General features: G+C 36.4%; 1 non-coding gene across 1 annotated transcript; it reads right to left on the reverse strand.

Annotated features, from left to right (window-relative positions):
* Nucleotides 1–41,387: 41,387 nt before the first annotated feature.
* Nucleotides 41,388–41,460, reverse strand: TRNAV-UAC (transfer RNA valine (anticodon UAC)). Its single transcript has one exon. It is a non-coding gene; the product is annotated as a tRNA-Val (tRNA).
* Nucleotides 41,461–72,089: the final 30,629 nt, after the last annotated feature.

Genomic DNA, 72,089 nt, shown 5'->3' on the forward strand with positions numbered 1-72,089 from the left:
AACATTACTGTACGTATTGACATTTCTTTCTTCCATTCATTCTCTCTTTCTTGGTTGAATAAGTGAGGAAACACCAAAATTAACTTTACTCAGTAGAATTCCAGCTGGAAAACTACTCAGAAATACCAGCTAACTGCTCTAATGACATTGCACTGAAACCTTTTACATTAAAATGATGAACAACTCCTTTAAGCAGGGATGAAACAGGAAATGCAAGATTTAAATCCTTAACTTTCTTGGTATCTTTGTCATCTGTATTTCACAGGTATGCCTATATATTCAGTCTTCCTGCAGTTACTCGGAGACTGGAGCTGCTGGTCCTGTTTAGCTATACTATGCCGCGTATTGAAAAACATATTTTTCAATAAGTTTCAGACACCAAATCTATCCTGCACAGCAAGGATCTACAAATACTTCATGTCTGTATACAGCTCTGAAGTTACCTATGCTTTTACTTAGTAAGAAAAGACAGTCTCCATGAAAATAAGTGGTTAAGTTCCCATCATTTTTCTTCCCATTGTCTCTCTCTCACTGGGGCTCCCTCGTGGCTGTCCCATATGTTTTGTAATCAAAATTCCCTGACAATAAACATGAGATATGTGCTCTTGTTGGATTCGACAGTGCTCCACATGACTGTACCAGCATGTAAAGAGCGGGATTAGTGTAATGTTTAAAGACAAAATGTGACCCAGTGGGAGATGACAACAGCAGAAAATGCAGAGGATGAAAAAAGGCAGAGATTGCAGTGAAGACACAGCTCCACAGCAGTGCCCCTCTTACCACCAAGTCATCTGCTTGTTTAGAGCCTTGCATGGTATTTGGTCAAAAGGAAACAGATTGGTGTTTGGAAAATGGTAGGTGCTGGGGAATGCTTTGAAATTGCTCTTGACTTAGGGAAGCAATTTAGGATTAAGCACTTCTGGGGGATCACATTCTGATACCCTTGCACACAATTTTCACTGCAAGAGGGAAATCGGTCTCACTAATTTATTTGAGTAGAAGAAATAACTATTTAGCATGAATAGAACTAAGTGAACCCCCTGGGTATTACTGAATTAAAGAAATGGAGTGGATAGCTGATTCTTTACAAATGCTCTAAATTCAGGAGAAGGATACAAAGGTTCATAGAAGGCAGTGGGGAGTTTCAAATACAGACTCTGGTGATTTTTTTTTTTTTTTTTTAAATAAATCCCTTCTCCATAGTATTAATTTTGCAGCAATTCTTTTTAACAGTTTTGATTGCCCTCAAGAGGTCTGGCTTGAAGCAAAGGAAGCTAATTCTAATCACAGGAAATTTATGTTGTTTAATTTTGACCTTGCTCAGATAGCAGAGGATTATATGCCTGGGCTTGTGACCCATGTAGGCAAGGCTCTGAAAATGGAAACTGAGAAAGGACAAAGAAAGACAACATTATTCTGGGACACAGCAAAAAATATGGAGAAAAAAAGAAGTTAAAACAGAGACAAAATGGTATGGAATAAGTACAGCAAAGAGCAGGTAAATAAGAATGTAATATTTTGAGCGCATGTTGTCTAATAAATGTAGGAGTGAATATTCTCAGCAATATATTATACAAACCACTGTTATAAAATATTTTCTACATCACTTTGGAATCATTGCAAGCAACTCAATATTTCTATTCTTACATTCTTATTTATTTACTTATTTATTTATTTATTACAAACATCATGATGTTTATTACAAACAACAAAGAGCAATGTAGGTCAGCGTAACCTGTAGTAGGGACAGTCAACCTCCATACAAATAAGGAAGTAAATTCTTCTCAGCTACTTGAAGGGAGACTAGAAGAATATCGTGTTATCTTTGCATTACCTGTAGAAATGGGGAGCTAAGCTATTCACTGAAATGGGGAAAAATGAGCAGTGCAGATACTTTATGATCCAACAAAAAAACGATGCAGATATGCTGGACAAAGTTGATGAAACTCTGCAATAAGGTGTTCTCCGTGGTTTACCTTGACCTTTTGGTCCACCAGGCATACAGATTACATACTTTCATTCTCTGAAACCATGCCTGGGCACAGTTTAGGAGATAGCTTGTGGGTCAGGTGATGCCAGGAGGGGGGTGAAGCTTTTCTGGGGAAAACAGGGTTTATCTAGTGTTTGAAATATGCTATGTAATTGGCTCTCAGGGCCAAGACTTGATCTTGATTCTGTTCTGTACATTGAGAGATGATATCCCGCAGTTCTGTCCAGACATCTTTGCCATAAGTGTGTAGCCTCTTGGAGTCCTTATACTGCAATCTTTAGTTCATTCCATGAATTTAACATTTCATGTATGTCATATTGTCCCTGGGCAATTGCAGAGACCATAACACAGATTAATAGGTGGTTCTCTTCTGCCAGGATCTGTCCTATCTGTCCTGCCATGGATTCCTATCATGTCTCCTAGGTGCCACAGAAATATTGCCCTCAAAGCTAAAACCATACCATCTTTCTCTTCTGCAAATACCTGTTCCCACCACAGATCCCTCTCTGAGGACATGGCCACCTTGACTCAACAAGTGCCCTCCCCTCACTTTCTGTTCCTTTATCAAAGGGTTTTATCACATTTGAATCTACATTTTCTTCAGATTAAAAAATATATAAAAAGTAGAATTAAAATTATCCTGAAAAGTCATGTTTAAAAAGGATTTGCTACAAAATACTGTTTGAATCCAAAGCATATCATGTGTTTCACAATGTGTTATAGAAATGATCATGTAGCATATACTGTATTACAAAATTTTATAGTACCACACATTGTGACAAAATGCTTCTTAAAATATTCTGTTATCCTTCTGATGACTATGAAGCCATTATGTGGAGAAGTAGCTGTGAACAGTTATTGAAATGCCTTTTAAGTTCATTTTCAAGTCATCCCCTCTTGCTTTACTAAAATAAAATACTTGGACATCTTTGATGTTTTCTGCAAGAAAATAAGTACTAAATGTACCTGTTACTGAACTACCTCTTTTAAGACCAAAACTGCCTAAATTCCAAGCATCCTGAATGAAATGATGTATGTTTTTTAGCAATATGTAAAGTTTTAAATGGAAACTGAATGTATCTTTTCTTTCCTTCTTTTTCTTTCTTTCTTTCTTTTTCTTTCTTTCTTTCTTTCTTTCTTTCCTTCCTTCCTTCTTTCTTTCCTTCTTTCCTTCTTTCCTTCTTTCCTTCTTTCTTTCTTTTTCTTTCTTCTCAGGAAGTTCACTTACTTATTTTCAAGTAGTTCCAGTTTTTATCCCAAATATATCCTTTTCTGCTTGACATTTTTCTGCTGGAAAATTGTGGTTTCAAGAACACTTTATTCTTCAGAGATCTCTTTATTAAACTCATCAGTCTGTATCCTTTGTTTCTTTGATATTCAGCTGGGACATCACAGCTGGGATACCCATGCATCTGAGTTAAGTCACTTGTATGTGACTCTGTATTTTTCCAAGTATATCAGTATAAGTGAGGTCAGACTGCACAACCTAAATGTCTCTGAAAAAGTGTTGCCTTGAGCAGCAAATGCTGTTTGTGTGTCAATGTGGGCACTTTATGGCACAGGCTGTTCACATTGCTGTAAGTAACTTAAAGTTGATACTTCTGGAACATTTCCCCCTGTTGTAGTGAAACTGGAGATCAGACAGATCGATACACCGGCTGACCCATTCTATTCAGTTAGATCTCACTCACGAATTTGGAACATATCACATTATATTATTTCTTTTTTCTCTTTTTTTCTCTTTTTTTCTCCTTTTCTTTTCTTTTCTTTTCTTTTCTTTTCTTTTCTTTTCTTTTCTTTTCTTTTCTTTTCTTTTCTTTTCTTTTCTTTTCTTTTCTCTCTTCTTTTCTCTTCTTTTCTTTTCTCTTCTTTTCTCTTCTTTTCTCTTCTTTTCTCTTCTTTTCTTTTCTTTTCTTTTCTTTTCTTTTCTTTTCTTTTCTTTTCTTTTCTTTTCTTTTCTTTTCTTTTTTCTTCTTCTCTTCTCTTCTCTTCTCTTCTCTTCTCTTCTCTTCTCTTCTCTTCTCTTCTCTTCTTCTCTTTTCCTTTCTTCTCCTTTCTTCTCCTTTCTTCTCTTTTCTCTTCCAGCAACCAAAAGACAAGAAAACCTTGTAGACTTAAGTGTTTTTTTTTCACTTACAATGAAATAACAGTAATAGTATTATTAATAATGCATGATTGAGATGTAATTTCAATTGCAGAACAGAAAAGTGGAGGGTGAACTTTGATATCTTACAAACTGAAACCCACAGTGTGACACCCTTTCATTCAACAGCCCCAAATCAAGGTATATTAGAGGACTCATCCTCAGTGTAGCATTTTCAATCTACCAGTTTCCTTCCCTAATAAAAGTTTTTAACCACATTTCATGACCAGAATCACCAATCATTGATGAATAGGGTAGTGCTGTGGTGGCATGAAGGCACCACTCCAACTTTTGTGCAGCACAAAATATTCAAAAGGACAACAAAAATAGTATTTAATCTTAGTGGTCAGATCAGAATATTTATGTTGCTGCTTCAGTATATATTTGAGCATTAAAATAAACATGCAGCTCTCCCACCAGAAAGGTGCTCTGTACTTCACACCAAATGCTTCAGAATGTGGTTGGATGATGAGAAATAGTGTTCATATCTCTTTTAATTTCATAGTTAGAAACAATTTTCTTGGTAACTAAGGTTTCAATCAGTAGCAAGAAAGTGTGTGCTTAGATTAGGGAGCTGGGGGCGCAGCTTTCTACAATATTTTGAACCAGGAATCTGAGCTATCAAAACTAAGCTTAAATTAGAATTCTAAGGGGAAAAAGCCTGAGAGCTTTTTTTTTTTTTTTTTCTCTTTAGAAGAACTCCATAATTGGTTCAGAAGTGTATTATCCATTCCATGTACCTCGGAGTGAATCTAATGAAAACGCATGGTACAGAAAGCTGTTTACAGGTATGCCATCCACTTGTAATGAGAGACTGAAATGGTGTGGAGAGTGACATTCACATCTTTATGACAAGAAGCAACAACAAGTAATTTCAAAGTGAAAAGTCATGGTTCAAACTGTCAAGCACTCACAGCAAATAACCATTTTTAGGGATTCTGATGTCTGCTACACAGTGGCTTTATGGGATGGAGCCCAGGCAACATAGATATGTAATGATCTGGTTTTAGTCTTCAGTTTCCTTTTTTTTTTTTTTTGTGTGTGTGTGTGTGTGAAAAAGCACTTAATGGATTTGGTCTTAGAACTTAGAATAGGCACCATGTTACAGAACAGACTAGAATAAAAAGCTGCTTACAGATAAAAGTCTATCAAGTACATAAGGCTCTCTTTCTCTCTTCAGTTAAGAAAATGATTTACCAAAATCTATGTTCTCTCTCTGTTTTATGCTAAATATAAACATTAATACTTGAAAATGAAAGAAAGATTTCTTGTAGAGAAAATAATTTTAAAATTAATTCATAAATCTCTTTACAGCCCGCAAAGCCCTTTGAGCATTGGCTGTCATCTACATAGCCCATGAATAAGGCAACTAGACTGCTATGTACAGTGGACAAGTAGAGAAAACAGAGCAACAATATTAAACACTTCATACAGAATGCATTCCTCTAACCTCACGGTGCACAGACCAAGTCCAATACTGTCCTTATGCCTAAGACAAAATGGCATTTTATTGTTTCTTGTTCTAACCAAAAATCTTTGATAAAATGCCATACTTCTCCCTAAAGCAAAGAGAATTGTCTTCAATGTCTTCATTGCCTTCTTTTGACTCTCCCATCATTTTATTTTGGATATAAGTCAGAGAATTTATATCCTCTGTATCACTGACCTAAAGGATAATATAATAACATAAAAATATAAAAATAAAAAAGCCAGAACATCCATTTTCTTTCTTTAACAGTCACAATTACTGCTTCTTACCACCTTCACTTTCAGCGTGAGTGACAGTATTACAGATTACTTTAGGGAGCCTTTTATCTGAAAAGAGTAATGTCTCCCAGAATCTTGAGAAAAAGAGCTGCAGAACAGACCTGTGCAGAGTCAACATTCTTAAGCAGTGTGGAAGATAGTGTGCCAGACAGAGGATATGTAAACTCATAACTTCCAATCTCTCTGTTTATAACAGAAGCAGCATGGCAACACTCAATGTGGCTGACAAAGCATCGTATCAAGCTTAATCTCTCAGCCTTGATGTTATACCATTTTTGGTTGTATTGCTTAGTTCTTTGGACCAGCTATAAACCACTCAGAGGGTCTCATAAACCAATGTCTATCCCTTGGGTTATTGCTTTAGAAACCAGAGAAGAGACTCAAGTCAATTTTTCTATTATATTATTTCCCGGGTCATCATTTTGTCTGATCAGCTTATTGATCTATGTGACTTCCACTTTCAGCATGAACATCAGCCATCAAACCTTTACATTGTGACTTAGCAGTTTAATCAGTAAGCTATTTGTATTCTTCACACTGTTACTTAGTTAGAATGATTGCCTAAAATCATTGGTTTTACACTGCTTGAAACTCTAAAAGTTGACTTAGACTAAAATTTTGGCTAACTTCTATAATTAAAGTTTTAACTGATAGTTACTAATTAGTTAATTTAGTTCATTTTCTGAAGTTAGATTTGTCTGTGAAAAAGAAACAAGAGAAAATCTTTGCTTTAAAAATAGAATGGCTAAGTAATACCTTTATTCTCTAATGCAAGTACTGTACAATAAGGAAATGGTAAGCCTCCTCCCTTTATGGGTACAGTTTGCGATGAGGCTTATACTCACAAAAGAAACTTTCGATTACTATTGTGCTGCTAATGCCACTTCTATAGCAAGCAAAAAAAAACAAAACAAACAAACAAACAAAAAAAAAACTGTTTATATAGAATATAGGTGCAGTGGACATTACAAAGTTACTCTTCCTTCAAAAGACAGAGTAAGTGCCTGTTCCCCCAGAAAGGTCTCTCCATGCTCTTTGTTCCAGGTAAACACAGACAGCTTTCATCTGATGAAGTCTATAGTTGCCCACATCCTTCTTCTAGATGTAACAGTTGCATGATCTGAATAGTAGTTTCCACAATGCAGACAAGTACTTCATTCATAATCTGTGGATATTTTCTTCCTGCTGCAAGTACTTTACATGAAATCCTTTAAAAAAGCTGTCTGGAGAACACAGGAACCTATAGGATAGACATGACCTCAAGAAGTTTCTTGTCCAAATTCCTGCTCTATGATCTATGGGATTAGAATTTAGTTGCTCAGTGATTTATCCAGATAGCAAATGTGTAAATTGGGAATCCAACTAGGTTTCTGTTGACAAATGTTTGGTGTCATGCAGATCTGAGGAGTTACAAAAGGTTATTAGTCAATTTGGAAAGGATGCAACTGAACCACGAGTGTAGATCAAAGAGGTCCAAATCTTTAGGCTGCAGAGATGGAGGAAGTTTAAGAAAAGCAATGGCAACTAGCAGAACAGCAAAAAGGATTTATTTTAAAAACAGAAATTTGATCACTAAGAGAAGGCTAATAGCTCAGTTAAACAGCAAATGAATGGAGACCTACAACACCTTACATTTGTCAGTTTGATGATCCCAACATTTTCAGAAAACATTTCATTTCCATCATCATCAACTTCTTATATGGTTCTGCACAGACTACATCAACTACAGTTACAGGATACACACACTCAGAGAAAATTTCCTCTTCAACTTTTCTTATTCCATTCCATTCTGAGAAGAAATATATATATATATATTTCCATAACTAAATGTTGTGGTTTAACCTGGCTGGCAGTTAAGCACCACACAGCCGTTCGCTCACCCTCCCCCTTCCCTCTCCGGGATGGGGGAGAGAAATGGGAAAATGAATCCTGTGGGTTGAGATAGGGACAGTTTATTAAGACAGAAAAAAAAATAATAATGATGATAATAGTACTACTACTACTAATGTGTACAAAACAAGTGATGCGCAATGCAATTGCTCACCACCCGTTGACCGATGCCCAGACTATCCCCGAGCAGCCAGCCCCCCCATCCCGGCTAGCCACCCCTATATATTGTTTAGCATGACGTCAGATGGTATGGAATACCCCTTTGGCCAGTTTGGGTCAGCTGTCCTGGGTCTGTCCCCTCCCAGCTCCTGCTGCACCCCCAGCCTGCTTGCTGGCAGGACAGAGCAAGAAGCCAGAAAGTCCTTGGCTTAGTGTAAGCACTGCTCTGCAACAATTAAAACAACAGCATGTTATCAACACCCTTCTCATCCTAATCCAAAACATAGCACCCTGCCAGCTACTGGGAGGAAAATTAACTCTATCATAGCCGAAACCAAGACAGGATCTTCTGTTTTTACTAGGTATATATTTGAGCTTTCCCTTGTTTGTTTACTTTTGTTTTGTGTGTTTGTGTGTGTGTGTTTGCAGTATAAGCTGAGTATTATTCTTACACCTTAAGAACATAATCCTTTTGCTTTCTCCTCCCAGATCAGTGATGCACCTGAAAGACACTGAAATCCTTACTCCCTTTGAGCAAAATGACCTATTGAAAGATGTCCATACCCATGGCAGGGGTGTTGGACTTGATGATCTTTAAAGGTCTCTTCCAACCCAAATCATTCCATGATTCTGTGATTCTATTCATTCTACCCAGAGAAGTGAGGTTGTGATAGAATGAAATTCCACTCCCTAAAACCTGGTGAGTCGCAACTAGGACAGCTACTCACTATGAAATGCAGCACTAAGAAATCTATAAAGCATGACAAAGTTCTGTGATGCTAACTACATGAAACATTTCACAACCTGTTATCATTTCCCAATCCTTTTACCAAAGACGACAACGTAGGAAGACTCTCATTAGAACTTGAAAACAACAACCTTCAAAAACCATTCCCAATCTATAATATCAATTTGAAATGATCTGTTACCATTTTATAGACAGAATTAGCAAACAAATTATTATTAAAATGAGTATTGGGGTGGTGTGGTGTGTTTTGTTTGTTTGTTTTGTTGTGACTGCTGTTTTTGCTGCTTGTTGGTTTGTTCTTGTATAGAGAATAAAAAGAGATACCCAGGACCTGGGATCTTGGACATCATGGTGTTATAGAAAATTCTATTCAACATACAGCTGACTCGCAAATGATGATCACAGTTGGTCTCCCTGACCAACTCCACCCAGTTATATTTTCAACATGATTTCATACGGTACGGGATATCCATTTGGCCAGTTGGCATCAACTGTTGTGGTTCTGTCTCTTCCCAGCTTCTTGTGCACCCCCTGCCTCCTCACTGGCAGGGCAATGTGAAAAGGTGAAAAGTCCTTTATTGAGTGTACTGCTAAGCAACAACTAAAACATCACATTTTAGTAAACAACATGTTATCAGCATTATTCTCATCCTCAGTCCAAAACACAGCACCGGACCAGCTACTAAGAAGAAAATTAACTCTATCCCAGCCGAAACCAAGACAGCAGCCAAGAATCAAAGATCCCCGAACTATGCACCTAAACCTTTTTTTCACACATTGCTGCTTCAACATGGAGACTTCTACAGTGCTTATGAAGGAGCACCTCCATTTCCCTACTGTAAAAATAGCAAAATCCAACACATCAATTATTTTCTTTACTGCAGCAAGTGTAATTTGCAGTGATTCAGTCTCCTGTTGTGGAACAGGTGTGAGCCCTCTGTAAGCAATCCTGCCTGTAAATCATAGTCAGTCCTCAGATACATGGTCACAGCATAAAAATCTGGATCAAGTATGTAGTCTACAGTTTTCAAAGCTTCTGACCAGTGGATATTTCAAATTACAGGAAATTTGCATGCTTTTTTAAAGTGATGGTTTGGGGAAGTGAGCTGGTCATTTTAAAATGGTCTTTTAAAATTTTAAAAGTGATTGGCCTATTTTTATGCACTGAAATCTTCCTGTATGCTCAGTGAGTACTCAGCATAATCACATGGATTTGTACCCACAGATAAATGAGCCAAGTAGACATTGATAATCAGGATATTGATGCCAATAATACACACACCAGAGAACTCTAAATACCCGGCTAGAGCTGGAATGATCCTGATTCATAATAGCATGCTTTCAGAAGTTTCATTCTTTTAGCAGCTGAGGCATTTTTCTGCTAGTTAAATGCAAGATCCTTCTAATTGATGCTAAGTCCTTCCAGTGAACAGCAAACAGCCTTGAGCCAAACACCAATAATGCTACCAAGTGACTGTATTAGTCCAGACCTGAGTGTTGCTGAGATCAGCTTGTGCCTTTGAACTGTGCCTTTTGGATCATGTCAGTGCATGCACCAGGGCATTTAATTTTGCAGCAAGCTGCCATCACCACATTCTATTACTCTGAATTCCTGTTGCCATCTTCCAAGCTCTGCCAGCCTCCATTACTAACTGAATTTGTGTTGTTGGGTTGTGTAAACATCTAACTGTGCACAGCAGCTTCTCCAGTTATGAACTGCACCTTATGTTTCTGTTGAGCTATGTCAAAGGCTTTGGCTTATCATTTAATGCTACACTTAGATAAATTCTCCATCAGATGATTTGTTACCATATCAGCTTGTTAGAAAACAAAAAGTGAAATGGGGCAGGCTTTTAACAACTATTGTTTTGAAGCTAAATAACAGCTATAAAACAACAGCAAGAGTAGACACAAGAACTTCCAAACTAGTAAAGTTCATTTTCTTACAGGTATTTTGCCATTTGTAGTATACAAGGCTTTAGGGCAGCATTCATCAGTAATACATTACAGGCAAGATTTACTTTAATTCTCACCTTATTACTGGGAGAATTGAACTTCTGGGGAGGAAGTTTTTTGATTACTAATCCAAATCTGTTACTCATTTAACAGCCCACAAATCCATTCATAAAATGGATGATGTGATATATAGTATGCAGGGATCAAAATTCTTGAATGGACATCATCAAAGAACACATATATAACATTCAGGAAATATTTTTGGTCCTGCAGATGAGGTCTGGATTCACAAACTTATTCTAGAACCGGATAAATGAATAAACTCTTCCTTGTGCCTGCTGCTCCCAGCTTACCTATGGCCGAGAGAAAAGCAGACCAGAGGAAACTTATTTGTACTTTACAGTTTTCACATCCCACCAAAAGTGACATAAGTATTAAGCTACAGTCTGATACTAAGTTTTCTAATAACCACTTGCATGCATGGGTAACACAGAGCAGGTATGTAGAACCCTGCTCCCTGTTATCCTGCCTTATCTTTGTGGTATACTACCTCTTGCCTGTCGTAAACATCTGTGGAGATTGTTGTTTATTTCTCTGCTATAATTAAATCTTCACATCACATTTGTTCACATCTCAAAAATGCATCTCAAAGAGAGTGGGACCACAAGAGTTAAGAAAAAATTATGATAATTTAAATTCCCTGGTGTAATGCCTTATAACGTACAGAAACACAATAACCTGCTGTGATGCAACAACCAATGGACATTCTCAGTTAAGTAAAGGACACTCAGCTGTTCTCTTCTCCTTGTTTCATCCTTGTAAGATGATGGTGGTACAGATATATGCAGGTGTTTTGGGAACAAATCCAAATTGTACAGGAAATCCTGACCTGGGCTTGAAATAAACCTGAAATCAGCAGATACTAGTACATGCATTCTGAAACTACTAGCATTTCCAGACAGATATTTTCTGAAAGGTCCATCACTAATTATACCTGAAGAGTACATTATGTATTTTTCCTTCTTGAACATAAGATTGTATGGACAGGGTCATATTGTTATGCCTTATAAATACTGTGCATTTTCACACCTGTAAGTGCAAACTTACATTGTTCTTGGATTCTCATGTTTCCTGTCTATTTTTGAAATACTCCCTAGTTCTGATGTATTCCTAAAATGAAAAAAAAGCCAGCAGCCAACCTATTTGCAAAATGAAAACACTTAAATATAGCAGTTTCTTTCACGTTTCACCCCAAGAATCATTCAATCTAGGAAAAAGGAAATATGCTGAATTATATTGCAGTAACGAATACAGAATTACTGGACATGTCTTCACTTCTTTGATCTAAGTGATCAACATATATATAGATATTTAAATAGTGAATACTGAAATGCTGAAACTGTAAGAAAAACAGTGTCTAAACCAAGCAAACTATAATTTAATTCAGTGCTGTTGGGAATCACAGAATTCCCACACTGGCTTGAAAGAGAAGATCATCTGCAATTCCTGGTAACTATGCATATTGAAAATAAAGTTTAAATGGAATCTCTGTCCTGTTTGAATGATTGTAATCTGTATAGTTTTCTATAAAAATATACTAAAAAAAATATGCAATGATTACAACAATGAACTTGGATTTAAGATTCGCATTACAAATATATCACTCAGATAGAGATTCCTGTTGTTACCTTAAAAAATTAATTTGGAACAAAGTTTTCTGAATGAACTAGACTAAAGGACTTACATTCAAAAGCATGAAATTCATATTTTCTGTATTACTATGTGACCTAATTTCATCATGCATTAGTACTACTCTGTCTTCTATATTCCTGTTGGGAAGTGCTACCCAACATCAAAAGCTGGGTAGGATGGGACTTTGAGCAACCCAGTCCAATGGGAGGTGTCCCTGCCCATGGCAGGAGGGTTGGAATCAGATGATCTTTAAGGTCTCATCCAACCCAACCCATTCTATGATTCTATGATCAATTAGACAGATAAACAACTTGCTCCTGGGCCTGATACCTTTCTTCAGTGCTACTAACTTCCATCAACCTTAGGAACCAGTGTTCTTCTCTGTCAAAATCAGGGAGTGTAGAACAATGAAAGCAAAAATTCAGGATGAATAGTCCAGAATATGATGCCATTTTGCAGCTAACAGTTGGAACACTTAAAACTGTAGTTTCCTTGCAACTGGTCTGTTCCTTTAAGCTAATGTTATGCATAATTTGAAAAGGAAATGTAACTTCCTCACTATTTCTTCCACTTTATTCTTTTTCCCCTACCTAGATTTATAGTTTTTTTTTTTCCTTTTTCTAATTTTGATATTTTCCCATTATCTGGGAGTATATTTTTCCTGCATATCTGAACTTAGCTGGAGAAGATTTTAACTGTTTATCTACAAATCTTAAGCATTTATTTGGAGACATCAGGAATCACTTCTTTACTGTGTGGGAAACAGAGCACTGGTTGCCCAGAGAGGTTGTGGAATCACCCTCCTAGGAGATCTTCAAAACCTGCCTGGACATGGTCCTGGGCAGTCTGCTCTAGGTATCCCAGACTGAGCTGGGGGAGGAGTGTTGGACCAGATGACCTCCAGAGGTCCCTTCCAACCCAAACCATTCTGTATTCCTGTGGTTTACAAGGCCAATGCTATGGAGCTCTTGGTTAATTTTATATTCGATGGAAGAAATAAGCCCTTTAGGTTGATACAGATTTATATAGATGAGATAATCCCTTCTTGAAATCTGTTTATCTACTCTGATTATTTGAAGCTTAAAATGACCTACTCAGGCAGACACATAGATATCATGGATATCACATCCAGATTTGATAAACTCCACTGTAGCTACCTAAAATTTTGACCCAAATTATAATGAGCCATTTTTAGACAAGTGTGTTGTGCAGTGTTCCCAGCTCTTGGCTCAGGGATGCATCCAGCCAAACATCATTCTACCACTGTTTTTTGCTACAGAAAACGTGGTGGTTTTACCCTGCTGGGCAGCTAGACTCCACCAAAACAGCTCTCTCACTCTCTCTTCTCCTCAGAAGGAGAGGGATGGAAGAGAGTACACTGGAAAGAAAAAAAAAAAAAGAAAAAAGCTAACAGGTTGAGATAAGGATAATTAGAGAAAGGAGGGAGGGGGGCAACAGAATAGTATGAAATAAATATTTGGGCAGAATTTAGAGAACACTGAGTAAATATCATTCTAGCAATGTATCTTTATTATAGAAAGCTGCAAATTTATTTCCTTACACTAATGTGTGCTACAGAGATAACGTCATTTAGAGACAAAATGTTTTTGTTAAATAACTCCTCAGAGAGACCTGGGCTGCTATGCTTTAAGTTTTCAAAAGGGCTGGAAATGCAGTGGAGTTGGGCTATCTGTTGGAAGATGGAAGAAATTAGTATCCTCATCAGTGATTACAGTGGGTTGGGACTGCCTGGAAATCAGAATAGTGAGGCTTTCTTGCTATTAGAACAGGTTTAACAAAACAGAATAAGAGAACATTCAGAAAAGGACTTAGAGACTACAAATGATATGTTATGAATGCTAGGTTTCTGTCTTTAAAAGGAGGATGCAGAAAGCTTGTTCATCTCAATCCATCTTGTCCTAAAATTGTGTTTTTATGTTACACGGAGAAGCCCATGCTGTGGTGGGTGATCCTTCCTGTATTCATCTGAAATCCAGCAATTAAATACAGTCTTGTGTGAATCTCCAAAAGGATTTACTCGTGTTCAGGTATCTACAGGTTTATAATATTTCAATAACAAAACAGAACCTCAAAAGAAGAACCAAAAGCATCTAAGTAAAATAGCCTGCCCATCTTCATAAAGGCAGGCACATTTAGGTCTTATTCCCATGAACTCATCAAAAATGAACCAAATGGCTAATGCCTCTCATCCCCCAAATAAAAAATAACTCATTTTTAAGAGGCAGATATCACTATATTGATGGAACTACTCAGATCAGGGAAGATCTGAGTCCCCCTCAGTTTGGCTAATATGCAAAAGCTAAGCATCAGCCATGCTTCCTTCTCTGTTTGCATTTTCAGGAGTTGACTTGGTTCATTTCTTCCAGGGAACACTTGTAGACACCTACTTTGAAGACTGAATTCAAAGGTTTGAACATAGTTACCTCTCTTGAAGTCAACCATCCCAAAAGGGTTAGGACTTCAGACACATCACGTGTTTCCCATTACAGCTCTCACTCACAGTCTAGGTTTTATTCCTCATCCTATTGATCTATTCTTCTGTTAACATTCAGGGGTCCTAGATGCCTGTTTCTGGGGTTACATTGGAAATCACATAAATGTTTAATTTAAATACAGGAGATGCAAATCTCATTAGTAACTTTATTAATCTCTAATTGGAGAGAAGATCATGTAAATCAGGCAGTATTTGCATAAACATGACACTGATTATTACAAAATCATATCATGAATACAAAAATATCTCGTTTGATTGGATCCTGCACTACAGAAAATTAAAGAACAAATTCTAATTACTTCTAGCAGTTGAATTTGTAAACTGTTTTCCAGTTTCCAATTTAATCTAACTATGCTTACTTTAGCTAATCTCAAATTCACTTTCAATTTAGGCTTTCATATTGTACCTGCTGTCATAGTATCAGTTCCTTATCTCTTCAACAAAAGGTCATATTCTCTCCAGACTTGTTTGTAGAGATGATCTCTTAGGGAAGACTAATTTTATGAGACCTGTAAATGCTGAGGTGGTCGTATTGCTTTATTAACACCAATAAATACAGCTGTCCATAGTTACAGAGGGCAACTGGGAATTTTGAAATAATTATTTTTCAAGAGTTTTTTTTTTCAGAAATAAATTATTTGCATGTAATATCATTGTTATTCTTCTGTTCTACAGAAAATCAAAGTTTGTTTTATTTTCTTGTTGCCTTTTTCACCTTTTCTAGTGGAAGTATTTTTGAAAATGATAACGCTTGGGTTGGAAAGGATAGAAGAGACAGAAGAGTAAAAAAATCCTATTTGGGTTTCATTGACAAACATTTTTGGGGGTGAAGGAGAAGAAAAAAGTAAAAAACAATAATAATCTGTTTCATAGATGATTCTATAAAGACACCAGCATGCCAAAAAAACCTTCTAATAACAACAATTAGTTGCATTGCTATTGAGATGGACTCAGGGAATCCCCACTACTGAAAACAGATACCACTCTGTCTTGAATAAAAAACACAATCAATCACCTTGATTCAAAATGAGTGAGAATTTTTTGTCTTCCATGGTCCAAAAACATTGCTGACATCAGCTCATACTGAAAAAAAACTGCACATACTGAATGGATAATATAGACAAGAGGACACATTTCAAATACATCTTTTACTTTCAGTAAATTGCCATATATTTTTCAGCCTAGACTCAATGTCTTTTTTTTTTTTTTTCAAGTACAGAAAACTAAGTAGCTGAGTGAATTACTCTAGGTTTTTGTTTATGACAATTATATACGTTTGCTATTAAACTAATCAGAAATATAACTTCAGTATAATTAATAAGTAATAAGTATATTGTTTGAGGATGCTAAATATTTAAGTTTATGTTTTGCATATCTCACTTGTTTTTCAGTAACTTAACGTATCTGTCTAGAAATTAACTGGGCAAAACCCTCTTGGCTTTATTGTTATTACCATGTTCTCCTTTGCCTAATCCATTAACATAATTCACAAAATTGATGCAGATACTTGCAGCTGTGGAACAGACATATATAATCCCCAAATGAATTTGGCCAGTGAAGTTATTGCTTTGTTTTTCTACACCTCTCTAAGGAGAAACAGAAATTTGGTGCTTAAAAATAAGTACATTGAAGATATCAAGAACAATCATTTCCAAAAGCTTCTTCTTACACATTTCAGTTAACATTTTTCCTTATATCTGCCTGTTTGTGTACCTACATATGAATTCTGCCTTCATATGAGCAAGAAAAATCCTGTGAGCTTCACTGAAGGCAGGCGGAGGTTTATGCTAACAGCATCTGACCATAAAACTGTAAGATTGTGATTCTGTTATATGCCATAGGCTTTGTGATTATGGGAAACTACTTTAGAATAAAATTCATTAGAAGCACCGAGGGCCCCTATTTCCTTAGTGGAAGATCAGAACCTCTGAAAATTAAATCCTTATTCAATTTCTTTCTACAGCAACTTCTGCAGTTACTCAGATGTCTGTGAGGTATCTACAACTAATATTCTCCCTCCATTCAAAAAGCATTCTTTATGACCTTCGCAGATACTGCAGAAATTGAAGGTGCTATTTGAAAGATACTGCAGAAGTGGAGTAGTATCCTTTTGTTTTCAACCCTTCATGCAGATCTTACAGAGTTTTAGTGCAAATCTTCAGGAGAAATTGGTAACTCAAAGCTATGGTAGAGAAACTGGGGGTACTACTGCCTCTTCCAAGATCTCACAGCATTATTCTTTACTGGGAAGAATTCAGTAAAGTTTCAGATCTTCTTTGGACCACACAGTGGCTGTTTCCTGTATGGAAAGGCAAAGATCAAAACATAGCAAAGAGCCTTCCTTCATCCTCCTCCCAGTGTTCACAAGACCCTAGTGCTGAGGGCTAGATACTATAGAGGATTTAGGCACATAAAACCAAACCCTACTTCCCATCTCACCGTTGCTGGGTTCAGGTAGCAGTGGCTGCTTTGCAGCCTATGTTGTATGTTACTAACGAACTTCCTTGTTGAACAATGGTTTTAAGACCTCCCATTGAGCTTCTGTGCATGCCCGGATCATTCTGTTTCTGCAAGCAATTTCCTGCAGGGCCTTTCAGAATCTCTGATGTTATGGATTCTCCTGTCCACCCTCTACTAAGGAAACATCCAAGTACGTGTCTCAGCTGTTCTAATGCACTGAGAGGATGTGACTCCTCACATCAGGTAGTTATAGCACCATTTCCTCGGACAGGAAATATGCCTGGCAATTGCCCTTACCAATGTGATTCCTTGCTAAAAATGAGAGTCCTGTTAAATGCTTTGATTCCAGCTGTCCATGTTAAGATTCTCAACACTTATTCTCAGGTGGACAGTATCACACCCCTGTGTTAGATGTCTGAGTTTAAAGGAGGACCGGGGATATTCCAGGCTTCAGTGCTCTTTATGTCATCTACATAATTGCATACAAAAAAAAAAAAAAAAAAAAAAAAAGCTGTGCTTAAAGCAGCATATTGAAAGATGCACAATTAGAAGTGAAGCATGACAAAACTGAGGTACTCTATCAGGTCTAGCTCACATAGCACCCATGATCTTTAGATATTATTACTTCTTTTTCATTTAATGTCTCTCTTCTCTTCATGGGGCGCATAAACGAAGAAAAGCCATGCCCTTGATTGCTCCTCTTTGACCAGTGACAAAGAAATTGTCTTAATCTGTAGTAGTTTTCTACAGACTTTATGAGGCTTTGCACCCTACCCTCCCTCAGAATTTTCATCTAATTTACTTCAGCACAATCCTATCAAAATAAGCCAGTTTAGCAGATAGGACCCTTTGACTTAGGCAATTCAGAAAGATGCAGTTTCCATTGGAAGCTGTTTTAGTTACAGTTTCAGGACTGGCTTTGGTTTGGTAGAAATAAACATTATTGATGGTCTATAGGCAAGATACGCAGGTATTGTAAATTAATATGGCTGCGACATTAAGTAGACCTACAGCGATTTAGACCATCTGAGCACCTGACCACTACAACTTATGTTGTAATTCCCTACAGATATCCCTTGGAAAGTGAATCTACTGGAAACTGTCAGTTGTTTGTTCAGTATTCTGATGAATTTTGCTCTGGGGTTGAGACAGAGAACTGATACAGAAGTTCTGTAATGGCCCAAGAAGGAATACACACGCAGGTTATGTAGTATATAAACATGATGAAGTAGAAATGCAAGAAGAAATTGTGCAGCAAATCAATAGTCATTTCCCACTGCTGTTTTCAACTGTAAAAACGTAACACAGGCAATGAGGGAGGTATATGATTTCTCATTGAATAACAATTTGAAGCAGACACAAATATTTGCTTTTAACAGAAGCAGTATTTCTACCACATATTCCCACAGCATGAAAAAAAAAAGAAAAAAAAAAAGTCACTCAAGAGATCTGTAGAGAAAAATCAAAAGTGATCTCATCTTTTCATCACACTAGGTGGTCCTTTCTAGCTTATATGTCTTCACCCTCTTACTTTTCTTCCTAAAAGAAAAAATCTGTGAACATAGCACACAAGCATTTTCTCTAAAGAATTTGTGTAAAAGAGCCCTATTTTATAACAGCAACACTAACAGATCAGGATTTTTTTTTAATGGTATGAATTAACTAATGTTGATTCAACATTTGATCAAACATGTGAAGGTTCAGATAACCAAATGGAAAGCAAAATTCTCTCAGTTATCTCATCTGAGGATCCCTGTCTGGCAATGGCAAAGTAACACTTTCTTAAAAAATAAAAGACCATGAGTGCATGAAAACTTTCAAGATACTCCACATATCAATTTCATGCCTACTTTTAGATCCCTCTTCCTATTATCTTATTCCACCAGTAGAGTGGAAAAAGTAGAATAAAATTAGGCATCAAATTTAACTCTGACTTAATCCTTTTTCCTCTGCAGTGAATCAGACAGCTTTGCTTATATGACTGCTTTTGAGAGTGGAGTCTTGGAAGCCACAGCAAAGCAACATGAAGCAAAAAGACTTCACAGAATGGAAAGAAACAACAACAACAACAAAACCTTATATGACTTATATGTCATAAAACTCCTTCCCACACTCCACCCTGGCCTCAGTCTGCAAGAAAAGCAGTTTGCACTGCTCTTGGTTTACTGGTAAAATAGTTTGCATAACATGAATCATCACCATCTGATTCTCATCCCTCAGTTTCTTGGGGTCAGGGACTTTCATCTCATACATTGTGAACAAATAGCTTTCTCTCCCACATATGTTCTGGTCAAGCCAGATTCAGGCATTCGTATATATGAACCATCATCCATTGCTTCACTCACTATAGTGTTTTCTTCAGTGCAATATAATGTTGTTAAGAGTAGAAAAGCACCTTGAATCAGATTCCATTCCAATTTGGGAGTAATTCGGTCAGTGCTGATATCAGTTGTTGAAAGTAAACATATCATTACCCAAAATTCTTCTTTTTAAGTCTGAAATTAATTAAAGCCTTAAAATATGTACATTAAACTCAAGAGAAACAGAAAAAAAAAAGCTATGTTCGATTTTAAATTGCAGAGTAGTACTTAAGCCAGAAAATAAAATTAGTTACACAGGTAAAAAAAAAAATGAATTGAAACTTCTTTACTAATGTGTGAATTAGGATTCAGGGTCAAAGTGCAAACATGTTGGTGACATTGTGAATTATTAAATTACATTAATGTAAAAAAAAACCAAAACATTATTAAATATTAAGTGTTGTGAATATTACATTTTATACATTTCATAAGGACTTCCATGTAGAATTCAACTGTATTTATTGTTAATTAAAATAGATTTGAATAGTGAGAAAGAAAGACAAACACTGAAACAACACCTTTCCCCTCAACCCCTTCCCCATGCCCAACATCCCACCTTCATTTCTACTGCTGTCCCCCAGTGGCAGAGGGATGGGATGGGATGGGATGGGATGGGATGGGATGGGATGGGATGGGATGGGATGTGGGCTGCAGTCAGCCCCCCAAGCCCCTCTCAACTGCCCCTTCCTCCTCACCCAGGGCCCTGCTCCAGCGGGGGCCCTGCCCCAGGCTGCAGCCCTTCAGGAACACCCTGCGCCCGCGGGGGCTCCCCACGGCCACAGCTCCCTCAGGAAATGTCCCCCTGCTGCGGCGTGGGCCCTCCCCGGGCTGCAGGGTGGAGATCTGCTCCAGCGGGGGCTCTGCAGGGCTGCCGGGGAATCCCTGCTGCCTGTGGGCCTGGAGCCCCTCCTGACCTCCTCCTCCTGGGGCCTGGGCCCTCTGCTGCTTCTCCCTTGCCCTGGGCCTCCTCCTCGGCCTGTGCCCGCTCTGCCCTTTCGGAAATCTGTTTTCTTCAAGGTGCCGCCAGCTTGGTGCTGGGCTCAGCCCTGCCCTCCCATGGGGCTGTTGGAGCTGGCTGGAATCATCTGGGTCCAGCATGGGGCAGCGCCCGTCCTCTGCCTATAGGAGACCTTGCTCTCTTGCAACACATGGGCACTGACATGCAATACAATAATTAAGAAAATAAACTGGCTGGATCTGAGGACATGGAGCTTTTGTGACCTCACCTCCATCATGGTAATAGAAACACACAGTAGTTGTTTCTAACTGCAGTATTTGTTTATACTGCAGTTGTGAAAATAGTCTTGACTTTGGTGGTGCTAAAACTGTCTTCCTGGTTGTGTAAGCTTACTTCTGCCAGTAAATTTTGGTCAGATGCTGCCTATAATATTATCTTACTTATGTACATCTAAATGTGGTGCCTGGTCAGAGCAATTACATTTATTCTGATAGGTTTAAGGCAGAATTTGTCCTTACCCCATGCCACCCCTTAATCTGTTTCTCATTTCAGCTCAGATCAGCATCCAGTGGTTGTGAAACCTTGTGGTTTCACTGTGCACTCTTCAATTTTCTAATCCTAATCCCACAGGTCAGAATTCCCTTCCATGGTCTGGCATTCCCTATCTGTGCCTGTTACATCTATGCGGCCATGAAAGCCTTTTCTCCTCTCCATAAACACATAAACTTAGATTTTGTTACACGATGTGCTTTATTCTTACAATTGGCACTTCTTTGTTTTGATCGTGGCCAAGTCACTAAAACCTATTAGAGTCACAAGAGAAACAGCACCTCTGTGGGCCTTCATTCTCTTCTGTAGCATTACTCCAGGCCTTCGACCACCTAGGCACCAAAATTTATGTTTTTACTATTGTCAGGGAGATTACAGTGTATTTCAGACATGGCTTTAAGGCAACTGCCTTATTCGCTAGTAGCAGTGTAGCCATGGCAGTACAGAGATAACAGTACAGCTATAAACAGTCATCTAAAACTAACAAGGAAGTGGAGTGCCCAAACAGTTATCTGTGCCATTAATGTGTCATAAAGGGTCTCTACAGAAACTCACGTCATAATTCTAATGTTGAGACTGTAAAATGTGCTGCATAATTATTATTATTACTATTATTATTGTTGTTGTTGTCAAATATGACAGTGTTAAGTTGTTATAAAGCTGTGAAAAGGCTTCTGTTGTTGGCTATGATGTCTGGGTAGAATAAAATAAAAACCAATTACAAAGCATGCATGATGCCAAAAAGGTCTTCTGGTATGTACTTTTCTAAATGTTACAATGGAATTTTGAGGCTGCAATTCAGGTTAACTCCTGAGGGAAGAAACAACAGCAACAACAAAAAAGGTAGGAGAAGAGGTAGTTTAGGGTCCAGTTTTATTCAGCTAAGAACTATAATCTTGAAAAAGGTTAGTGTTCTATCAACTATTTCAAGCACAAAGAACACCTAAAAGCAAGGGAAGTACATAAAGAGGTCATCTTGTTTACCAAAGACATAAAAGTAGCCATAAAAGCTTCTGATAGAAATAAAAAAGGAAAAAAAAAAAAAAGAGAGAGAGAGAGAGAGTAAAAAAAAAAATATTATTTTATAAAGGACACAATGGCTGATCTTACTACTTCAGTAAGAAAGCACCCCAGATCTCCCTCACTGAAGACATAACTGAGCAGTGTTGAGAAATGTCCAAGACTTTCTCATCAAGTTATTCATTACAGCTCTTTAATTTCATCTAGCCTTTGAGAAGGTGTAGTGGAGAGCAGCCCTGCAGAGGACTTGGGTGTTCTGGTGGATAAGAAGTTTGATATGAGCCAGCAGTGCATACTAGCAGCCCAGAAACCAACTGCATCCTGGGCTGCATCAACAGAGGAGTGGCCAGCAGGTGGAGGGAGGTGATTGCCCCACTCTGCTCTGTTCTTGTGAGGCCTCACTTGGAGCTGGGGCCTCCAGCACAAGAAGGATGTTGATCTGTTAGAGCAGATCCAGAGGAGGGCCACGAAGTTGATCAGAGGGCAGGAATACCTCTCCTATGAAGAAAGTCTGAGAGATCTGGGGCCATTCTGCCTGCAGAAGAGAAGGCTCAGGGGAGACCTCATTGCGGCCATTGCCTTTAAATACTTAAAAGGAGGCTCATAAAAAAGATGGAGAACAAATTTTTGCTCAGTCAGGTAATGATAGGACAAGAGGAAATGGTCTTAAACTAAAAGAGGGGAGATTTAGATTAGAAGTTAGGAGGAAATTCTTCACTCAGACAGTGGTGAGGCACTGGCACGGGTTGCCCAGAGAAGCTCCATCCCTGGAGGTGCTCAAGGGCAGGCTGGATGGGGCCTTGGCCAACCTGATCTAGTGGGTGGCATCCTTGCCCATGGCTGGGGGGTTGGATGATCTCTGAGGTCCCTTCCAACCCAAGCCATTCTATGATTCTATGACTCTGTGATTCTGTGATCTTGCTTTACTGCGCCTGGGAACATTTTGATTGATCACTGTAGCCATAGAGAAGTCTGTGCTGCAGCAGGTAGAACTTGCAATGCCATATCTGGGAATAAGGCCATGCCAGAATACCTCAAAGCATCTGTGGCCGTGGAGAAGACCAATACACAGAAGGTGTCTGAAGGGACCTGGAAGAGACTGTGGCCAATGGAGAAGGCTACACCAAAGCAGGGACACCTTGAAGCGACTGTGGCTGTGGATAACCAAGAGTGACACTCAAACTCTTGGTTACTTTTGGTGATTCAGAGTTGCAGAAATTGAATTCATACCGTGAAAGTTAAACCCAGCACAGATGGTAATGTGATATGAAAAGTAAACTACAAACAGTAATAAAAGCTTGGTTAAATGGGTTATGCTTCAATGAAGGGAAGAAGTATTATACATCATTGTATAATTTTACATCTACTATATATAAAAACATTATCTTTGCCAAGAACTATGAGAAAACAATTATATTAACATAACTCTAATATATTTATATAATATATTAAAAAAAGTTATTGAGAAAAACTCTTTAAAAAAAAACATGTAAATCAGAGGTGAAAGAAATTTAAAATATGCCATAAAGAATTGACATTTTGATGTTTTGCTTCCACATAAGAACTACTTAATCTTTTTAAAATTGCCTGCAAAACAGAATTTCCACAATATATAGCTTTAGAGAAAAATCACATATGAATATTTTACTCTGGAATTTCAACATGTCATTTAAAATGTTACAGTAAATTTTTATTTTTTCTTATTTTTTATACCAGCTGTATTACTGACAGGACAACATACTCTCCTTTGAAATGTTGTATTTATTAGATCAGAATGTGTGGGTGCAACTCTGCATTAATTAAAACATTATTTCTTCTCTACATTGTAGTATTTCCCATACCAGTATTAATAGATGAGTTTGTTACTCCAAATAAGATTTGCCGTTTAGTGTATAATACTGCAAAAAACAAGTATGATGTACAATACTACTGTGATTTCAGAGTTACATATTAAAATGTAGCATAAGCATCTAAGAGTACATCTTCCCTACCTGACTGCCTCTGTTTTATATATCCTACATTACCTGAGCATCTGACTTTGTATCTCACTGTCCTTATATTTGAATTTATTTTTTTTTTTTGAGTTGTGATTTGGCCGGAAGATTAGATATATTACATAGTGATGTAATTTATGGCCTAAGTGAATATATTTTAAACAGACCTGAAAAATCTAATTTCCTTTCATTTTTGTCAGTGTCAAAGTCAAGAAGCATTGTGGTATAAAAAGAAAAGATAAGCTTTGTCGGCCAATAACACCAAAGAGCTATTCTCAATAAGTTAAATGTCAGAATGAAATAGAATAGACTTGCTAAAATACTATCATGATGGGTCAGCAAGTTATTCGTAGAGTAAATAATGTAAAAAATAAAGTGTGAAGGTTTTGTTTTAATTACTGAGCTTTTAACCATTTTAAATAAAGACATTGAAACAATCTTTTTATTTCATCTTTTTCAATGAAAAACAGTTAAATTTAAAAATTCAGCCATTCTAATCCCTGGTATAAATTAAGACAACAATCAACACCAAAACAAATCAAACAACTTCCCTTAAACTATTTTAAAATTATTATGACCTTAAGTAATTCAAAGAACAGCATCGTAAATGAGTTCATTAACTCTCTCCCAGATAAATCTCTTCTAAGAACTGTCCTGTTACCATGGGGATCTTTTGCTCAACCCTTCATTCATTTTTAATTTCTGTGAAATCTCATTAGTTGTCCATGTTAAAATCATTATTTTCTCTGTCATAGGAACTGAGGAGTTGCAGACTGGGAGCACGGTGATCGGTGCAGCTCTGTCCCATGAAGTCCCAGTGTATAATGGTATTTCAGAAGAAATTACGTTTCTTGTCTCCATAATCCTTCTGAAACTCTGTTCCCAAGTGCCACAGCATGGAAATTTAGGCATTTTGTTCTGATTTCCAAATACATTGTTTTTATGTGCTCTTGTGCCACAGCTGTGTATCTCAGGTAGCTCTCTCTTTACATGCACTCCTACATGTCCTTCTTTCTAACCATATTTATCAATAGTAATCACATCCCTTCTTAGCCTTTGTTTTACTAAAGTAATCAAGTCATACTCTTCTCATTTACTCATGCAACATAGGCTCTTCATTCACTCGATTACCTGAGGATTTTTTTTCTGCATTTCAATTAGTATTTATTAAACATAGTGAAAAGAATTCGCACACATTGTCCAGGAAGTACCCGGACTGAAATTTCACCCTGATACTAATAGGTTTTTACTTTCCCAGTAAATACCTCGGATTTGCATTTCTCTTTGCTATCCCTGTAGCCCTGCAATACGGTATTGCCACTGCTAAGCTTTGTGCTGATTTTACAAGGCCTCTGGGTGGAAGCTTGTTGGTTTTGCCCTGAGTGAACTTTTCTTGACCTATCTTCAGCTTTGTTTTATCTTGGTTTACCTATTAGCAGCTTTTTTTTTTTTTTTTTTTTTTTTTTTTCTGGGTGGCTATGGTTGATTTCTTTTACTCTCCTTATTGTCCTATGTACTTCCACTGTTTTACAGTTCTAAAATGATGTAGTGTAGAGAAATGGAAGTCTGGTACAATAGCAATAGCAGATGCCTTACTAAGTGGAAACACAAGATATGGCAGAGAGTCTTATAGGTATGGGATGATAAAAGAAGGAACACAAGCTGGTCACTGGATACCCTACACCTGTAAGAAACTCACCTGTGGTTAGTTAAAGAAATGTAGACATGGAGCTGGAAAAAATGGTTTTAGGGGTAACAAAGACAACACAGAAGTAGTATCTAACATACATAAAAGGAACTCTATATGGTAAATTTCGATGTAATGTCAAGCTGCAGACCAGTGAAGAAAGCAAAAATGTAAAAGTATGTTAGCAAACACATAAAAATGACCCTAACTGAGGTCATAACTCAAGGAAAGGGAAATCACCAACATCAACATCATGTTGTTTCCTGCAAAGGATTTTAGATGAGGATGTCTCACCATAACATCCCCATCACCAGCATCAGAATAAAACCACTACTGTAGGACCAGGAAGAAAAGTGAGAGGATAAGAATAATAACAGGGAAATGAGGTGGTAAATAAAAAGTGCATGTAAGCAAATTTTAACTGTATTATAATTCTTTCTTTTACTGTAAAAATTAAGTCAGGACTAATAACTTTAGATTCCTTAGATTTCAAATTACACCAACAATAAATTCTTTGACTTTATATATCTATGTGCTTTTTCATTGTCCAAAAGTAAGATTTTGTGTGTTACACATTGGTGAACCAAATTATTATGTGCCAGCCTTGAAATGCATTCACATATCTATTTCTGGATCAATTTTAATGAAAGAGATCCCATCTTCTGGGGCAAGTTTTTGTTATTCATCTCCAAAGCTGGGAATCTTCTATGTGAACCTTAGTGAAGATGACTGCATCTGAAGTAATCACACCTGGCTTCTCTGATACTCACTAGGAGTAAACAGATATATTCAGGATACAATTCATCTAATCTATTTCAGTGTCTGCTTTAGGATGAGGCAAATGTGTCACAGAAGTGCACGTTCTTTTTTTTTTTTTTTGAATGCAAATGTAATCGAGACTAGCTGGTCAGATGGTTTCTCGTAAACATGTTACTGAAGTTCTGTAGTACTGAATTACTGGATAATATATGAGTTTTAGTTCTTGTGGTCCTCCAGTTGTTTATGATGAAATCCTAGTCCTTTTTGCAAAGTGCTCTAAGTAACTTAATCTTTGTGATATTAAGGGCTTCCACCTGCAATTCTGTAGCCTGCATTTGGCTTGCAACTCCTGAACCCTTCCCTTAATTCTTAAGGCCATTTTTAATATCTCTGTGGCAGTATCTTTCCTTGGGGCTTCATGTTGTACTATTGTTGTTATCTTCACAGCCTTGCACCTGCAAGCCCAGATAACATTAGTATGGTGTGGCCTAATGGGACATGACTGCCACAAGCACAAGACACAAATGGCATCATAAGCCACAGCAAGCACTAGGCATACTGAGCTGGTCTCAGTGAAAAGTGTGTAGTGCCAGCGGAAAAAAAAAAAAAAAAAGTGAAAAATCATCATCAAAGGTACCTTAGCTGTTAGTGTGTACTGGAGGCAACACGGAGTGGATGATGTTCCTCTGGGAACTCTGACTTTTTGTGGCTGGCTGCTTGGAAGAATCCTTCCCTCCTTTTTTTCTCCTTTTTTTCTTATTTATTTATTTATGTGTTTTGTTTTTTGTTTTTTTAAGGGTCATTTTAAAGTATCTGTATGTCATCAGCAATGAACCCAATGAACCCTGTGGATAGAGCTTTGTGCATGCAAAACTATCTTTGTGCAACACTTTGTATTGCAAGTGCTTTTTTTTTTTTTCTTCATTCTTGCCAGAATTTTTTTTTTCTGGTGATGAGATCATTACCAAAGGATAATAAACAAGTTAAAGCAATGATTGCTTAACTCCACTGATATTTTCTGTCATCAGAATACTTTACCTTTTAATTCTTCCTGCTCGAACAGTAGCTATACAACAAATGCTTATTTCTGTGAAGATCTATTTTCATGTACATAAAATAATCTCTCAGCGTCTGAATTACAATTTACCATGAAACTGTTCTAGTGTGAATTTATCACCTGTTTATCATGAAACTGTCTACAAAACAATAATTGCATAAATCACTGGTTCCTAGCCACACATTGAGATTACTTTTTCACTGTCTTAGATTCTGTGGGGAAAAAACTGGCAAAAACAACAACAACAACAACAACAAAACAAGCAGCAGCCAAAAGAGCCAACCATATCCTGGGGTGAATCAAGAACAGCATTGCTAGCTGGTCAAGGGAAATGATCTGATCTATGCTGCAGTGATGCGGCCTCACCTTGAGTACTGTTTGTAGTTCTGGGCGCCAAAATATTAGGAGGATATAAAACTATTACAGAGTGTCCATAGGAGGGCTGCAAAGCTAGAGAAGGGTCTAGTACCTGAAGTTCCTTGGTTTCTTCAGCCTAAAGCAGAGGAGGCTGAGGGGAGACCTCATGTAGGCCTCACAAGGGGAACAGAGGGGCAGGCGCTGAGCTCTGGTCTCTGGGGACAGCGACAGGACCCGAGGGAACGGCATGGAGCTGGGACAGGGGAGCGTCAGGCTGGGAAAGGATCTTAACCCGGAGGGTGGTCGGGCAGTGGGACAGGCTCCCCAGGGCACCAAGCCTGGTGGAGTTCAACAAGTGTTTGGACAACACTCTCAGAAATATCGTTTGATTTTTGGGTGGTCCTGTGTGGACCCAGGATTTGGACTGGGTGATCCTTGTGGATCCCTTCCAACTCAGGATATTCTATAATTCTTTAATTCTACGATTCTATGAGAGAATAAGCTAAAATGCTTACTACTAAAGTTCATAAAGTAATTGGATAAACCCAGATACAATGATGAGAGAAACAGTGCCACAGGAAAGCATCATAATTTCACATGTATATCAAAGAAGTCCAAGAAGACAGTTTAGATTTCTTTCATCCTATCATAGTGCCTTCTGTTCTATTAAAAAAGCAAGGAAGCAATTGAGCAATCAAACACACAAACATGCCAAAGTATTTAATAAAATACAAGTTGCAGAGAATTAAACGTCATGTCTCATACATAATTGCAGGTCCAAATATTTTTTGTATTTCTAAGTCATATTTACTGCCAAGCTATTTTAACACATTATGAAATATCTTAAAAGTCTTGGTTAGTGGAAGTGTGGAAATGTGTTTTCGCCCTCAGTTATTACTTCTAATATGGGTAGAGATATTTCTGTCTAATGAAATAAATTAGGATCTAAGATATGAATGTCTTTTTCTATATAATTGGGTTTGATTAGTCAAGTCTGAAAAAAAGTGTGGACTCTTAGACTCATTCCTTTATATTTTATAACATTCCTCTGCTTCTAAGCTGACCACATCTTTTGGTCCTTTATTGTGCAAAATGACAAAATATTCTTTATACTATGTACAGAAGCCTGAGACCAGAATTCAGTGAAATCAATGGAAGCTTTGAGTCAAGCCAGGGATTAATAGATTCATAATTAGTTCAGATTCTAAAAACCTTATTAGTCTGAACTACCTTTAGTTGGCACTCAGAATAAATTGTGTATTTCTTCAAGATCTCTACCTTAACAGTTCAGTAACCATCCCTGGGGATGTTTAAAGAAAGGTTGAATCTGGTGCTTAGGGACATGGTTTAGTGGGTGACATTGGTAGTAGGGTGACGGTTGGACCAGATGATCTTGGAGGTCTTTTCCAATCCTAATGATTCTATGATTCTATAATTCTATGAACCTTAAGAGCATCACCAGTCCATATTTGAAAATTCTTATTTTTTCACTAAAAACTTGTGCCCTTAAGAATACAAATAATTAGTATTAAAACTATATTTCTCCTTGATTGGAATTTTTATACTGTTTTATGTATATCAAAGTGAAAACTGGATGTCCACCATATTCTTTGCAAAGGAAGCACAGGTTGCACAGGAGCTATAGCAAGCTCTGTCAGACTCCCGGTCTGGACAACTGGATGCACAAAAGTGGTGGAGAGTATAAGCATAGCTGAATTTGAATAAAGATAAATTATCCATGAGCAAACTGCTTAGTATTTCCAGAACATCTAACCCCTTTGAAAAATCAATATTTGTGACTAATCCTACTTCTCAGGGACATTGTGAAGATGCATCCAGGCAATACTGTATTGTAACTGAACCTATTTATATGTGTATATATATGTATTTATCAATTGGGAAACTACAAACCACTGAGATAGGAGTGTTTAGAAGACAGATAAATAGTCAGTCTCAAATTTTAAAGTCAATTTCACTAGATTCATTCATTAGTAACATACGTTTAGCTGATGGCTAATCTCTGTCTGTACTTATCATTGAAACTTAATCTTTGACACTTTTTCTACTAATTAACTGTGACCATGCATTACCATGAAAGAGATGCTGCGTAGGGAGCACTGATGGCTACAGTCTTTGATGATTCTTGGCTCCTAGGCCAAAGTGACCAATCTTGAGAGCTCTTTCATAAAGATAATCAGAACAAAAGTAGATGTCTTCTTTCCATATTCCCTTTGCTCATTCCTGATGTTTTTATACCCTGCCAAAGGTAGATCTCAACTGCTGGCAGAGCTCCCTTTGTTATGGGGTTTTCTAGTAATGCTTTTTGTTTAGTGTGCAGGATATCCTGCCTATTTGCTTTTCCTTGTGCTTATCTTCCTCTTTCTTCTTGCAAATTCAGTCACTCAAGTTGCAGATGATTGCACGTTTTCCCATGCCTCTTAAGGACTATTACTTCTAATTATTGCCCATTATATTATCCAATGGCTTCTTTCATGTTTTTTTTTTTTTTTTTTAATCTCCTTCTAAGGTTTCTGAAATTCAGATGGAAAAGCCTTGAGAATGATATAATATCTTGCCCTTAGACTTTGTACAACAGAAGGTTAGTCTAAGACTTTTGTATCTTTTGCATCTAAGACTTCTATACAACCTCAGTAAAACTAATAGGTAAAAATAACACATACATTACATATTGAGAACTATTTATACTGTTATAATGGCATAGAAATATAAATAGATCGGATAGAATTAGGAATTGGTGCATTATTTTCATTGTCTGGGAAAACAAAAATAAAGAATTGTACATGTAAGTTAGTTTTCATCTTTACTTTAGGATGAGTTAGTACTATTAATGAAGAGCTATTATAATCCTTGCAGAGTAGTCTGGTGAAAATTATGAACAGATGGTTGTAACAGCCACTATGCTCAGACCCAGAAGTGCATGTTCTTTTTCTCAGGTAACTGGGAAAGTACAGAGATGTAACAGTGGCAGATCCGGAGTTACTTACTACTTGATAAAACAACTTCTTGTTGAAAGTCTATTTTCTGGTGTGTACAGAAAAGCATAACCACAAAAGGAGAAAAAAAAATAAAAAAAAAAAAGGAGGAAAAAAAAAAAGCCAGGAAATGAAGAGAGGGAGCAGTGAAAGCTTCCTTTCAGTTCAGCCAAGTTTAATGAATTTTATGAATGAAGTTTTTCTTTTTTTCATTTTCTGTGCTTGAAGTAGGGTTAGCAGGTGGGATATCCCTCATGGATAAACTCTTGCCCTGAAAGGATGCTGAGAAACAAGGAGCCATTCTGAATTTCTGTTTTTCTTTATCTCTTTATTAACCAAGCCACGTATTTCTAACTTCATGCATGCATAGGATACATACAAAGAGATTACTATTACTCTTAAAGTTAAATATAAGAATAAGTGTTTGAAGGAAAAAGAACTGGAATTGCAAATCTCTCTGTCTCTTTTCTGGGTTAAATTTTATCAAAATTTAAGCTATGCTATACGTAATTTAATTAACTGATTAATTAATTCAAAATTTTGTATCTAGAAAGGGTCATTTGGGTTTTAATATAAGAGCCACACTGGAAAAGATGGAGACATCTTATTTAAAAATCAGTTTAAAGGTTAAAATTTTAATTTATTACCCCCAAAATATGACTCCCAAAATTTCTTTACAAAATTTTAAAATCTGGCAGGGGGGGTAGTGTGAGAACAGCAGAAGTGATTCAGTCTGCAACATTGTAAGCCGCATTTAATTTAATTAACTTAAAAGGTTTTGCAATTTGCAACTCAACAATGTGCTGTGCTGCTATTGGTATAGTAATAATAATAGTAGTAATAACAGTTCTCTGTTGATTGCCTCTGTATTGAATGGGAGAGCATAGATTAGTGAAGAGAGATGAGAATTAAAGCTAATTAAAGTACTGTGACAATGGTGCAGCTTGACCTCATTGACAGAGCAGGCCAGAAAGACAAAGCTTCTATATCTTACTGCTTTGCCAATATTACTCCTTCCTGCCTAATCTCTTCCTCTTCCCACCGCCTCCCCCACCCCCTTTTTTTTCTTTTTTTTTTTTTTTTCTTTTTTAGAAGCTGATCACCACCTCCTTCCTTCATACAAAAATGTCACCTCTAATCAGTCTTGGCTATGCTCCTTCTGTTACCATGAGCCTGGTGTTATCAGGGTTATGTAACTGGCAGAGTGCTTTCACAAAGCTGTCTACATGGTGTGTAACCCTGCTTGCTAACTACAGCGACTGGTTTTCCTTCGCACTGATTCTCCATTCATTATATTATGCTACTTGACATTTCACATAACCAGTGTCCTCTGGCTTGGGGTCGAGCATAAGAAATTATTGTGCAAATGATTGCATTTATTTCAAGGAAAACCTTTGACATCTAAAATGTAGCTCTCATACATCATGTGGTTCATGAAGGAAAAGAAACACTGATAAAGGAGATCAGAATGGAAGAAAACTCAGATAAACCAGAAGCAGTAGCATTTTGAAATCTATCACTTGTATAGACCATCTAAATTGCCTTCCTCTCAGGTCTCTTTTTTCAAACTGTGTTCAGTATCTCACTTCTGAGTAGAACTCAGTAAGGAGTAAAACTCTTCACAACACTATTTGATACAGTCAGACTTTCAAAGACATCGCCACAGTGATCTCTATTAGGAACTGGGTATCACAGATCTAAAATTCAGAAAGGACAACAAACTAATCTAAACTGGCTTCTCATACAGCACAGATTACCAAACAGGATGTAATGATGACATTCATAACAGTAAATTAAACAGTTCCCAGGAAAGTTCCAGGCAATGGATCTTAACTTTCAATGTTGTTAAACTAGAACTGTCCATCAGATGATTCTGTCCTGTGCTAACTGACATGTCCCCTCAAAGTTCCTGGGCCTTCCTCAGGAGTTTGTAAAAGTCCATCCTGGTTTTCAGCCTACTAATTTTGATCTGGTTAAGTAACTCTTTTCTACAGAGACCACCTTTCACCCTGTTTGGATATTGATTGCAATGTTTAACTACTTCTATTTTTGTGGCTTTTTTATTTTTTATTTTTCCTAATCTGATTCTGTCTGACATTAAAATCCATCCCTTTTGTATGAAAAAGGGTAATCTTTAGCAGTGCAATGAAACACAGAAAGGGAAAAATTGGCTCAAATATCAATATTCTGATATTTACAACTCTTCTGCTTGAGAAGGAAATCTCCAGGGGAGTCTTGGCAACTCAATGATTTGAAACTTCCAAAATTAGTTTGGATGAAACACTAGAATTTGCACTGCTGGGAAAAGCCTTCCATTTTCAGGGTGAGCATAATGAACACTGTCTCAGATCTGTATTACAAGGATATTATTCTCCCACAGAAAATAATTTGTTGCAGTATAATATTTCAAAAGCAATGTTGCCACTGAACTTAATATAATGTTTGTAAGCAGAGCTATAATGATATTAACTGTGTGCTTTTCCTTTTTTTCCCCTCAACTATTTTCAAAGGTTTATTTTGTCACCTATTAGCTCCACAAAGTTATACAAAGTCTAGAAATAACATGAAACTAATTGCTAGCAAACATAACCAAGGAGTTTTGACCTCTCAAATCTCTTAGCCAAGGGATTTGCTAGAACTTTGATTTTTCTATCATTTAACTTCTCTACTAAATCTGTACCACCTCTTGTGTCTTTGAGCAAGGTGATCAATCAGGTGGGTGACTGTGGGTTGAATGGAATCTTTCATTCAAGCATGAATGTCATGCCTTGGGGAAAAAAAAAAAAAAAGAAAAAAAAGAAAAAAAAAGTACAGAAAATTTAAAAGAACTCCTTTGAAAAACTGTGTTTGCTACACAAGAAAATTTTCCATCAGTAATGTTCAGCAAATTCTTACACCCAAATTAATACCATCCCCTGAATATAAATATAAAAATAGCAATACAGATAGCTAGATAAAGGAGCTGTGTGTTTGTATGAATCTCATCTCATTGCAATGTAAATGGTAGTCTCATGATACAGTATATAATAAATCAGATTCATGATATAAAAAAGTAATATCCAGGGAACAATGAGCTCAAATCCTCTGAATTTGTCTGGGGCATAACTTGGTATCTCAAGCTAATTAAGTTTCCTTCAGTTATGTTGGCAACAGTTGCTCTGAATCAAATACTTCGGTATTAGGAATGGATTCTGAAATGTGTTCAGAATAGTTACATATGCATAAATATATGAACGTATATATGCACATGCACACAGTACATCTGTCTGTAGCTTCCTCTGAAGCTGCAATCTCAAACCTGAGCCTCACCACCCTCTGAGTAAAGAATTACCTCCTAACATATAATCTAAAGCTCCCCTCTCCTAATTTAAAACCATCCCCCCTTGTCCTATCGCTGTGTCTGTGTAAAAAGTTTTTCCTCCTCTTTTTTATGAGCCTTTCTTAAGTACTGGGAAGCCACAATGAGGTCTCCCCTGAGCCTTCTCTTCTACAGACTGAACATCCCCAGTTCTCTCAGCCTTTCTTCATAGGAGAGGTGATCCAGCCCTCTGATCAACTTTGTGGCTGGGAGCCCCAGAGCTGGATGCAGTACTTCAGGTGGGGCTTCTCCTGGGCTGTATGTCATCATGCCCCATAGACTTGTACCTGTTCGGTTTCGTCAGGTGGTCTCAAACCTGTTCTTTTGCAGTGGGAGGGACTTTGCTCCCCTATCCTTTGCCTAGATGTCCAGGGATTCAAAAGAGGTGGGAAGTCAAGACTGAAGCGAAGAACTTTTTGCGTACCTCACCCTTCTCCATGTCTGTTGTTGCCAGTTCTCCCTTCTCATCCGTCAGAGGGGGTACACTCTCCTTGGCCTTTCTTTTCTGACCAATGTACCTATAAAATCCCTGCTTGTTATTCTTTGCATCCCTTGCCAAGTTCAGTTCCATCTGTGCCTTGGCTTTCCTGATCCCATCCCTACACATCCGGACAGCATGCCTGTTCTCTTCCCAGGCCACGTGTCCCTGCTTTCACTGCCTGTGCATTTCCTTCTTGCATCTCTGTTTGACCAGAGGCTCCTTGCTCAGCCAGTAGGTTACACTGAATATCTCCAAAGGAGACTCCAGAACCTCTCTGGTCAACCTGTTTCAGCGCTCTGTCACCCTCACAGTAAAGAAGTTTTTTTCTCATGTTCAGCTGGAACTTTCTGTTCTTATTGCCTCTTGTCCTTTTGCTGGGCACCATTGAAAGGAGTCACTTCACCTACTTTCATGTAGGTGAACACAGAGTACTCAGACCAGTGAAGGATGTTTCTTGAGAATTATATATTGTCTGAATATGATGGTCTTTGGCACAAATGCAAAATTTAATTCTATTAGATATTCCTATTCAAAAATTTATCATTAATGATTAGGTATCAGAATATACTGATTGATGTTCTGTTTGTGTTTTTATTGGGTCTGCTAATATTAAGTCACTTTGTTAATAACCTGATTGAAAAAATACAGGGTATGTGTGTTAAATTTTCACCTGACACAAAGCTGAAAGGCACTGCAAGTGTTGTGGATGATAGTATTATAACTCAAAACAATCTCGGTAAACTAGAGCAGTGGCCTGGAAAAAAAAAAAAAAAAGAAAAAAAAAAAGAGGTGATATGTCTTGAGACACTTAAATGCATATCATGCCACAGTGAAGTTTATCATGCTAAATCATTTTAGGTTGAATACAAATCTATTATGTTTTAAACCAGTGGATATAAGCATGCAGTTAATGTTGATCATGATCTTTACTCAATGAGAACTTCAACAATCAGTATCAGTTGTAAATCCCTTCAGCAAGGGAGGGTTGATTATGATAGTAAATTTAAAAACAGAAATCAGAATTAGGAAGATTAAATATTAAGAAATAATAAATTAATATATATATATATATTACCATTATAACAAAATTGCTCAAGGGTAAACTAGTAAATTCTCTTGGCTAGCTTAAAAAAAAATAAAAATCATGCTTTGTTATGTTTAGCTGCTACTTATCAAGTTTTTATCTCATTCCTTGGAAGATCTTAAATTATTGAGCAGGGTGTAATTGAATATGCCCGAACGTTTTAAAAAAAAATCAGAGCAAGGTGTATGAAACCAGGAATTATAAATAAAATTAAGAAGTGATTACATAAATTCAGTAGCTTATCTGTTTTAATAAAACAGGATGCCAATGTGTTTTATTGTAATTGCTCTCCTACACAACTGTGACTTTCTTTCTGTAATCTTTGCTTAAGCTTTTCTCCTTGTGTGCATATATTACCAGAGCAGTTGACTCATGCGAAAATGTTAGAATATGCATATATGTATCTACTAATTTAACAAGCACATGCAGAAAATATTGTCTGCAGAAATGAACAGATATTCAAAATTTTACAGAATAACAATTTCACCAAAGCTACACTGAGCTACACTACAAATACTAATTTTACATTAATTAATTAATTAATTTCTAAGGAAGAAATGTGAAATGCTGGCAGAGACTGACTTACAAAGGTGAATGCTAATCAGTTTTCTTACCTTAGGAAATATTTGCAATTTCAAAACAATTTATTCCAAAATCAGTATCAAAAGTTAAACTATCGGAAACATGTACATAATAAAAACTTTTTAACAGATGATCTGGAGTAACTGAAGCAGTAACTGGAGCGATACCTTTCATGTATTTTTGCTGTAATTAGTTGCTAGTTTACATTCCAAAATGTCATTATAAAATGAAAGGCTGATATTTAAAACATCTTGAGAAAAGTTGTGATTAGTGAAAGCAGCATAATTGCTCAGTTTAGACAAACTGGTAATTTATAGAGGGGGAAAAAAAAAAAAAATCTTCAGCATATCCTCCACCCACTTTGCTGAGTGCTATGCTGCTTGGCCTTATAGTACATGGCATAGTGATGTCAGTCCTTGACTGGTCTTCTGTAGTACTCACATCATTAAAGTTTTTCCATGAGTATTCCTGCCTGTGCAATTCTTCAACTATTTGGAGAAGTTTTTTCTCCTAATGAGTTTGTATTGGATGTCAGTAATATTATTTAATTTATTACAGGGTAGAAGAAGTTGGCATAACTTTTGAACTCATTTTTGTATCTTGTAGTCTGGATTTAATAGCAGAGATTATGCATTATGTCTTCTAGGGTGGTGGAAGCACTAAGCTCTGTGTGTATCACACAGGTGTGATAATCGAGTCCTTGTGTCACACAGTAATTCACTGATTTCATTAATCAAAATGAGAAGCAGAGGGTTATGAAAAAAGCAGTCAAATGGCAGATATGCATCCAACGGCTACAGTAATAGTCAAGGTGGTCCAGCAGGCACAGATGATGCCATTCTGTCTGACACTGGGAGACAGAAGTATGTTGTCTCTGTGAAGACATTTATAGAATGAGTTAATGAGGAAAACTTACCACAAATGATCGCAGCATAGCTTTGCTAAGATGCTCAAGTGCATTATGATTCTTCAACCAGAGAAGAGTTGACATGAACAATAAATGTTCCTGAATGAAATGATAGTGAAACAAACAAATATATCATAAATAATTCTAGGATTTTATATTAGTTATTATTTTATTTTTGCTATTAGGAAAGTTTGGAGCTGATGGCTAAGTATACTTATGGCCTAATAAAAACATCAGAATACTAATAATCCTCTGCTGATTGGACTGCCTGTCAGTAGATTTTGCATTGACAGGAAAGCCAGTGTGCTTAATTGTCAGATTCACGCAATTGGAAATGGTAAAACTAGTGGCACTAAAAAAGCTAAGAAATAAACATTCTGATATTTTTATCTCTCACTTTTTTGTAACCTCTGATTTAAGGACCAATGGTTATCAATCACACAGGCTAGACACTTTTGCAAGGGTAAAACTGAAAAAGGGAGAAAACAACCGCTAAGCTATTGTTAGATGTCATCAAAAAGCCTTTATAAATGCTATGTAAGATACAGACCTTAATTAATGTAAGTCTTACAAGCGACCGTTGCTCACAAACTTTGTTATTCTCTAGATAGATAGAAAAATCCAGATGGACCAAAACACAGGGCTTTTATATATACATGCATATATAGAGAGAGGTGCATATTTGTATGCAAATATATGCATGAATTTATGAATACATATTTACTTATATACATATAATTTATAAATATTCACATTGTACTTATTTCCATGTTTTACGATGATACATATGTTTGCATATATGTGTATGCATACATACCCACACACATATATACGAGTGCTATAGCATTAGATTTGCAGGTGATACTAGAAAGCTAAAAGGCAAAAAAAAAAAAATCAGAACAGACTTCTAGAACAATCCCTTTATAACTCAGTCTACTACATCTATTTGACCAAGAAGCAAGAAGTGAGACATGAAAATATTTGGAAAGTACCAAACATGGTAAATATACATGAAGAATCTTGTTTTAATGCAGGTTAGTTTGCTGTAGTAAAATGACAGATAAAGTGCTATCTTTAGAAGGTATCTAGCTCATATTTCTGCTCTGATTAATGTAGCTAATGTGATCCTAGTATACCTAGTTAAAATGTTAAATGGAGATGCCATGTTCTTGTTCAGTTCAAATACTTATTTCCAGAAAATGGTTTCTATGAAAGGAGCTGTTCTTTTCATTTTTGGTTTTACCTTTTTTCTCTTCATAGTTTGGAATGTATTGCTATGCCTGCAGTCTTTTTTATTATTATTTATTTATTATATTGATTTTTAAAATACCTTAAAAACTGTCTGGCTAGTTTTCACAAGTTTTCATGGCTAAAATTAACCATGTGTGTTTCTCTATTGCAGTTAAATACAGAAACAGTCTCACTACCTCTAAATGGCTGATGTAGGGATTAAATAAGTGTGGTGTTGCTGATGATCAGTGAAACCTTGATTAATCTCTCTAATGTATCAATCATTGTCAAGATTAGGCTTCTTCTTGCCAGCTAATTCACTTCACTTAACACCTCCTGTCACCATCTTACTGTGGGTGACTGATCAGGCCACAGTGGGACAGTTATCCTCAGCTGTGTTGTCCCCAAACCACCCAACATGCTTCTCTGATATTTCCCACTCCTGTTCTCTACAACCAACCTGTTTTTCATCCCTGCCCCTACCCAATGCTCCCAATACCCAAATGGAGTAGAAATTCTGCTGTAAGACTAATGCACTGCAGGATCTATTAACTGGTTCTGAAGAGATGGTTTATATGACGGTCAAATATTTTGGGGTAGGGAACTCTAAGTATCTCAATGTCTTAAGCTTAGCTAGTTATCCAATTTGGACTAAAAATAAATAAAAATAAATAACTAAATAAATATTCTTTTACAATAAAAGCCTAAATACTTTAAGCAATGTCTGTCAGCTCTAATGTGGAACTAACAAAATGACTTTTGGAAGTTGAATCTACATTGAAAGGTATTGAGTTAATTTCGAAGCTGTCTACATGCACTTTGGATAACATTATACAGATCTTAATTTATCTGAGCTTTGGTTCCATGTCTAGAGACTGCAAGACTTTGAGGCAAGGGTGCTGTCTTAAAAATATAGATAGCACCATCCAGAGCACTGCATTGGGGAAAATCAATTTCTAGATCACCTTTTGTGAATGATTATTGTACTAGGAATAACAATTTCAATTCAATAAAATATGAATTAGTAGAAATTAGTAGGACAAGAGCCATGATATTACAAGAAAGCAACTGAGCTTCAACTTTATGCAGGTTTTTAATGACAGAGATCAAGAATTAAGCAGCCTCAGACTCTCGTAAATCAGTAGAGATTAGATATGATTTCTATCATAATTAACTAATCATTTGCCATTGGCATTTCTATTTAAAAGCCCAACAGACAGAATATCTACTTCTGATTAAGCAGATACTTCTCTTTTGAATCTCTAATACTAATTACATGGCATTTTCCTTTGTTGTGAAAGGGTGTTCAGGCAATTAAATGTATTCTGAAAAGAATTAAGCTGAAATTTTATTTCTAAAAATAAATAAATTAAGATTAAATGCTTTATTATGTTAAAAATCTTAGACGGAATGTTCTCTTCCTCATATAATTAACCCAAAGGATTACAACAATAAACTACTGCAAACGATATTGCCTAACTGTCCCTTTAAGCAAAATTTCTGGTAGCAGCAAAAGAATAGTCTAAAAAGCCAGATGGTAAATTTTTAAAGAAGGAAGTCCAAGATGCACATTTCCCTTGCCTCTCATATTGGAGTGTCTTAAGAACACATGGGGAAACTGGAGAGACTTTTTGCTCTGTGAAGTACTGTCAAAGACACACTTAAAACTATCTGGAATGGATTTTATTCATTATTCAGGGCCAGAATTAAACTGCCTAAATATTGGCATCCAGAGACTCTTGAGATGCTCTTGAATATCAGAGGCATCTCCATCATTTTGGACCTACAGGACCTACAAGGGACCTGAGCCCTTTTGTGGAACAAGATATAGGCCAGGAATATGCAGTGCTGATCTCAAGTTACATCAAATTTCTGTATTTAGGAAAGTTAATCTCCTTTTAAACCTGTAACAAAGATCAACATCTCATAGTCTCTTTCAAGTTTCTTTATTGTCAGTGAAAAGATATGGGGCATGTCTACAGCTGGGATTCTTCTGACCTATTTTAAGTGTCTTGTTTAAGATGAGATCACAGAATCGCAGAATGTTTGAGGTTGGAAGGGACCCCTGGAGGTCATATGGTCCAACCCCCTGCTCAACCAGGATGTTTAACCTGGCAGGCAACTAAGCACCACAAAGCTGTTTGCTGGCTCCCCACCCCGAGCAAGATGGGGAAGAGAATCAGAAGAAAAAGAAAAAAAAAAAAAAGGTTAAAGCTTGTGAGTTGAAATAAAGACAGTTTAATAATAATAATAATAATAATAATAATAATAAAGGAATATATAGAGCAACTGATGCACATTGCAATTGCTTATCACCCGCTGACTGATGCCCAGCTACTTCCAGAGGAGTGTTATCACACTGTATGATATGGGACATCCCTCTGTCCCGTTGTGGTCAGCTGTCCTGGTTCTGTCCCCTCCCATCGTTTTATGCAACCACAGCCTCCTTACTGCCTTCCTGATGTCCAGAAAAAGCCTCTTGTGTTCCAGTTTTCTTCTATTACATCGTGCCCTGGGCACCACTGAAAAGAGCCTAACTCCATCTTATTTGCACCCTCCCTCCCTTTGGATATTTATAGACATTGATAAGATCCCCCTTTACCCTTCGCTTCTCCAGGCTTAAGAGTCCCCCCTTATCTCAACCTCTCCTCAGTGGAGATGTGTAGCGTTTGGACTAAAGTTTAGTGCTGCTGGTTCCACTGAGGCTCGAACTCAGGACCTTCTGTGTGTAAAGCAGATGTGATAACCACTACACTATGGAACCACCACATATAAGTCATATTATCATGAAAGGATCTTTTTTTTTTCTTTTTTTTTTTTTTTTTCCTCTTCTCACCCTCAATTAACTGTAAAAGTGACCAGGAAGACTGGCCTCAATGTATGTGTATAAGTGTTTATACTGTATCCAGTGAATTATGCCCATAATATTTACAGCCAGTGTCCATGCTTTGGTAAAGGTTCACAGAAGATCCTGAAGAATGGATGCAACTTGTAATCCAGGTCAGAAAGGTCTCATCCATACAATTATTAAAGAGAGGATGGAAGATGGTATAAACAAAGGGTAGGAGCCATCTTGTTTAGTGGTGGTATCCACAGTGAAAATATCAGAAATAAGTCTAAACAGCATTTATAGTTAATGCAGATTCAAGGGAGTCTAGAGAGCAATTTATTCTGCTTGAACGTCAGGTCTGTAAACCATCATGTGAATTATAGCATGAATGCTTTTGCCTCTATCAACAGGAACTTTCACAGACTATAAAGGAATACCAGGGCATGTCTGATATATATATGTGTGTGCAGGCACAGGCTGTTCATATGCAAATGTCAGGCAGAGAGAGCAGCTCTGGTTCTCAAAGCAACACAGTCGTGTTAAGAAGAAGCACACTTAGGTTATCAGGTTTTGTCTCATTCATTTCAGCAAAGAACCCCTTCATCAAGACAGTTTTTCTCTCCAAAACAGTCATAATTTCTTCTTATTCAATTATCCACCTTGTTTTGTTTGGTAGCTTTTATTAATTAGAAACACCAGAGACAGCACAACATGATTGTTTCCACTGGCACAACAATATTTATTGTGTATTACACAGGAATCAGTGAAGACATAATAATTTCTGTGCTGAACATGTCTACAGCTCGCATTGCTTTATTTTTTACAACATTAAACATACTTTTCCATGATTAATAATATTTAGTCATGGTTATTGTTACAGAACTCATATATTTTATTTAAAATAAGAGTCCTCATAAAAAATACAGAATGTTTGTATACATTGTTACAACTAGTAAGATTTTGCTTTCTAACTTAGCAAAACAATTTCAGGATTTATTAACAATCTGGTAAGATATATTCTTAGGAATTTCATGTATGAATTAGAAAAAAAGCATACATATTTTGCTCTTTTATCTTTGTTCTGAAAATCTTTACATGAAAAACGAATTTTCACAAGGATTTAAAATTTTTATTCCAAGTGACATACTGTCATTCTATCAAAGTTGCTGAGGATTTTGTTCCTGTTTTTGATTTGGGGATTTTTAAGTGACAGAGCAAAGTCGTTTGCCACCCTTAGAGACAATTTTTATTGTTTTATTTTTTAACAATAAGTATGATGATTTTTTGTTTAAAAATAAATCCATTGTACTGCCTATATCTTGGTAATCTCCCTGTTTAAAAGCATGGATATTCAAACATTCTATATTATTTACTAAAGCTCTTTTTTTTTTTTTTTTTTTTTTTTTGCAAGCAATAGGGTATAAGCAAAATGCATTAAAGTGATGCTGTGGAAAATAGTCAGTATGGCATACTGGAAGTCTAACTAAGTCTTCACATTGAAATTCAGAGATGAATTCTAAGATTCTAAAGCTTGAGTTCTATCAAATGCTATCCCAGCTGACCCAACTATAGACAGATACCTTATCTTTCAGGTTAGGCTATCAAACAGTGTAATATTGTTCCTTTGGGTGCTATTGGCCACCAGAATTAATGTTCTTTTCTCAAGCTTGCCAGTGTACTGTCTGATTCAGAATGGATTTTTTGTTTGTTTATTATATATATATATATATATATATATATCGTTCATTGTAATGCATGCAACAGAGCCAATTAATATTCTTGGAGGTAAATAGCACTTGGATGAGGAATATATTTCCCAAAGTTGTTTATCTCTTCTACACGTCTGTTAATTGTAAACCATTTTCAGGATAAGTGGTCAACATGCCAAAGAATTGATTACAAACAGTTACTGTGAATCAAAATAAGTGATGAAAGTAAAATAGTCAATAACTTGTTCATTAGGCTGGGTCAGATTATAGGATGCTCCTCTGAATCAAGAAGACAAATCTTCAGACTACCTTTAGAAGATGGACAGATATTCCCTAGAGACTCAAAAAAAAAAAAAAAAACCATATTCTGGCAGTAGTACCAAGAACAGATAGCTGATGTTTGATCATTTTGTCACTTGACTTTGTCTTTTAGCAAAATTCAGTCAACACAGTGCTGCTATAAACAAAGCCTTCACAGACAAATTTACTGATAGTTTTATCTCAAGTAGATTAAATTGGCAGAGGTTGCAGTCACTTGATACAGCTTAGCAGCAGAATACATTGTTGTCACAACACAAGGTTACCCAAGTGCTACCTGTTGGATGTCCTGACAGGGAGAAAACTCTAACACGAGAGTTCTGAAGAAAATGGTCCAGTGTCCTTTTCATACTGGTCAGGGAAGTAAATCTTTTCAGAAGAGTTTACATGATCCAATAGAGATGATCTTATTCCGCCTTCTTTTAGAAAAGGATTTGCAGATCTAGCGCCATCAAGAGTAACATTTCGCAGTTGGCTTTAATAGCAGAAGTGAACACTTGAATTGCCTTGTGGGGCTGTCAACACTTCCTGCTCCCACTGAAATGCCCTTCACATGTGATAAGACAATTTGTCTTCGGGCAGACTTTGCACCTTCTAGGCTCTATATACTGGTTAAACTCCCTGTTTTTAATAGGAACTTTACATTGATCAGATACGAACTCCCTCCAAGACCCTACACTGTAATCTTTCTTCACTTTAGCAATACACTTAAGCACATTCAGATGTTTAAGCATTTGGTGTTGATAAATACAATGAGCAGAAAACCAAAAAAAGAGATAGTTATTGCAGTGATGTTCACAGATAAGTCTGCCTCAAGTCAAATATTTCTATTCATCAAATGCAAGCAGAAATGGATGAAACACTTATTACAACAAGTAATTCATTGATATGAATCTGTTTTGTAGTGAAAGTCCCTGCAAACTGATTTTTTTCTCTCTCTTTCTCTCTCTTGAACATATATCAAATATTTTTTGTGAAAGAAATGTACTTTCTGGATCATCCACAGAGTACAAAATATTTTACCTTTAAAACACATAATTTTAATGTACTGATGAGAGCCTTTTGAATAGAATAAATAAAAATGGTTTTCTAATATAATGAAAATATATTTCCTTTTACCTTTCATCTGATATATTTTGAAAATTTTCGTTGATGCTGCCCAGATGGGATGTGAGAGAATCAGGGTTTTTCCTTTGGTTTACATTATGCAGTTCAGACATTCAAACATGAATCCCTTGTGACCATGTAATCATCAATGCCATAAAGACAAATAGGAGATTCTTTTTCCTTGGAAGTCAATGAACAACCTTTAACCCACAAAAAAATCCATCAAAATGATCTGCCTGTATAAATTAACTAAAAAGTTACTTGCATTAAAAATATATACATGGAGAGGCAACTCTAGTAGTGATGAAAGCTGGTGTATTTTTTTGTATGGAACACACATGCTTTGTTTCCAACCCCTCCACCTGTAATTAGACAAATCACAAATCAGTTTGGTCTATGAACTGTGATGTAGAAAGTTCCAGATTTATGCTACCGCCAGCTAGAGAACTGACAATTACTAACAAAATGAAATAAAACACAGGACTCAAGATCCCTGATCCCAATGTAGACAGAGCTGGCCACAATCCTTCTGGTTTTGAACACTGCTATGAAGAGAAGGATGGTAGATACAGAGCGTTACTGACCCTGCAGTCTGCTCTCTGACCTATAAGCATCACTGCTGCAGGAACATCCCACTGTATTTTTGTTGAGGGATGAAGTGATGATACAACATATGAAATGGGCAGGTCCTGGAGATGTCACCACAGTCTGCTTTCTGTAGTATGTGCGTCCTTTGGGTGGGCTCAAGACAAGTTATCCAAGCTCTACCCACAGTTACTATGGCAATATTTCATGTGAGAGATTTGGAAGAGATATATACCATAACAGTGGCTAATATAGTCACCTTAATTTCAGAGCAGTATAAGCACTAACCATGTCTCTGAAGATAGTTTGTCAGAGAAGGCTCGAAATAGATATAAGGCAAATCTAGCTACCAACCTGTGTTAACCATATGGAGAGATTCCTGTGGGACTCACAAGGTCAGCATATACAATGCCCGCTTTCTTGGAAGGATTTATCTACAAAGTGTGTAGATGTCCTAGTAGCATGAGTAGACTGCAACTATCCTATCTGTTTTCACAGGTGATGGTATTAAAAAAAAAGTTGACACAATGGTCTTCCATGAAAGTTCCTTCTTAGTATGGTCAGAATTCATTTGCCATGATGGCAAACTATATTTGTAGCCTTCTCAAGTCAAGGAGTACGAACAGCATTTTCACTTCTCAGGGTTTACCACTAGCCAGGTCAGAGTTCCCAGATCTTCCAGCAGAGCAGCATGCCAATGCAGGCTGATAGGCATTAATTCAAAACCCACTAAAAGCAGTAACAGTCTTTCAAATGTTTTCCATAACCCCTGCAATATTTTTAGGGTTTATTCTTACAGTGGTAAATTTTCATACTACTGCTTATTCTATTATCTCCTGTCCCAGAATCCCATTGTCTAAGACCTACAAAGAGTGAAAAGAGCTCCTCCATCTGAGTGTACAAATCAGATCCTTAAAACACTGGGGTATCTCTGTCTCTCCAGATTTATGTTTTTAAAATGCTGTGCTTATTGAGATTCCTTATGCAACTTCAAGGAAGAACAAGCTAAGAAAACGAGCAACAGCCAATTTGCATTTTGCATATAAAAGCCAATTTATGTCATACAGTCTTTGAAATGTGAAATATACATTATGAGATGTGTTAAACTATCAGCTCTGGGAAGAGAAGAATTATATTTTTCCCTAATATATACAGGTACCGAATGATTGACATAAGTACTTGATTTCTCTTTACTTTTCATTTTCTTATCACCTTTGATTCCAATTATTCTGCCATCATTCAAGCTGTGGCTAGAAATACAGACAGGTAGAAGCAAAAACAAAGTTCATTTAGCATCCAGCTTTGGAAATAAATATTAATAATGCCAATTTAAACTGCTACAGCTACTAGTTAACATTTAAGTGACAACACAGAGATGGGTTTACATTATGAAAGAATCTATATAAAAAAATGACACTTCTTTTTAACAGCTCATCACAGACCAGTAAATCCCCTTTCTACTTATAAAAAATAATAATAACCTCACTGTTACAAACTTACAGATATGAAGTCCTTTCATGTATTTTTGCTAGTTTGATTTTTAATATTTTGTGGGAGGAGGAAGTCAAATTATAATCAATTGTCTTTTCATGTCAGATCATTTTCCTGAAAGCTACTGATGATGTCTCAGTTTTAAACCCTGTCAACATTAATTCCTAATTGCCTCTCAAAAATGTTTTATTCCTAATAGACTGTTTCAGGATTTATATTCCTACTATTAATAATAATAAAAATAAATCAGAGCTAGTTTTAAAAATAGAATAAAATGAGGGGTAATATGATGTGAAAACTATCTCAGAGCACGTATGATCTTTTCCTTTGTAGCCTGTGCCCCGCACAAAGGAGCCCCAATATTTGTTGAGAGACCTGAATACTACTGCAACATAAACAGCCCGTATTACCTATTTAAAATGGTTACCTCCTTCATGGTTTTAGAAGAAAAGCATATTTCAAAATGAAAGACCAACCTATATTCAAACCCCTGTTTTTCAAAGAATCAAATACACTGTTATTAGAAGTAATTTTGCAGGTGTTGAGACAACACAGTGACAGAAAACAAAAGCTAATAGGTACTCTTTCTAAATCAATATTAGAGAATTGTTTCAGTATAGTGTCCCACAGCTTTCAGGAAAAAAATCACCTGTTTTGAGCTGCCAAAATAATAAATTGAAACAGGAGCTGTGACCAGTAAGCAACAGAGCTGTTAGTAGGGGATGAAAATAGCACTTTAGCACACACATTGATTCAAATGATAGCTTTGTAACTGCAGCGTGTACCCTAATAATTTATCACAGACAGGGCATGAAATGTTGCAATGGTCCTTGATGGCCTACATGAAGCATCTTGAAAAAATGCTCATGAAAAATACTGCTTTTGTGGATTTATTTGGCCATGCATAAAGACAACGATAGCTATTAGAAGAAAGTGATAACAAGTTGACAGGTGAAACAGGAGTTTATAAGTACAAATGAGTTAAGCAAAACCAAATTCTAACTCCAGAGTCATTTCTTGATAAAAATAAATTGTTTTCGTAGGAAATGCTGAGGACCAGCAGCAAACCAAATTATATGGCCATTAGATATTCAGTAAATAACAGTTACAGAATTCCTGTGTGCTTTGCAAGCAGGGGGAGGGTGGAGAGATGCTCCAGCCTACACTGGAACATTTCTTCAGAGTTGCATAGTTATAGAAAATATTCTTCTCTATCCATATTTGTTAAAATAATGGAAATGGATCGAGATAAAATATGATCAATTTCAAAATGTCATGAATTTGTAAATATGGCTTACTATATGAAGCAGGGCCTTGCTTGCTTTTGAAGTATGGATTAATTCATATGGAGAATAACACAATGAGACAATTCAATTTTCCTAAGATATGAAATGTAAAAGGCCCTTAATGACACAGCTCTGGGTTCAATGCAGCAACCTGGAACTTGACTGAAGACATTTAGACCAGGACAAATTAAGTTCCTAGACAGGAAAAAAAGAAAGACAATTCTGGCAATTGCCTAAGCAGACAATTCAAAACCACAATGCACCCTCTTAATTAAGGAGCAAACGAAAAATATTATACAGCAAAAATGATATTTAAAAAAGAAAGGCAGAAATCACTGAAATACAAAACATATTTTTATTGTCAGATTTCTAGCAAAATTATGAATGTATTTAACCTGAATGTGTATTTTAATATGTATTTGATAAAATGTCTTTTAAAGGGAGATTTTTTCTATGCAATCTTTATTATTTGGCTCTCCGAGTTCTTTCAAGGTGATACTCATCTTGCAAGAAACCTAAACAATTTTTTTTTTCCAAGTATGAATTCAACATAGTCATCTTCAGTACTACTTTAATCAGACTTGTTTTAAGCCCCAAAGCTCCAAAAATGTAATTACATTTAAATACCTCTGTCTGAAGTGCTAATTAATTAGGAAATTTTTCATTTCTGAAAGTGGGATGATTAATGATAATGAACAGATTGCTAAAGAAAAAAAAAAAGAAAAAGGAAAAGAAATGGAGAAAAAGAATAAAGATGGTAAAAATATAGGTGCTCAGAAACTCAAAGAAAATTAAAGGTCTTAAAGTCTTTTTTTTTTAAGTATTGCTCTACTTTTATAACATGTTTAAGAGCATGATTTCCTTTAAGAAGGTGAATTGTCTTATTGAAGTTAATTCTCTCTTTTTTTTTTTTTCAGCTAGTCTGCTCTATAATAATTCTTAGATGTTTTTTATTCCCCACTAATTCATGTTTTTGCTCGTGTCTATTTGTGTTTCCAGTGGAAGCATAGGAAAGGAATCGGCTCCCATCTGTAACAGACTACATTTTGGTGTCTAAATGTGATGAGAGTGTCTAAGCTGTTGTCAACAAAAATCAATTTAATATGGTCAGTAGAGTCTGGAGAAGTATTCACCTGAGCAGTTGCAACATTTCAGTTAACTTTAGGGCAAGTCACTCCAGATTTTCTCAGCTTTTTTGGTTAGGGAGTTGATACAGCTACCAAGAAGTAATTTTCCTCCCGCCTTTTCAGACATCTAGAATGCCCCACCTGGTCTTCAGGTATTAATTCAATATAGAATGGGTCTCCCACTGGTTCTTGTTTGTGTCTGCCCCGTGCACCACAGAGTAACTCAGATGGCACTGGTTGCTTATGTGTAGACAATTAAATCAAACCGTAGCTATTCACTTATGATAATAGGAGTTTAAATACTTCGCTCACATGTATTCACTTGTATGTCAATCACAAGATGGAAATTCTTAGGAAATCAGACATTATTGAAATAATTGATAGGTCATCACAAGTTTCCTGATGTTACTGTTAATGCACTTGGCATCTGTAGATCATTTCATTGTTCCTTTCCCTTCTTCTACCTTTCCTTTTTCTACTGCATCTAAAGCAGGTTTTCAGTTTATCAAAAATGTACATCTTAGTTAAGTAACGGAAGTATAATTTTAGAAATAAAAATCTCTGTGCCTATTTTTATAACTAGCTCAATGCAAACCCGATTTAATACCAGCAGCTCTTTATTTTCATGCTGTCCTTTTTAAAGTGAGTCCTGGTTTCTTTATGGTTCTCTAAGTTTACACTTGGTGCAATTCCTTTATCTTCCTCACTGAAATCTTGCAAATGATATTACTTGCATTTTTTACTTCTGTCTGTGAATATTTCTAGTCTCCTTTGCTTAGTTGCAACCAATTAATTTTGCTGCTTCCGTTGCTCTTGCTTGGCTTGTAGGCTTGTACTTAAATGCATTCTGTGAACACTGGAATCATCATCCTTATAGCGTTGTCATAGATACACACAGAACCATTCATTGTCAGAGAAATGGAGAGAAATAGTTGCCCGGTGTTCTGCTCTTTCCTGCTAATATTTTAATTCAAAACAGTCCAACTACTGGTCAATGGTTCACTCCCATTCAGCCATCTGTGCAGATATGGTAGATATGGCCCAAAGAAGACAGGGCTCCCTACATCTCTGCTCTGAGGCTGGTTGGAAAGCCAGGGGGTATCAGCCCCCCCCTAAACCTGAAGCTACTGAGTTTTATCTTTTGAAACCTTTCCATTTTTTTCATTATTTCAGGGAGCTGTGATGGCATGAATTGAAGCCACTAGATCTCTGCCAATCTCTCATCTCTTTGTTGGAATTACACCACCATGAAGAAAAGACTTCAGTGTGTTTTTTCTTTTTGTTGTAGTATTTGGTGCTTTTTTTTTTTTTTTTTTTTTTTTTTTTCCCGGAAACAGCAACATTTTAGTGGTTAGAGCATTACTTTAGCTGGAGTTGCACTAGGTCCTAACCTCAGCTGCAAGCACTGAATTTATTTTATCTGATGCCTGTTACAAGTTTGTTTTGCCATTTAGCCTGCATGTTCCTTAGGGTGAAGGTGCATGCATTTTGGATTTTGTTTATTATTATTATTATGTGTATCTATAGCATTCTATAAAGTCTTGCAATGTCATAAATTAGGGCCTTAGAAATTCAGGTTAACATTTGCAATGATCTTTTACACAGCTGCACAAATGAGCCTGGTATTATATTCACAGACAAACCTCCAACAAAGCACATCCCCTCAACTACCGTAACTAGAAATACATCACAGCTCACTGAATTAGCCTAAATGTGAATCCAAGAAGAAAAAATCCCTTTGCTGCTCTGTAGAAAGGATAAAGCCACTACAAAACAGTGTTGTAAGTAAGTCCTGATTCCACTGGATATAGAAAGAATTTTAACATTGACTTCCATTATAGACCAGGTTTTCACCCTTTATTGCTAAAAACAATTTAATCTTATTTGAAGAGTGTCTTCATAGTGAGGGAGGTGTAAAAATGTCTCTGCATAATTGCAGACTGTGATTTCCTCTCAGCTGAATTTCTAGCCTATTACAGACTAGCCTATTATTTTATTAAAAAAAAAGGAAAAAAAAAAATCAGTGCAATATATTCCGCCATTTTTAAGCTTTGTCCAATAAAAGGCTTCAGCTTTAATGTGCAGGCAGAAATGTCTCTCAAGGTTGCCAGAAACTCAGAAACTGCACTAAGGAAACGAGATTGTCATTTGTTTTTAAAATCCTGTTGGACTGCCTTTCATGTGCATTTTGAATAAGTAAATACTGTTTCCCTGTAAGCTGGGATTGACTGGAATCTTCACATAAAAGTGTTTTGCCCAACTTTTGAGGTGAGTATCCTGTATCAACTCAATACCATCCTCTAGGAAGAGAGACTATAGAAAAGGTTCTGACTGTGAAGCCTCTTTACAGTATCTATATATAGTTTGGAAAGCTTGTTGGAAATGAATGCTGCTATAGAATTGTGAAATGTAAATAATCATCGTAATTAATATGCTGCGCTCTTGCTGCAGCTCTCAGTTCAACAGCTTATCTCAGTTTGGATATTTCTGTATCCCACATTGTCCTCTGTATTATCCCCTTACTGCTCTGGTAAGAGTTATTTGACTTTGAGTGTTCAGGGTTATGACTGGATGCTGTTCTGCATTTTCTCACCAAACATATTTAAAGAAACAGGTCAAAAAGTTTCAATTGAACAAAGCTATTTTCAAATAAATAACCATAATTATTACTACTTAGCTATTTTGTATAGACAGTTCAGGATATATCTTTTTTTTCAGGATATATCTTTTATAGAGAGGGAAACTGAGGCAGAATAAAGTTAAGTGAATCTCCAAAGTTATCTGGTAGGACAGTGACAGCTTGGGAGAACAGAGTACAAACCAGGGCCAGTTTTCAGAGCTTTTAGTTCTTATAGCATTTATCAAGCTCAATAGGAGCTTATGGGCACATTGTAGACCTTGAAATTCCAGTGCTTATCTACCTTGGTGTAGAAGACAGCAGTCATGTTGTTTAATTTTACTGAGCTGAAATTCATGGCATTAACACTTGATTTGATCCCAGCACTTGAATATGTATTTTTCACACCTTTCTGCACTCATATGCTTATAGTAAAGGGAATGCCTGCACTGAGAGTTGAGTACCCAGGAAGCACAATTCACTCTACCTCGTATATCATCCCATCTAATCTATTACCCTGGGAAGGCAATAGGAGATACAATGGTGTTTTCTTAAATCCATGCCAGAGTATAATCAGTCACCTGTATATGTAAACAAAATGTCACCTTTTCAATTCCATCCTTAACTCAACTGCTATAGAGTTGTTTTGGCAGAAGTTGTTGATCCTCATCATTGCAAATTTCCCATCTATAAAGAAGGGCTTTAAAGTCAAGCTGTTTGTGCCACTTCATGCCAACTGCATTTATGTAGCTCAGTTTAATATATATGTATATATATATATATTTAATATGCAATGCTCTGGCCAGAACCATTCTCCCTTTCTCCATTGATTGCTATAGCAACCAGGGAAACCAAGATGATGTCAATACTTGCATTTATAAAGAGAATACCAGAGTTATTGTTTGAGCCAGGTGCTCCCCAGCAATGATGTATGCTTTACTTCTGAGGTGCAATGACACAGGATGAACAGGCTGTGATCTGAACTAGACTTCTAGAATTAGAAATCCTTAATAGTACCACTGCAGTATTTGATGGACTGATTTAGGCAGGCCCCAACAAGCTTATTAGCTCAGATTGGATGTAGGTCCCACAAGATGGTAGAAGAGGAGGCAGAGGCAGCTTTGGAAAGCAGCCTGAGAAAACAGAGGCAGCAGCTTCTCATCAAAGGGCTGATGCAGCAGGATACTAATTACTGACAGTTTTCTCAAATGTACAAGATTTGGAAACTGCAGATCAAAACTTGGAAACAAAAAGTGGAAAAGATCTGCTTTTGGTACCTCAACATCTTGTCTGATGTGCTTTAATCCTTAAATATCTTCTCACATCTGGAGACTTGATCATTTATTTCAAATTTTCTCTTACTATCCTTTAGAATTCAGAAGCAAGATGCAAAATAACAACAATAAGATTCAAAAAAGAAAAGATTATCTTGAAGACTGAAATGTCAGAACTGCAGTGAAAAAAAATAGTACAAAATATAAGGTTGTGCTATTAGGGACTAACAAGAACTTCTGGTAGTAGCTGGGAGCTTAACACGCAGATAAAATGACAAGAATCTGGCATACTTGTTAATCGCAAGATGACTACGAGTCATCAGTGTTATACAACCATAAAAAGGCAAATGTGATCCAAGGATGGCTCAGAAAATGTAGTGCCAGTAGAGATGGAAAATCATTATATTTAAGTGAATTTTGTAAAGCCTTGTCAAGAGCAGTAGATACAGTTGACAAAAGATTATCTGAAAATGGAATAAGTAAAGAGAAACCTTATGCATAATTAAATATATGGGAAAAAAAAAAAAAAAAAAAGCAAGAGAGAGGCCAAGGAGATTTTCAGCCAAAGGCTGAGAATAGATACAAAGTCTGTATGCACATTGGGAAGGGACAACACTGGCGAGGAATAAAAACTGTGCTTGGTAAAGGATGGTACAGGTAGCAGACCATATCCTTAGCTCAGGATAAAATAATGGGAATTTCTTTCTGAGTACTGAGGTTCTGAAACAAAATTACAATAGGGTGGATGTCTCTCAAAGGTATTAAGGTATTTGAGTATCATTGCATTCAGTGACTTTTAAACAGTCATCATATATTTAAGTAAAGTTGTATCCATTTAAGAAAAGAATGGATAAATTGTTTGTCTGTGAAAGAAAAAATCTATAATTGGCCCAAGAGAACTTTTCAAGTCCTGTCTTCCTAAGACTGTTGGTGATACAAGCTGCTCATATGAAGTTAATGTATATTTCCACACTATAGCCAAGAGTTCAGTACAGACATAAACACATAAACCTATACCTGCATTAGCAATTAGTGCAGTCCAGTAGATAACATTGTCAGGTTGAAGTGGTGCATGCTGAGGTTCCCCACATTTCTCATTTAAGGAGCCTGGGGGATTACTTTGCCTTAAATATACTCTGATAGGCCGGATCAAACATATCCACTGCATGCAGTGATGTTAAAGCTTGGAGTAAGGAGTTCTGTAGATATCTACTTCCTTTACTTCAGGCCACTCTAGGAAGCACTGCAGCTTTCGCATCCATCTGCACCTAGATGATGTTAACTTGCCATTGTCTTTTTGGAGACAATAGAGATATCAAAACCAAAAATAAATCCAAACAAACAAACAAAAACCAGGATTTTCTGAACTGAGTCAGTGCTTTGGACACACAATAAATCATAGATAGTGGACTTTTTATTGTCTTTACAAAGAAGTGGGTTTCTTTATCAGAAGCAAAGAGGAGAAGGATGTGCAGATCTTTCAAGGTTTCTATAAATACTTGAACATGAGACAGAGCACTTCTTAAGAGCCTCCTTCACTCAAAATCAGGTTTCTCCAGGGGAAAGGAGAAGTGAATCAGTCAGATGAGCTACTTTTCATTTAAAGTTTATGGCATTTTACCTGGTGGTTGCTGGGGCAAGGTAGGACCTGGAGTTAGTGGTGGAAAAGAAAATTTGATCCCAGTCAGTTTATCAGCTCTTCACATGACAGTACTGCTTAGTCCCATTTCCGAGATCAAGAGGCTTTGCTTAGGCTGGTTCCACCTGCATACAAACAAACTGTGTGAGGATGTGCCCCTAGGACCATTCAGTGCACCATTTCAAGCTCCTCTAGCCTCTGTCCCAGCAGTCACAGAAATTACAGATCCTCCAGTGTAGATGACTAAAAGTAACAAGAGGAATAGAAAAGATAGGTTTAGATATATGGATAGAGGTTATAGATATACAGATGTAGACATAGATATAGATGATATAATAAAGTTGGAAGCTTGAGTCCTGCTGTGATGAGATTTCACAGAGAAAAGGATAACCATTATAGTGATGTGGCCATGCCACAGACAGACGCAATCACAAAGAAAAATAATTTTTTTCCAGGGTCCCACATCTAGTGAAGGGCTGAACCGAGAATAGATTGTATATCTTGAAGCTCCTTGCTGGGTAGGCTTTTCATACATACACATACACACACACACCCCTTTCTTTTTGTTTTGATTCTTAATCATACCGTTGAAGGAAGATTTAAATCTATACTTAAGATTTACAAAAGGAAAAGAGGACTTCTGAATAAACATAATTTAAGTGCAATTTTTTTTCCTTAGTTCAGAAGGCTCGTGATGAAGACTCACATTTTCACTCTGTGTCATAGTGTATATTAAATGTAGGAAATCAGTTTGAGATGTATTATTGGTTTAGGAGAATCCATGTACAATTACTTTTAAAAAATTACAACATACTTCAAACTGTAATAACTGTGCCTCTTTATAGAAATAGAGGTTATAATCTAGCCATTAAAATTCCATAAGCAACTGCTTCCAGCTATTCACATGCGTGACACAGTGCACAGTTTCCTTTTTAAAAAAACAAAAAATAAAAAAAAAAAAATGCCACTTTCAGGCCCCTGCAGAGAGTAATTTCGTTGGAAAGTGACTTCATCTAAATAATATTTAGGTATGCCAAAAAGAATATCAACAAAGACAAATTGTCCCACATCTCAATGTAATCAAATGTTCATTTATTAAACTGAGGAAAATCTGATCAACATGGAATGAGCTGATGTTCTTTCAAAAGATACGAGAAAACAGAAGGGAAGAGAAGCTCTGAAATGGCACAAGTTTTAAAATATAGAAGCAGGGCTGATTTGCATTGCTGCAGGCACACAGTTCTTTGTAGGAATAAAATTGGACAAAATGCAGTTACGAACACAGGACGATTTGTAGCACTTATGGTTATGTAGAGGATAAGCAATAAGATTACTCCACAGTATTTTTAGTATATTTGGAAAACTGTCTTCAAACCTGGTGTATAGAGCAGCTGTGGCTCCAGTCTTTGTGATATATAAAATCCTATTTCTCACTGAATTCCCACCTTAGCTGATCTCAGTGGAAATTGGGGTAAACTCTACATTCATGCCTATTTGCAGAAACACTCTAAGAGAGAGAAACTACGTGCACCCAACACCAGCCTCCGTGGGTACAGCTGCTGCCTGGGTAGGCTCTAACCATGTTGGCAATTTCCATTGTGAAGCCTTTGAGACCCGTTGCACAGTACTTCACGTAGTGACAGGCTGGATGTTTCTGGACTCAGTAGGAGTCACAGGAATGAAAAAGTTGAACCTTCCTCTTTCCAGTAGGTGCAAGATTGCTTTCCTCACCTTTCCAGAGGCTAGTTTGGCAGCAACAAGACCTCATCACTTAGGTTAACAGCTGGGGTATCTGCTGTTATCGGGTATCTGAGCATTTTCCAGACACTGTGTTACAATATGACATTATATTATGTAATCCTCAGAGAGGGTTTGGGTGCTGTACATCATAACAAGATAGTCTGACCTGAGGAGTTTACAATTTTAATACACTGAAATTCTCAATACTTTGCACAGAAAAGTAGCAGATTTCCTCCTTTTTATTTTTTTTTTTTGCTAGACTTGAGAATACTGTTCTTTCTGCTCCCTTCTTCTGAGCTAAGCATATTACAGGAAAAGAACTGCATAGGCAAACGAATTATCAGACATATGGACAACAATCATTTGAAGCAAACTGTGGCCTGTATGTAAGATTCCCACAAAGCAGCAGTAGGAATCCTGTTTGACCTTGGAATGGCTGTTTTGGAGCTAGAGCAGCTAACCTAGCTGCTGTGTTAATCATATGCATTTTCTCCTGCACTTTATTTCAAACAGTGATCTGTGAATGACAGATGCCTATAAAACAATAGAAGGTAGCCTGTGATGTGACTGAAGGAATATATTTAAGATAAAAATAAAAATAAAGTATATACCACTATACCACCCCCCCACCAAGCACATGAATTGAAATAAAATGAAAGGAAATTATAAAAAGAAAAAAAAAAAAGAGAGAGCGAGCAAGAAAGATACAATCTTTCAGCAATTACTCAGAACCTTTTTTTTTTTGCTTTATTGAAGGCCATCAGGGTAACAACCTTATGAGATTATTCACAGTTTTTAAAAAATAGCTGTTCATGGTATCAGTTATTCAGTAATCAAGATTAATAACACACCTGCCTGTGGATTGAGTTCACCAAGAAAGACCCACTGTGTAAGACCAAGTACCACTGTCCCAACCTTACTCCACTGTTCCTACAGCTGGAAGGGGCCAAATGGGATCAGCACTTCTGCAGGAACTCAGCAGTGAAAATTCACAACTCCCTGGAAGAAAACAGCTCTCCACAACATCTGTTTCTAAGCATTACTTCACAGAATCACAGAATCACACAGAATCGTCTAGGTTGGAAGAGACCTCCAAGATCATCTAGTCCAACCTCTGTCCTAACACTAACAAGACCTCCACTAAACCATATCACTAAGGACTACATCTAAACGTCTTTTAAAGACCTCCAGGGATGGCGACTCAACCACTTCCCTGGGAAGGTTTAGTATTAATAAGTGGTTAATATTTTAAATTATTGAGAAAAAAATGCAAAGTTTTGTCTCATTCTGCATTTCTCTTTAATGACTATGTGCTGTGGGGAAGGGCAGGAATGGAGGCAGGGGAACACACATTGTTGACCATGAATAATTTGAGATACCATTTGTGATCTTACCTCTCCTAAATATATGTTTCTTTTATGCCCTCCACCTTATGCTAATCCATTTTGCTACAGATGCACTCATGTAACATTCATCTGGAATATGTGATGCAAATTCAATTTTTACCCTATATTGCACAAAATTCACTCTCTCTCTAAATCAGATCTACTGCGAGGATTATTTGGCACAGTTAAAACATACAGAAAAAAAAATGCAAATTATACATCAAAACCCTATGTACACCTGTTTTGGTGTTGTCATTACAGTTCTTTCCCAGATTAAGATATACATACATTGGCTTTTAGCATTTATTCTAACACTATTTATTTGTTTGTTTGTTTGTTTATGGAAAGTTTGAGATAGAGGATAATCTTGTGGTAAAGGTACTGGATTAAAATTTGGTATATACAAAATTCATTCCTAGTTCTGGCAACAGATACCTACCTGCAGTGTATAACCTGCAAAAAATCACTTAATTTCTCAATCTTGATTGTCAAATGTATTAAGAGATTTGACTACCATTGATTTCAGTGATATTTAAGCAGTCTTACACATTTAAGGATTTCTGACTTAGTCGACTTCATGATGAGGTTTAGAAAACTTTTTCTGTTCCTGAATGTCTGAATGAGAACTTGAAGGACAGAGACTAAGTATTTGCACTAATCCCACTGTAATGGGGTTTCTGGCTGAAAGAGAATTCTAGGGATGCATTTGTAGGAATGATAAATACCAATAATTTAAGGAACTTAATGAAAACTATCCATTTGAATGAGATATCACCTTGTTAAAGAGAGAAATTAAGTAGGAAAAACATTTACAAATCAGGACGTTAAATGCAATGTTGAGTTTTCTATAATGTAAAATTGTGTAACAAGACTATGATGGAAACTTGCTCTGGCAAAGAATTCATTTAAAGCAGTATCCAGTTTAGCAGGGAGGAAACATTAGATTCTTCTATATCAGTCTGTTGATAAAGCATTAACAAGGTCTTCATATTTTAGTTCTGAAGATAATTTGAATTCTTCAGAAATGCTGAGGAACAAGAAAAAAGCTGTACTAAGATACAATCGTGAGAAGGGAAAACAAATGCAGATATAAGCAGGCTGAGAAATATAGAATTATATTCAGTATGTGAAGCTGCTAATCCTGAATTGAATTATCATCAGTGAAGAGTTATAGTTTATACTAAATCTTCTGATAAAATAGATTTCATTCAGTTCATATAATGTCTTAGTTAAGGATGGTGCTGTATATGTCTAAGGGTATTGGTCTGGGCTTAATTGTTATAAAAAAAAGTATCAGTCAAGGTCAAACAGTAAGCTGACTATTGAGTTGCTACCGATTGGTTCATTCTGGGGTTTTAGAAGTGGAAGACATACATATTGTAGTCCCGGCTCAACCACTGGCTTCTGATTATGTTAACATGAGTTCTTTCTACAAAATAACAAAGGTTCCCCTGTTTCGTCTGGCTTTTTAATTTAATTTAATTTAATTTAATTTAATACATTCAAATTATGACTCTGGGCCAAATGCATGGAAAGCCTGACATTGTCTTTTGTTCTGTCCAAAGCCTGGGACTGAACCAATTTAGGACATTTTTGTCTTCTGCACTGACAAATTTTCACCTAATATTATGCTTTATTTTTTCTCCTGATGATGTTTTGAGACCTAAATTTTCAGGAAACTAGCTAAAAGAGAAACAGAGTCAAATATTTCCGGACAGCTATAATGACATTTCAAATACTGTTCTCCATTTTAATAAAAGCAACTTTCAGTAGTCCAAAAATAAATATATAAGAGAAACCTCAGTGAATAGGCTACTTATTTTTTGTTCTGGATATGACTGAGTTTACTCTTTGCTTTTAGATTAAAACAAAACAAAATAAAACAAATAAACAAAAATAAATAAATAAATAAAAACCATAACCAACAAAAAAACTAAATGCATTTGACAGAAACTGCAAACACAGTGAATAGGCATTTTATGGGTTTCATGAGAAAGCTCAGCTAGAGTATTTGAATCTGAACTTTTGACTGTTTATTGCCTTGAACTCCTTGAACTACCATCTATGGTTTTTTATTTTATTTTTATTTTTATTTTTTGAGTAATTTTGCAAGGACTATGAATGAGGCCACCAGAGTATTGGGAGAGAAGAGGTTAGGCTGAGTTCAAATAAGCATTTTCACGTTTGTCTCATATACCAAATATACAGTTGAAAGAGCCCTACAAAATATTTGAAAAAATATTTTGGAAATTTTTAAAGGAAAAGAAAAAATATAACTTTTTTTTTTCTTTTTTAAACAGGAAAAAAATAACTAAACTCTACAGAGCTTTCACTCTAAGCCATAGATCTACACTAGAAAGATTCTCTTGGGATGGGAATGCATTTATTACTGTTAAAATAGATTTCATTGCTTGCAATTGCAAATATTACATAACAGTCTTCAGTTTGAAAAATCTGGAACAATGTTAGTAGACATAGATGTCAACATAAGAAGTTATACTGAATCTTGAAAGACCACCTACTTTAATTTTAAATTTTCTGGTTTGAATGAAAAAGCTAAAAAAAAAATAACCTGGAGCTCAACCCTTCAGTGATGGAGGCTCAGCAGACTCTATGCATCCATCTGAGACTGGACTTCAGAAAGACTCTTGTTTTTGGTGATTAGAACTAAAGCCAGTCATAAATCTTCCAGAAAGAGATTTTGCCCTAAAATAACCTCTTATTGAAATAAATAAATAAATAAAATTTAAAAAAAAAAATCACAAAATTTTACCCAGATCTTAAGCATTTCTTAAGACCATGCCACTAAAGATGTGGAAATGAGACTACTTTCTAAATAATACCAAGTAATTTCCTAGATGATGGGTAGATGATGAGTGACCCATGTTCAGACTTTCAACTGTCCTGAGCTGAAGCTGAAAACAACAGCGAGGTGTCACACACAGTGTTTCATGACACAGAAATGTTGTTTTCCAGCTAGCTCTAGCACTGTCTTTTCGAAGAGACATGCTGTTTGCTAAAGAACACGACATGATTGTATAGCTTTTCTAAAACTAAAAATTGTACATTATGACTCTGAGTGCATCAGTGATTTTCAGTTTACTTTTTCACACAGTAGCAATAGTTTATTCAATGAGAGAGATGTCAGATCAAGTGCCAAGAGGAAAAACCCGCAACTGATTATGGGTCTCACCTTGACTCACAGAACAGCGTTGGATTTGAGACTGTGAATCACAGTTTTAACTCCTGCTTTATCAAAATTTATCTGTTAGTTTCTATTGAAGAAAGCTGCTTTTTTTTTTCTTTTTTTCTTTTTTTTCCACTTTTTATGAGACTCACATTACAGTGTTTTTATGTGATATTAAACAGCTGTCATTTTGCATTTTGGAGATGCCTATGAAGGAACGGTGGAATGTAAAGTTCCTTTTCCCCTTTTATTAGCAGGTAATGTCATTCACTTGCGCAAGCCTTCCCTGCTGTAACTGCACCACAAAATATATTAACTGTACAATTTATTCACTGACTTGAGAAAGATAAATGTCTTGAAGACACCCAGAAGAAAGTGGGTAAACTGTAACAAGTATTTATCTGTACAACAGGAAGATTTAATTTTAATAGATAAATAACCAGCTACAACCTTTGTTCTTTTAATAAATTACCCAGTGAAATAACCCCCCTTTTTAAAAACTACATGTACCATACGAGCACATATATAGGAATGTAAATTTGTGATTTGCAATTTGTGATTGTGATTGCAACTGCATATAAAGTAGAGTAAGTAACCTTCTTTGGTCTTATATCTTTTTTTCTTACATAACTGTTTTTTCTGTGGAGATCTGCAGATTTTTAAAGATGTAGTATTTCTTTAAAATTACAGATCTGCTAATGTGATCTCATTTTTACCCTAGACAATTCAATTTCACCCATTTCTACATTTATGCATCCCAAAAGACGTGAAAACTTCCCAGAAAATCATTCAAACTTGATTTTTATTGTAGGAACACCTTTCTCTTTGTATTTTATCCAGTCACCCCCCCCACACACACCCCCCACCCCCCCCCGCTGAGGAAGTATGATGTGAATATATTCATTGAGAGAGCTTGTAAGACTGAGAGTTGACAAATCCAAGAATAATTCCAACAAATTTGTAGAGTTGCCCTCTCCAGCCCCCTCTTCATATGTGCATATAGGTTTCACCGTTAACAATTTTAAATACTTATTGTGTCTTTCATCTGTATTCTTTTTACCTGTCATTTTTTTCCTTCATGTTGTTATGGGCACCAATGCAGATTTTATTTATTTATTTTTTCTCAAATGTACAGAAGATGTTATAAAAAAGGTTCTTTTGCTTACAGTGTTACTTTCAAAGTTGTTTTCTGTCATGCTATTTGTCTTTCAAAGTGTAATATTTGAATGAATGCATAATATACAGTGTATAACTTGCAAATAAAAATAAAAATGCTATATTTGTCTGTGCCAGTTATGTAAGTGATATCAGATTTCAGATCATCATCATATACTGCTTTTGTGAATAAATGATTCATATTGAGAGAAAGTATATATTATTACTCATTTCCTAAAGAGCTAAAACACTTTGCTAAAGTAATCTTCCTACAGTCTGATTACAAAGAAGATTTGTTTTGAGATTTAGGTATTTTGCCTTACAACTTCAATCCTATAAGAATTCAATTTATGTTATTTGTCTGAGCAAACAGATCTTAGCTAGAATACAGACTTTTTTTCTTTTTTTTTTTTCTGATTGAGGAGAGACTATTGATCCATATTAATGTAATCTCTGGTCCCAAAAGGCAGACCTGTACTCGGACTAAGTTATTCATTCACATGCAGCAAATAGAGGAGCCTTTGAAAATGGCTGGGTTTTCCTATTTATTCTGTGTGACCCTACTCTCTGTGACCCTGTTCTCCCTATTATTACAGCTACTCTTAAATATACTCTCATTGTGCTGATGCACAGGAGACACAAACATGAACCAGGCTCTCAAACTGCCGGATACTGTAGAAGTATAGAACAAGAACAGAAGCCCTCTCCTGGGAAGTTTAGTGACCAGATACTCCAGCATAGAGCTACTCCACAAACGGCTGCAGACAGTGGAGACTTCAGAAGTAAATCAGTGACATTTGCAAACCTTTGAGTCTTCATTTCCTGAATGTTTAATAAGTGCTTGAAAGAGAGCTGTTACATATGAGTCAAGTAGAAGAACCAAGATAAACCAGTATATATGCAGACTACATAGTGCAGTTCTACCTCCAGGCTCCATCCCATAATTTAAGAGTAACACACAGACTAAGGTGTCTCTGGCTGATCTCCAGTCTGGCCGTTCCTGTATGACCTAATGAGGATCTATTTACACTGAAGTAATGGTGTCTGTAGTAGCATATGTAAAAAATAGACAACAGCAACAAATAAAGAAGGTACATCATATTTATTCTCTTCGTTGCAAGACTGCAATAGTTGCAACTGTATGACTTTTGAACTGCACTTCATCAGAGTGAACTGCTTTGCCTATAGGCTGTGTGAATTCTAGTTTCTTTCCAATTTTCCATGGTTCTATATTTTGTTTGATTTTCTCTTTTACTTGAAAGATAAATTATTTTTTCCTCCTAACACATTTTATTATTTTCACCGAAGCATGCAAAAATTACTGAATTCAGTAGAATGCAGCTCCAAACACTTGGGATATGTAATTTCTCTTGATCTCTAGATAATCCAGATTATTACTGTGTTCCTGAACATTTTACAAGGCCCTATTTGCAGAAGATACTGTTGAAAACACAGTTCTAGCAATATATGTCACTCAGCAGAGTTTCATAATACAGTTTACACTTCAGATTGTTAATCAGCATTAAAATGTAAAAGACCAACTTTGGGGCATTTATTACGAGAATAAGAATATAAAATTGGTAAGAGTCTGACAGATGAAATGTATGCTATCACAGTACTTCCATCATAAACTTTTCCATAACTTGAATTAGCTTTTCCTTTAGAACAGATTGTTTCCCTCTTCCCCCATCCTCCTGTTGTCCAGCCTGTTCCACAACTTCATTGATCTCATGACTGGAAACCTTCTTCCAATTTCCAGCCTAAATTTATTCATAGCCAGCTAATACCCATATGTTCTTGTGCCAACATTGTCCTTAAACTTAAATAGTGCTTCTCCTCCTTTTGTGTTTACCCCTATGATATATTCATAGACAGCAATCATATCTCTTCTCAGCCTTTGTTTGGCTAGACTAAACAACCTATGCTCTTCTAGTCCTTTCTTGTAATGAGAATACCCTCATGAATAAGGGCCACAGAATTAAAGCCTAATTGAAAATGTGAAGCAAGCAACAAATCCGATCCTATGCAGAACAAGCTGCTCAGAGTCCTTCCTGTGAGTGACTCTTAGGTGAGCTCTTTCACCTGCTTTAAAGTAAATGACTGATTCTGTTCTACAAGTATCTCAAATTATTAGATTTATCTTTTTTTTTCTGTCTGAAAAACGTGTAAAACAGCACATTATCAATAATTTTCAATACGGCCAATTTTCAAAATCCAAATTACTTATAGAAATAATAATTTATATATAATGAATTCATGTTGAATAATACTGACTTACCCATATAACAATCGAAATATAAATTTGTTGTTCTATAACAGCATGTCAGAAGACTTTAAGAAGAATAAAATGCATATTGTTCTATAGAACAACGTAAGAGGCAAAGATGCAGACAGCACAGTACAATTTATCTGTCCCTCAATGACACAACGCTAACATTAGGCTCATCATCTCCAGATGGATGCAGAAGGACCAAGGGTAGAACAAAATATCTATAGTAACAATCTGTAATTCTTCCTGAAGAGTAGCACCAGAGACAGAAAAGGACTGATGGCAGAACTCAACATCCAGGTGAACTTAAGGACAAGCTTTCTGCTATAATCCCAACAAAAAATCTTTTTCCAGAAGCAATTTTTTTTTTCTTTACATTCGAGTAACTATCCAAGACAGATGGAACCTAGAAAAGGCTTTGTTGATGTCCATTTATCCCAGATAACCAGCTTAACATAAAAGAGAGCTAAAGTTAGGCAAGATAAGTCCCAATCAAAGAACACAGCAGACCTCTTCAATGATTATTTTGGAGAATTATATCCAAAATGGTTTTGTCTAGGGTTTGTTAGAACCATCTGTTATATTCAAAGAAAATTAGTGAAAGAGACTTTCTTTTGGAAGAAAATTCCATAATAATCTCATTGCATATTTTATTCCCCCTACAATCTCAAATCAACTTCTTACAGTAAGACAAAAGAGTGTTTGTAGAGACCCCGATGGAGCTTTCTCCATTGCCAGTACCTAGCTATGCCCATCCATATCAGATCCTGTTGGTGAGGTTAATGCCTGTTGCAGGGTCAGCTTTGGCTTCCTTTCCCCTGGAAGCAGCCAGCCCTTGCTGCTCCTTGACAGAAACACCAATGCATTGGCAATGGCTTTATGGGGAGGAAAAATGTCTGCGTATTTAAACAATTCAGCCCTAAAATCTGCCTGCACCCTGAGCACACTAAGGAATGGTTCATCTGTTTTACATGTAAATGCTTTGTTAAAAAAGTTGATAAGAAGTAGAAGAATTAGAACTAATTCTCTATTTTGTCTGTATCCTGGCTCTACCACCAACTAAATATATGTGTGTGTGTATATATATATATATATACATATATTAAAAAAAAAAAAAAAAAAAAAAACTTCTTCTGTTTGAAACATGTCACTAAATTCAGGGTAGTTTCCAGAAGCTGTGTTTTATTGTTTTTCTGTTCTTTCTCCTATTTTCTGGCATGGCCTTAGAGATAATAAGTGACAGTGGCTAGTCTATTCTCAACTCCTACCAAGCGCAGGGAAACCGTAGGTGTAAATTGCTTGGAAGAAGAGAAAGTCAGGTTAAGGCAGGAAATAACACTGTTGTTATAAGGTTCAGACTCACAGAACAAAGGTAGGGTTTAAATCTGCATCAATAGTGTCTTCACTCATTCTTTACGTTCACTGTTCCTGGAATTTTGTAGTTGGTATATGCACACACACACACACACACAAACAAACAAAGTACAGGAAAGGGACATAAACTGAATTCTTTCTCCTCCCAGCCAGGCATTCAAACTGCTTATGACAGATGACAGATCAACACTACTTTTAGCATGAGCTCTGTCAGGGTCTGAATCTGCACAGCACCTTGTGATCAGCAGTTCCATGGCAGGTGCTTTGACTTCATTAACTCTAGGAGCAGTGATCTAGGGAAGTGTAAGGCTTATATTCAAACTCAAAAAAATGCCCTCAGGTGGAGCACTAAAAAAAAAACATTAGCACTTCCTAAGTATTATAAGCCTGGAAATATATTGCATAAGACGGGTAGCAGCCCTGTTAACTGCCGGAGTGATCCTTCCTCATGTAGGTGGCTGTCCAGGGGATACAGCTCTGTACTATAACTTGCATAAAGGCAGGACATGGAAACAGACCTAATCCTGAGTATTTGTTTTTGTTGCTGTTGTTGGGTAGGTGTTGACCTTCCAGTTTATGAGAATTTTTTGAATCACCCTTTGGAGGCACCTAAACATTATCTTTTTAAGCAGTCCAGCCTCCTACATTCAACACATTTCACTCTGTTTAGGAAACATACATCATCTTCATACGTTACAGCAGCTGGTCTGGATATTATCCCATATGTTAATCCCTTTGTAGATGTAGATTCAAGGAACACACTTTCCTTTGATCTTATTCTAAGAATTTAAGTCGATGCTTCGTGTGTATGGTCAATGAATTGGTACAGGCTTCCAAAAATTAACAGAATTAAATAATAACATCTAGAAACAAAGCAGTCCCATCTTGAGCAATTTCTTCTAGCAGATGAAGCAGAAGAAGCCATTAAACAGCTTGGTGGGCATTATTTATGTGTAAAATATGTGCTAAATGGCATTATTGATGGAATTAGCTTGAAAGGATAATGTATTATATAAGTCTATGAGCTCATCTGTATTTCACAATAGTTTTATTTTTTTTTAATATCCTAATCTTTATATTAGATTTCACATACATTGAAGTAACCCAGCTGGCAGGGTGATCTGTAGTCCATACAAAAAACCTGTAGATATGAACAGAGGTAACTTTTTGCCCTGTAAAATGACTCTTTGTTATTGAGAGACTACATCCATGGTAAACTGATAGCACTGAATTAAGTCCGGTTTGGGGATGCTACTTCTGTTGTATTTCAAAACTTTTGTCAGTATGCTTCATCACAGTAACACTGAGGGGTTCTTGTGGAGATCATATACAAACATACAACCAGAGTTAATTCCTGCCTTGAAAAAGCTTAAATTTCTGTTAAATATTTAAGGAAACTGTCAACTAAACTAAACTAAAATAAAATAAAAAATAGTGCTGGCACTTACCAGAAAATCATTTCAAAGAGGAAACCATTAAGTTTAAAACAGCAGTAAGCCAATTAAGTATATATATTAAATAAGTCATTAGATACAGTGTTTCTGACACAAAGATATTGCCTTTTAAAATGTTGAAATTCAATTAGAAATGTTGCCCAATTTAATCTAAATTTAAATCCTTAACTGAGTCAAATTTCAGACTTTTGAAAGCTGGTGGAATTACATTGTTCCTTCTTGTGACATTTGTAATTGAAAAGGAGGTGTGTAAGTATGGGCTGTAACATAAGACATGCTATGACCAACTACTTTGTATTGTTTTAAATGATGACTTGGAGGAAGCTGTCAAGTGGTGGGCAAACACTAATACAGTGCCTTTTTGAATGAGTTCCTGCTCCAGTTTCACTAAGGATTAAATACCCACCAGTTTATATTTTGTAAGCTACCAGCTATGTGTAAGGGAAGCTGGGCTAAAACATTTGGATATCAAGGTGAACTGGATTCAGCTTGAAACTTACTTTTATATATTTGACATATCTTCTCAAGAGTGATATACATACATATATATATGAAATAAAAGCTGTGTTCATGAGCTCCACTTTCTTGTTTTGGCTGAGCTACCAGAGCTGCTGCTTTGCCCCTCTTGACGATTTCTATTTCTAGAGCCGGAGGTCCTGAGTTCTGTTGCTGATGCCACTTGCATTCATTTGGCTGAAAATTAAAATAAGAAAAGATGAGTGAAAATTGACTTTTAAAGCCATGAGATAGCCTTCAATGGGGCAGGAAGAGGCCAATTACCACAGCATTTTGCAAGGCTCCTCCCATCTCCTTTTTGAAATGGCAGTCAAAAGACCCAGATGTCAGGCTGAAAATACTCTCCCTTCATCATTTACTTTTTGTGTGTGTTCTTCTTGCAGCTGTGCTGGCAGCATTAAAGATACCTCACAGCTATTCACTAGGTTGCAGTCTGATCCAATGCACACGGAAGTCTTTTCATTCAGTTCTGTGGCTTTCGATGAGGTCCGAGGACTCTGCCTCTGCCTGTTTTGGACTGTTATGCCTTCTGTTCTTAGATAACATTTGTGTACTAATTTTATTAAACTTAAGTATAAAGTATACATTCATACAGAAAGTAAAACACCTTTATTTTATAATCTTTTTGGCTTTTGTCTTAAAGAATCCCAGCGCCCTCTACAAGCAAGCAATTACCTAGTCCTCACTGCATTATATTACAGCTTTTTTCTTATCTTTGCAAGACTATGTAGTGTAAATTGAATAAACAAATAAGCTATAAGAAAAAAGTCTGCACTGGAAAGATGGTGAGAGCAATCTTCTTTATGGTTTTGAAAAATGTGGGTGAGGAAAGTGATGTACTCATAAGACGTTCAGAGAAAGCAGAGCTAAAGAATGAAAGATCTCATTCAAATAATTTTTCTAGAGGCAGGTAGAACAGAAAAAAAAAAAAAAAAAAAAACAGAACTGAAAGGAATTTTCAGTGCTGTCTGATCACAAACCAAACCAAACCAAACCAAAAACAAAACAATCAAACAAAAAGACAAAAATACAAAGTTCAGACTGGCACAAGTGTATTCAATAGCAACTTCAGAATGAATATTTAAGGTGAAAAAATTGACCCATTCTTTGAAGCCTGGATTTCTTACTTCATTAATGAACACCATCCTCTGATCCCGACTGCATCTGTCATCACACTAACATCCATAGAGCCAAACTTGCTTGCTTTTCAGTAGGCAACAATGTGCCTATAGGGAGTGGTCCTTGGTCCATGCTTAACTCCTAACTGTAGCTGCTATATGATCATGCCAAAGACAGCACTAATGGTATGGGCTGTCATGATCTGTGTTCAGGTCTTGCCATGGCTTTCACTGGTATACTGTGACACCCTTTGGCTTAGTTCTGTAAACTCTGCAGATGCTCTTTAGTAAGTCCTAGTCACAGGGAAAAAAATAAAAATAAATAAAAAATAATATTAAAAAAAAAGTGAGAGAGAGACAGAGACAGACACAGAGAAATGAGATTCTGTCAACATGGCACTCATAAGAGCCAATTTGATGAATATCTTGTTTATCTTCTCATAAATGTGTTCCTTATCTAGATCTTGTAATTTTAACTAGTGGGATCAAGCATGAGCCTATTTAGCTGTAGGTCATAAACTGATTTATGATCATTTTGCAGTATATACCAGATAAGATTACAGAATACATAATAGGTTGTCTACTATTATAGTATAACTGCCACCCATCTCAATCAGTTTGCCTGGAGAGCTAATGATATCGTGTTATAGGATACTATGAACTGACATGATTATACATGCCATTCTCTGTTGGCAATCTAGAATTCAGAAGGCTTTTGTAGATGAAGTATTAACACACTGAATTTCTTTCCACGTGTCTTATTTCAGCTTCTTAAATAACTAAGGACTGGGCTGATGTAAAACAACAATTTTAACTTATTTATCTGTGACTGATCAATAAATAATTATTACTGCATTTTTTTGACCTAAAATATGAATAGATGTATCCTTCCAGTCAGTATCAATGCACTTATTTACACCACAAGTGAACATATCCCAGAGCTGGCTTTTTTTTCGGTGTGTGTCTGAATTGCTCATAGTAATATAATTTTTCCATAGTTCTTGAGAAAGGAAAGTATAAGGAAAGCATGATTTTCGAAGTATTTTCCACTTCATACCTAAAAAAAGCTCTTTAAATGATTTCGAAGCTTTTATTTAAATTTCTGTCATTAATGAATTCATTACAGGGTATCATGCCCCCAGATGAGACAAAAAGAAAGTAGACAATTGTAAGTTCATTGTAGTTACTAAAACAAGAATGAAACTTGAAAAAAGATATTGATAAGAATTGGGAATGGCTAGGGAGAATATAATCAAAGTATACAGAGTGTGAAATCATTTCCTGCTTAAGCCACTTTACAGTTTTGCTTTTCCACTGACTTTGTGTGCCCCCAGATAAGTCACCTAGTGCCTGCCTTCCTTCAGGGTTCACCTCGTTGGATGCTCTCATCTCATAGAGTAAAACCTCCTTGGATCTGGTGATCCTTGTTACTTGGATTATCTGATACAGCCATGAGCTAGAATGTTTTTTTTTTTTTTTTTTTTTTGCTTCCATTCAAGGATGCAAGGATGGTTGTTTTTTTGTTTGGTCTTTTTTTTTTTTTTCTTGTTTGTTTTACTAAGGAAGCTGAGTAAAACATTCAGAAGGTGACTTTTGTCTAGGGTATCCCCAGCACCTCAGAAGATCTGATTTCATTTCCTCAAACATTTGCATGATGGACTCCCCAAGGTCACTCAATGCAGAATGGAGAACTGTTCAAAAATCCTAGTAATGCTTGTGGGGAACAAAGTGCAGTACCAGGTATTCAGTATACAGATTTCTCTTCTCTGTAATGAAGTCAAGCCTTTGGTTGTTTTTTTGATTTTTATTTTGATTTTTTCCCTCAGTCACCTAAGTCTGAAAGAGGGATAGCAGCATTTTGTTTCTTCAAGCTTCAGGATTAAATCATTAAACTGGATGGAAGGTACTGAGATAATGGGCAAGTAAGTATATACTAGGGGTGTTTTATTTATTTATTTATTTATTTATTTATTTTCTTGTCTTTCTTGTCTCCCTGTTTAGACTTTTTTTTTTTTTTTTTTTGTCTGTCCAGCTGTTCTACATGGTCCAACCTAGAATATTAGTGTCAACATACAGTTACACTCTGTCAGTGGAAAAGGAATATAAGCACTATGAAAAGCGATAGCCCAAATTATCTTTAATGGTTTTATTACTTTGTAAAACAATAAAGGCTAGACAACTTTTACAGAGGGTCAGAAATGAGACACTGACAACTTATTCATATGGGATAATTAAAAGCAGATCTCATTCCTCTAGTGTAAATGATTTTCCTCCCTCATTGTTATTGTCCTTCATTTCCAGCATAAATGCTAGTCAATAAAAGGGAAGGAAGGATGGGCTAGTATCAATATATTGAGATGAAGAATGTTCCATAACAAATTAAAAGGGTCAGTGGAAGGAACACATCTTATAAAATGTGGCACAGCAATTGCTTTACAGTGGTGGAATGCAGAAAAGGAACAGAGAAAAAAAATAGAAAAAGATAAAAGGTGATTTCTTGGTAATTATCACAACTGGCAATAATCTGTATTATTCTCTGTGTGTCTTCAATCCATCATGGCAGAAAGAAGCTAGCCATGAGCAAAACATTTTCAGCAAGCAATAAGTTCAACCCCTCTCCATCCCCAAGCACATTTGAGAAAGCTGAAATTGCTCATATTCAAGCCACAGTGGGAGCATGGTACTTACGGGTGAATTCAAGGGAGGAAATATCTGGAAAATCAGAATGTTTAGTTGTGGTACTTTCAAAGTATTGCCTTGTTTCAATGCAATGCATGTTTTCAATTCAAATTTAATCTTAATGTAAACATTAAAAAGGATTTAACCACCCCTGTAATGAAACAAAGACAAGTATTTCTATTCATATTCTCAGATAAATATAATTTTTATTCCATTTGCCCAGTGAACAAAAACATCACCTTCTTTCCCCCCACAATGCTGGTACCAGCATCTCAAGAGTGCATGTATTATACTGCTCCTGCTGCTAACAAAGCTAATAGTTTTCTTGCAGGAAAGAAAAACCAGAATACAAGCCACCTCACCCCTACACACTTCTTCTTTATTTCATGCTAGACAAAAGGATCACTTTGTTCAACTACTTAAATCTTGCATTCAATAGACAAGTCACTGTGGGGAAGTGGAGTCTGCAGTATGCTGTCTGAGCCTAATACTCTAAATCCCTTACATTAAGTACACCACTAGCAACTAAACAA

This window comes from Cygnus atratus, chromosome 2, assembly GCF_013377495.2.
Source record: "Cygnus atratus isolate AKBS03 ecotype Queensland, Australia chromosome 2, CAtr_DNAZoo_HiC_assembly, whole genome shotgun sequence".
Classification (NCBI taxonomy): domain Eukaryota; kingdom Metazoa; phylum Chordata; class Aves; order Anseriformes; family Anatidae; genus Cygnus; species Cygnus atratus.